This window comes from Ictalurus punctatus, chromosome 4 (assembly GCF_001660625.3).
Source record: "Ictalurus punctatus breed USDA103 chromosome 4, Coco_2.0, whole genome shotgun sequence".
Lineage (NCBI taxonomy): Eukaryota > Metazoa > Chordata > Actinopteri > Siluriformes > Ictaluridae > Ictalurus > Ictalurus punctatus.
Window position 1 is genome coordinate 10,121,784 of NC_071284.1, and position 72,089 is coordinate 10,193,872.

A 72,089-nucleotide genomic window follows, 5' to 3' on the forward strand; every position below is an offset into this window, starting at 1 on the left:
CGCCACCGACTTCTCTGGGCTCTGTGTCATCTGAGATGGACAGTAGCAGAGTGGAATTGTGTTTTGTGGTCCGACGAGTGAACATTTAAAATAGTTTTTGGACAAAACAGGCCAAAGAGGAACAGGACTGTCCAAGCTTGTTATTAGCATCAGGTCCAAAAGCCAGCATCTGTGATGGTAGTGCCCATGGCATGGGTAATTTGCACATCTGTGAGAGCACCATTAATGCAGAAAGATATGTACACAATTTGGAGCAATATATGCTGCCATCCAGAGCAGGTCAACGCCAAACCACATTCTGCCAGGATTACAAGCGTATGGTTGCGTAAGCAGAGAGTGCGGGTGCTAGCATGGCCTGCCTTGCAGTCCTGACCTGTCTCCGATTGAGAATGTGTAGCGCATTATGCACAGTTGCGCAGCTGAAGAAATGCATAATGGATGAACGGGGAAAATTCCACTTGCTAACTTGTTAACCAACTGGTGTCTTCAGCGCCCAAACGCTTAATAAGTGTTATTAAAAGAAAAGGTGATGTTACGCAGTGGTAAACAGTCGACTGTCCCAACTTTTTTGGAGTGTGTTGCAGTCATCAGATTTGAATGTATATTTTCAAAAATAAATAACATTCACAAAGTAAAACATAAAATAATGTGTTAATAATGTGTTTTCAATACAGATCAGGGTGAATTGATTTTTCAAATGACTTTTTGTTTGTTTTTTTGCATTTTCCATACTGTCCCAACTTTTTCAGATCTGGGGTTATATATTTAATATCTGCTATTTTATTTGTGCCATTTTCCTGAGTTGTCAAAATATTGTATTCGCAAAAGACCTTTTGCAACACCAAAAGCAGTTTTCCAAAACATGTGCTTGAATATTTTTTGAGGATGAGTTGGCATGTAACTCAGTCAGGGTGGATTCTGTGGGCAGTCAGTACAGCCACCTCCTCTCTGTCCCACGACTCATCCAGAGCTGTCACACACTGTCATGTCATTTCAGCCCACAATAAGACCTGACATCTAAGGAGAGTCTGAGCATGGTCGTGGAGGAGCTGAAGTGAAATGGTAATGGTAAATGATTAATTTATTGGATTTAGTCCATAAAAAGATTTAACTGAACCATACATTAAATGACAGGAATTTAAACCTGTGCATATCAGCATATGCAAGAAGTGCTTATTATCTACAATATCACACTGTGTTGTGGATAAAAAAGACAGAAATACCGGCACAAATTATACAGTTTCCCGAACATTTTTTTCTATATTATATTTTGATTAAGCTGTTTTTCATCCAACTTTTTAATAGGCATTTCTGTAAGAATTTTTGTTCAAACAGTTTGGAGCTCATCACGCTGTCAGAGCCAGCTTTCTTCTCATTAGCTGGAGCTGTCGTCAACATGCACTCTCAAATTAGATTGACATCCAAACCCCTCAAATATATGAAGCAATTTAGATGATATTCATCAAAGTGGTGACAGAAACACGTAGACAGAGGGCACTTCTCTCTCATTTTATCTCTCTATTTTTATCACAGAGATTAGGACAAAGCAAGAAAAAAGCAAAAGAGTACACAATTTAAGTGACACAATTGGTCAATCCGTATAATAATAATAATAATAATTATTATTATTATTATTATTATTATTATTATATCATTCTGATTTTCAACAGAGTAATACATTTGAAGCAATTATTACTGTGCTGCAATTCCAAGAATTTGTAACATTGTAGCAACAGCAATATCGCACACAAACATACACATTATATATGTATATATATATATATATATATATATATATATATATATATATATATATATATATATATATATATATATATATATATATATATATATATGTATATGTATACAATATGGATATTGCTGTTGCTACGATGTCATACATATAAAATGTCTAGCTCTAAATACTGCTTTGATATACAGGTATGAATCCACAGTCAAATCTGCCTTTTATACCAACACTAGGGTAATGATTGCATAGTGGATGTTTTTATGTAAACTGCGAGAGAGAAAGAGTATCTAGAGAAGAATGCACCATAGGGAAATACCTTTAAATTAAATAATATTGTTAAGGTGAAAAGTAAGTCTTTTGTAATATGTGAAATACATTTGATCAGAAATGGCCCCAGAAAAGGCAAAATAAAAATTTTACTTTGCTAAAATGTAGAGTCTTTACATTTTACATTATAAAAATAGATGCTGTTAAAAAACATAACAGTGAATAGTTTGCTTTAGGAATATTACTGAAATCACATCATCCATAAAGTAAATTATGACCAGTAAGCTTACAATAATCAGGAATGTTTGCAATACATACAGTTTGTCAGCAATATATCACACACTCGCCTTCCACTTTAATAAGGAACATCTATACACCTGCTCATTTATGCACTTAGCTAATCAGCCAATCATGTGGCAGCAGCATAATGAGTAAAACCATGCAGATCTGGGTCAAAAGCTTCAGTTAATGTTCTCATTAAACATCAGAAGCGATCTCTATGACTTTGATCATGGCATGGTTGTTGGTGTCAGATGGGCTGGTTTGAGTATTTCAGAAACTGCTGATCTTCTTGGATTTTTACATACAACAGTCTCTAGAGTTTACACAGAATAGTGCAATAAACAAAAAACATCCTGTGTGCAGAGGGTCTGCAGGCTGAAACACAGTGTTGATGAGAGAGATCAGAGGAAAATGACCAGACTGGTTTGAGCTGACACAAAGTCTATAGTAACTCAAATAATCACTCTTTACTACCATAATGAGGAGAAAAGCATCTCAGAATGCACAACATATCAAGCCTTGAGGTCGATGGGCTACAACAGCAGAAGACCACCAGGTACCATGAGGTTGTTTTGTGTTTTTCGCACCATTTAGTGTATTCTCTAGAGACTGTGTGTGTGTGTGAAAATCCCACGGGATCAGCAGTTTCTGAAATACTCAAACCAGCCCATCTGGCATGTTTGATGTGAACATTAACTGAAGTTCTTGACCTGTAACTGCATGATTTTATGCATTGTGCTGCTGCCACATGGCTGATTGGATAACCGCATAAATGAGCAGGTGTGAAGGTGTTCCTAATAAACTGAATGGTGAGTGTATATTGTGAATAAATATCCTATGTTAATATTTTAGGCCTCAAATATGTTACTATTTTGGTCATCAAATTGCAGTGCCTCTGTGTGTTGTATAAAATAGTAAACCACCGTACTAACAATGAAAATAATGCCGATTTATATGCAGAAACAAACACAAATAGATTTAGACAACAGGGAAAACAATTGCAAATAAATAAATAAATAATATGATGAATAATTATGAAAATGATTAAAGTAGCCCTGTACAAATGTACAAATTGTCACCTACTTGAATTGTATAATGTCATCAGAATCAAGAAAAGCAATTGCTGATTATACAGAAGCAAAACAAACAACAACAACAAAAAAAACCCTCTACATCCTGTATATATCTATTTTGTACATAATCTACTAGGAACTGTGTGCTAATTATCATAAACAAATCCTATGAGGTGTAATTCCTACCAGATATTTATTTTATTTATGAGTTAATATACATTTTATGATCATAAACCCTTTTGTATTTTTATCAACATACAATACACATCCTGTACAACAATTACACAGATTCTGTGTCTCAGTTTTTATAAACGCTGATTCGGCTGATCTTAAGACTAATAGCACAGCGTTTATAGTCAGTACAGCTGTTCTGGACCTGCAGCAGATCAGAGGAATGACAGGACAGTTTTATCCAACATGTTCTTTGAATGCTTTGCAATTGTCTTGTTGGGATTTTTACAAGAGAACTTAGCCAAGTCCTGTAATTTAAAGCCGAGATGTGACTCAATGTGACAGATGTATGTTGAACGCGTTTGGATTTGTGTGGCACACTCACTACAGAAGAAAACAGGGTGACCAGAGTCAACATTTTTCAGAAATTTGGTCCTGCCTGTCCGCCTCAGCTGGTATTTCACATTGGCTAGCCAGTGGCTGATAGTTGTCATGGAAAGACCTGTAACCTGTGAGATTACCATCCTTTCTTGAGGACTCAAGTCTGATATGACATACTTCCCATCAGCTGTTTTCCTGAGGGATGATGTGAACTGGGCTTGCAGAATTAACAAATGTTGAGGATTCCAATGCGACTGCCTACCCTTGCATTTGTGCACCATAGATGCATCATCTCCTGTGTTTGGCATGTGAGAATCTTCGATACCTGATCTCTCTGATTTATGGGAAGGAGTCTGCGACTTTAAGACATGAGTGTCTGACAAATTGCGTAACATGTCTGATATGTCTGAGAGGGCACTCTCATGTACTGGGCTGACTGGAGTGCACTTTATTGTATCAGTTAAATCAGTCTTGGTCATAGCAGGAAGAGAGTTTAACACTTTCCCTGGGAGAGAAGCAGTAACTAAACACTGATTCCTTTTGCCTTTGGATAAATCTATTGGTTGGTCTTTGTCAATCTGATAGACATCTGGATGTAATGGTTCTGGTTTTGAGGTTGATATCGGAGATGAAGCCACCGCAGCCCTCTCTGCCATGCTGTTGCTCATCTTTAGAAGCATACTCATAGGATCCTCAACTGGCTTCACAGGATTGGCCGCTTTACCTAAATGAAGATTCATGACTGACTGAAGGGCATTTAAAGGACTAACAAATGGTTGTTTTGGCTCTGGGTGAACAGTTATTACTGCGCTGTCGTCACAGAAAGCTAAAGAGGTTGTGAAGCTTTCATTACATTTTTTTGAATCCCTCTCACTTGCATTATTCTCTGAGCCAGTAATCTCGTTATCTTTGTTCTTTAGTGTTTCATGTCCCTCTACTGTGGGAGAATTGGATGCTGATTTCCTGTCTGCACTTGTATTGGAGGAGGTTATAAAGTATCTTGCTAAGGAAACCTGTTCATCTTTGTCCTTTCTTGTTTCCTCAGCAATGTTCTGTGTTACATTCTTCACCAGTTCCTCCATCGCATGTAGTTTTACTTTGGGTGAAGGAGCGCTGTGTTGAGGGATGGGAAAGATTTCACTTTTGTCAAGACATGGAACTTCCACACCATGCACCAGTTGCTGTATGCAGGAGTTGTAGAGAGAAGGCTTTGTGTTATTCTGCAACTGATAAGCAGCATGAATGCTCTGATATCCGCCCCAGCTGGGAGTGCCCTTCTGTGCTTTGTTGATGGCAGTAGTTACAGTGTTCTCCAGGGACTTGAGGATATCCAGGTTCATTTTTGGACTCTCCAGCAGGTCCTCCTCAGTAAGATAATCATATTTTGAAGAAATACTGTATCTCTCCTCTGCATTGTTGTCATTTCCTGGTTCTTTACCATGCTTTTCTTTTAGAAAGGTCTTTCTTTCCAGTTCTGACTTCTTTAGAGGAGTAGTGGTATGTGGTGATTCAGTGGTTCCATTTGGTGAAGAAGTGGAGGAACTTTGTTTCTCTATTGGCGTCTTCTCCTTTTTCATCTTAATTTTCCCAGGCAAGGATATTTGTTCAGAAATGCATGTGTCCATTTTTTGGAGAGACTGACTGGCTTTAACAAAGTGACCTGTCAGCATAATGTGGGCACTTAACTGCTGGAAAGACTCAAATGATTGTCCACACTCCATACACCTCAAAATCTGTGACTTAATCTGCATGGTGTTGCTCACACCCTTACGGTCCATGAGACTCTCCTTGTTAACATCAGAAACCTTGGGAAGACTAACATTTACTGGACTCCCTTTAGAAGACACTTTCTGATCAGTGGTATTCAGTTTAGTTATATCTAATTCCACCGGTACTTTCTTTCTGAAAGATGAGATAACTTTAGCAGCAGCAATCGATGTTCCAGGTTCCTTCAGAGGCACTTTTTGGTAGTGTTTGGTTTTGATCATGTGTACACTGAGGTCTTGCAAGGATTCAAAAGAGTGACCACAATACATACAGCGTAGTACCTTCTGGGCATCCTCCTTACCCTCCAGTTCCATTAAAGAGCGTTTGCGTGGCTTGGACCAGCTCTTGGCACTTTTGTCAGCCTTCTCATGGTTGTCATCTTGGTAGTGGCCTGTATCATTCATGTGGACTGTTAGATCAACCAGCGTGTCATAAGATGCACTACAGCTTTTGCAATGAAACTTGCTTGCACCACTAAAGATGGACCCATACACCCTAGCATTTTGTCGGTAGAGCTGAACAGTGCTAAAAAGATTGCTTTCCCTTTGTGGGTGAAGATGTTTTTCAGAAACCTGCTGCAAGGTCTTTGCAACTGCAGACTGGTGCCAGTCATAGCAATTACCCCCAGGGCTGCTGCTGCTACTGCAAGTCTCAGATCTTTTCTCTGTACATGACTGAGAAGGATTAAGACTCTCTGAAGACCAAAAGGAGTTAGGGAGAAAACCATTATAAATGGCTTTTATCTGTTCCAGACTATCTGAACCACACACTGATTTCTCAGATCCCTCATTAAGACAGTCTTTCATTGGTTTGTCTTTAATATTAATTGAGCTGCTTTCAACATCTGACATAGGTTCATTTGACTCATTAATGTGTAATTCACTGTGAGTCTCTGAAAACTCGGCAGCAGTGGAGCAGTGTTCATCCTCTGATTTTTGGAAGACATAGGCCTTCCTAAAGTCACTGTTACCCACTGGTTTCTCTCTGGTTCTGGAGTCTTCCTTTTCAAAGTTCTCATTTTGCCTGGCAGGTTCTTCAACATCCTCTGAATCATAAGCTAAAAGGGGGGAAAAACATCAGATATGTCAACATAAGCAAACATTTTCTTTCTAAATTAAATAGAGTCCTTTTGCAGTCTTTCTATAAGAACCTATGAAGAAATGAATGGCCCAAAGTCATCTTTTATTTGAAATATTTTCATCATTACTAGAGGACATATACAATAAAGAAGTAATGTGATATGTTTCACAAGGTGTCTGACAAGCTTATGAGCTTATGACCTTACTGTTGGCCTGAAGCAGCATATCACCCCTCTCACCTACTTATACAACTACTAGAACTTTTTTACATTTTATCATCATTGGTATTTACATGGTTCATCAGACGGCAAAACCCTCAAGAAACTGTCCAGGATGTAAAATGTCTAAGTAGTATCTGCTTGTTTAACACTGGGTATCTGTACCGACTCTGTGTTTTTTTCTGCCTCAACTATCTGTACCAATAAAATGAAAGAAAATATTTCAAACTGCAACCTGTTTTATAAGCTCACCTCATATTACACACATACACACCTAATACTACACACTTTGTAAGTCTTGAGAAATTCAACCAGTCTAAAAAAGCCTTCTTGGCCATTTTATTTCACATTTATCAACTACTTAGCCAGGTGTAAAAGTTGCCAGGATATAAAGTTTCATTTCATTTTTGCTTGATAGAAGCCAAATGATTTTTCCAGTCATTTGTTAGCTGAACTATTTAGTGACTTCTGATGAGTTATTGGGTGTTTTTAGGAGACTGTCTACCAGTCTAAGAAGAAGGTAAGCTATGTTGTGATAAGTATATCTTGGGAGTATATAAGAGTATATCTTGGGAGTCTACAATCCTAGAGGTCGCTTCAATAAAACGTTACTTTTCTACATATCATACTCATGTGTCATCATACGAGACTACAACAGAGGCTGTATCATTATCTACAAACTGTACCAAAGTGCAAGTCTAAACAAAGGCCTTGTTTACACATACTGTACACAAAAATGTTTTGTTTGTCATAGTGCATTCCTGTAAACCATTTGTTTTTAGGGAGATAAAAAGAGTGGTGATATACATGATATATTTTGTGAAAAGTAGGCAGCTGCTACTACTCAGTCTGCATCTCCCCATGTTGACATTATAACACACCTGTGCACAGATGAAGAAATGAGAAGAGAGAAAAGGAAAAGGAAAAGGTGGACAGTTGTATTGAGAGGTTACAAGGAAAGACAAAAGAGTGCAATGCATAAGCCACCTGTCACTTTAAATCCTTTCTGATGACTGTTTACCTTAAGACAGGTGATATGTGGGGAGAAAGGTGCCTGGCTGACCACCTTCATATGACAGATTCGATGGGACATGGTCGCCCCTCTTGCTTCCAGCTGCACCCATCCAACAACAGTACGAGTGACTATTTCCTTTCATGACAGCCTGTCCCCTACTAGTCTGTCATTGTCTTTCTGACGCTGTACGCGGAACAATCATTTCTATGAAAGACACACCAAATATGCCCTTCTCTGTTCCCCTTTATTCATTCTTGTTGGGGTGAAGTTCATGTCAAATTGTTTTTAATGGAAGGTGTTAGACCTGTGTCATATTTTGTTTCTAATTCAAACCCAATTCCGATGCACCACGGCACACAGATAATCTCTCTGAACTTTTTTTTTTTGGCTTTGATTGTATACACAAGATCTAACTGGACAGCCAGTGTGAAAGCACAAATAGCTCTCATTTCAACTGATAATACACAATCTTTGGAGACTGTGCTTCTCTCATTTAGCCTCTCACTAGATGTCAGCTAGGATGCTTGTAGGATTGGAGCTTTAAAGGATAATTGGCAGGTGCAGGCCAGTCTTATTCCCCTTTAGATTTGGATTGTCACTAGGTATCCATTACCTGCCAATCTCCTCTGATCATTCCTGGCAGCCTTGATCAAAAGATGTCATTTGAACTGCCTGGTTTGGCATGAATTCTGAAACAGCTCGTAAAGAGAATGAACCAGGTGTAAATACAATGACATGATCATTTTCGTGCCCGCTCATATCACAGAGACAATTATGGTGACACACAGTGGTCTCAAAAAAAGCAAAATTGGTCTCTCTCTTTTTTTTTTTTTTGGTCAATGCCACTGTTTTTGAAACTCTTTCTGTATATAAAAAAACTCTGCTAAAATACGCAGTAAAAACCCAAGAGAATGAGTTTCATTTTCTATGCATGAGTAAAGACAAATGAAATTCTGTTGATAAAAGTTCATAACTGCAAAACCATGCAAAGGCCTTTCTACAGTTTAAAAAAAAACCTGAGAATGATTGAATTGTAATCCATCTCGAGAGGCAACTATCATAACCAATTATTCCCTCAGACTTGACTGACATCCACAATAATTTATTTAGTTAATAAAATGTGATGTGTGCACCAGCCTCTGGAGAAAAAAAAGGCAGAGGGAGGCATTTCCAGGATTTATACTTCTTTTGATTTATGAAACTATTATGTCTAGCTCTATGCGCTTGGCTTCAGTTCATCGTTTGTGTTAGCAGCAAAATGAAACATAAAATATCCACATTTATGCCTAATTACTGTTGCTGATTTTCAAAAAATAAATAAATAACTAAATAAATAAACACAAATAAGAATTACTATGGTATATTAGCATGTAAAGCACTAATCAGCCTTTCTGTAACTCACAGCATTGAATAGCATATTTCTGCATCAGAGTCAGTGCTACTATACAGTATGTAGATAATGTAAGTGACTTCATACTGCTGAAAAATCTGGCTTCTCTTTAGAAAAAAGTTCAAACAAGATTTTTTAATGAGACACAACGATGAACTACTGGACAGTTGATTCATTCTAGTGATAGACAAACCCAAATGCAGGTTTATTTGCTAAAGATAACACAACATTTTGCAGTAGCGCTCATGTGACAAGTTCAAAGGCTCAGTATGTTTGATTGGGAATGATAAATTGTTTATCCTCCAGGCAATGCTAATAGAGGCATTTATCCAAGCAAAATATCACACCAGTAAGAACAATCTTTTGTTATCACTTGAGTGTTGAGTGAAAGGCAGACATTAAAGACTTCCAGTTAGTATACCCTGTGTCCCTTTATATATGGGGCGGTTGTGGCTCAGGTGGTAGAGCGAGTTGCTACACTAATTGTAGGGTTGGCAGTTCGATTCTCGGCCCACGTGACTCCATATGCCGAAATGTCCTTGGGCAAGTCACTGAACCCCAAGTTGCTCCCGATGGAAAGTTAGCGCCTTGCATGGCAGCTCTGCTACCATTGGTGTGTGAGTGTGTGTGTGAATGGGTGAATGAGACACAGTGTAAAGTGCTTTGGATAAAAGCGCTATGGAAGTGCGCCATTTACCATTTATATATATATATATATATATATATATATATATATATATATATATATATATAAATGAACATCTGTACATTTATGTATTTATGCAATTATCTACTCAGCCAATCTTCAACTGTCTAGTTTTGCTGACTGTGCCCACTGTAGCCTCAGAAGAACATGGTGTGGCCGCCTGCTGTTGTAGCCCATCCGCCTCAACCCATCCATCTCAAGGTTTGTAGTTACGTGTACTTAGATGCTTTTGTGCTCCCAATGGTTGTAAAGAGTGCTTGTTTGAGTTACCGTAATGTCAGCTCAAACCAGTCTGGCCATTGTCCTCTGACTTCTCTCATCCACACAGTGTTTCTGCCCACAGAACTGCTGCTGACTGGATGGATTTTTTGTTGTTGTTGTTGTTGTTTTTTTTGTACTGTTCTGTGTAAACTCTAGGGACTGTTGTGCATGAAAACCCCAGGAGATTAGCAGTTTCTGAAAAACCTGCCTGTCACCCCAGGACAAACAATCATGCCAAGTTCAAAGTCACTAAGATCACATTTTTCCTCATTCTGATGTTTGATGTGAACATTACATGTGTTCCTAATAAAGTGGACAGTTAGAGTATGCATTAATGTTGCCATACAATATTCTTTCCACATCTATTCAGCTCAGTAGAGGACTCTTTAGCTTGAAAATTAATAGTCAATTTTTTTTTTTAAGTCCCTACTGAAATTCTATCTGACCCAAAATGCACTTTCAGGGGACATATCTCTCTCCCGCTAAATATCACTCTACATGCCTTTGATTCTCTGTTCCCCTTGACAGTGGTGTGTCTGATGTGCCTCAGCTGCCAAGAGTGACTGGCAGCGATTCTGTATGAGTCAAAGCCAGCAGCTGCTAGATGATGGTGTAGCAACAAAGGCTTCTACCAGATGGATTGCAATCATTATTCCTCTCTAGAAGGAAAAAGGTGAGACATGTAGAGTAGTAATATTACCATTAAACAGAACAGCCTCTTTCTCTTTGTCTCAAATGAAGCACGGTCCCCCAAATAACACTCCCTGATGAGCTCATAGCAATTTTGAATAAAATACCATCTAAGAGTTTATTGTTATATACACAGCTCCTGCAATGACAGACCACTAACCAATTGGGGTCTAATAACAAACAGATAGAAAGCACCACCATTCATCATAGAGCACACATCTAAGGCTGTCTCTGTCTCTTGAACTCTCAGGTTACAGGCTTACACGGCCCGTCTAAATAATATTCACTGTGATGAATGACCCTGCAAGCCTCCTACCTCTCATTAATCTCTTTCCTTAGAGGAGCATCCATCACTGAGCTGTGGGAGAGCATGTAGGGTTCATACTGAGGCCAGCCAAGCTTGAGTGATGCATGTCACTCTGAGCTGAGGCTGAAATGTACAGGCACAAACAAATGCATATTGCACCATGTATGCACCTTCACACACACACACACACACACACACACACACACACACACACACACACACACGAGAAAATGCACACACTGTACATACATTAATAAATAACAATTAATTATGTTCCATAGCCTAGGCTTAAAAACCTCATCTGAACAACTGAAGTGTATGTATGAGTGTGCGTTACCTTAAATTTAGAACACACTTGCTCTCTCATTCTTTCAACATGTAATACATCTACAATTACTCAGGATCACTCTTCCTTCTGTAGGCCTCCCGAGTCTCTCAGCAGCATATCTCATTTTTCAGAACTGCTCTCACTTTCTTAACACTCAACTCTCACCCTAGACTCCACTTGGCACCATTTCATATCCTGTTTAACAATCTCCATGCCGCCCGCCCCCTTTCTCTTTGTCTTGATTCCAAAATGTCTTTTTGGTGTCCCATCGGCACAGTACTTTTCTTCCTATCCACCTTGTGTCTTTGGAAAGTGTGCGTGATAGATGACAAGTGTCAGAGTGTCAAAAAATAGAGTGGTGGCATGATTAACAACTCTGTTGAGAGGGTAATTGACGGTTTGGCGTGGTGCTGATCTCCACCAGGGTTTGGGTTTCTGGACCCCTAAGGGATACATTGAGTCACTTTCCTAAAATGGAGCCTAGATGAAAAAGCACCTCCCTGGAAAAAGGAGGCACATTCCTGTTCTCCAAAAAGAAGATTGATGTCTCCATTGTTGTCCCAGGGAGGAGACGTCAATCTAGCAGTGCTGCCACAGAGATGAAACTCACATGTTCAGACAATAACAAGTGTGTAGCTTTGCTGCAGATTTGATTTCAGAGTTAGATGTTGGAATGCACTGCTAGATGGATTACCATAGTAGGAAATCAATGGGAATGGATATCTTAAATAATCACAATTTATCATATATTTTGAAGCCGGGGAATTAAACAGGAAGCCAAGGTGGAGAACTCTCCTGTACTTTCCAATAGCTCTTGGCCTTCACGGCAGGCCTCAACCCTGTGTAATGAAACTCAAAAGGCGTATGTCAATCATTGTGGTAAGCCACACCATTATGAAGGTTCATTACAAGTGCAGTATGAAGAACAGATGTAGTATATCACTCGACACTGTGGACTGCAATTGTGGAAAATGTATGTTATGTCTAAGAGCACCTCTGTCTGCACATTTATTCAAAGACAAACAACAAACAAGTATAAAGGTACATATAAAGGTACTTGTACCCAGTTACAAGTAAAAGGGTAATAAACTGTACTTTTCCTTGTAACTGGGGTAACAAGGATCTTTTACCTTGAAAGGTGCATGTACCTTTAAAGTATTACTTTAAAAGCTAATTAAAGGTACAAGAGTGGTCGTTAAGTTTCACTTATGTGCCTCAGATGATTTTTAAGGTGAATACACATTAAAGGTGCATAAGATGTAGCTTTGAAGGTACCACTCCAGTGACAAGGAAAGGTGGTTAGAGAGTATGCAGTAGTATACTTGTAACAAATACTGTACAATTGTAGACACACTCATACAGTTCACATAAGTATTAGTGCCTGATCTTTTAAATCTTGCCTTGGATACATAAGCTGAGCTGTAGTGTAAATTAATCCAGCAGCATGAGGGCTCAGGGCCAAAATATTTGAAACTTTTTTTTTGTACTACAAAATTGTCGGTCTTTAGAGTGTCCCTCCTTTTCATCATCTCCATCATCACAAGCAGGCTCACTCATTAGCCTGAACAATCTCCTCCACATTTCTCAGGCAACTGGTCTTCCTCCACACAAAGCTCTGGGAATTGGATAACATTTTTTTTTGTTTTGACATGTTTTGGTGGGACTGCTCTGTAAATATCAGAACTTTTCACTAATGAACTAATCAACCTTTAATCAACCTTCAGATAGTTTCAGATAGAGTGTAAAACAGCACCAAGTCTGGAGCAAACACTTCATAATAGGTATGGTGCCAAAATTGAATACAAAATATGGAAGAAAAAAAATATTTGCATGAAAATGATATCAGGTTTCATTTTAAGAGTTTGGGGCAGCTGCATTCAAGACATGTAACAAAGCTCATTTTTCACCTGAAACTTGAAATTATGTTAAAGCAATAGTTAAGGCCAGCAGTAGCAGCTAATATCTACTTGATTACATCAAAGCACCAGAAACCTAATTTGACTTGGTGACAGGGCACACGGCTCGTCATCTCCGATCATTACAGCTGTCAGCAATCCATCAAGTTTACAGCTAATTGGGTGTGCACTAATGAAGCTGGCAAAATGACTTTTTGTGCCTGTGTGTGTGTGTGTGTGTGTGTGTGTGTGTGTGTGTGTGTGAGAGAGAGAGAGAGAGAGAGAGAGAGAGAGAGAGAGAGAGAGAGAGAGAGAGAGAGAGAGAGAGAGAAATGGAGAGAGAGAAATATGATAGGGGAGTGGGAGAGAAAAGTAAAAGAAGAAGAGCAAAGATACTAAATGACACATTGATGAGAAATGTTATGAAATTCAACGCCACATTTTGGAAATGTTTTTATGCTGGCCCTTCAAAACTAGTATTGAATGGACAATGGAAAATGGTATGAAAAAATAATTTAATAATCAAAAACAAAACTTACAAAACCATTTCCACCACTAGTTTAATACCATGAAATTGTGCAGATCCCAGTGAAACAGTGGGATGAAATAAAAGGCCAGGCAAGTGTATGGGAAAAGAATGAGTGCACTCACATGGCCTCGCTCTGATTGACCATTAAAGCCTTTGATGGATGAGGCTGTCACGGGGATAACAATTAAATCCAACATGAGACAAAGCTGTTCTGACAGGCCAGAGTAACGGAGCAAGCCGTAGCCCTCCATTAAGCACCCAAACCCCATCAACCCCCCAACCCCAACGCACACTTACACACACACACAAAATTGTCTCACTATGCTGGCAAGGTCCTTCCACTGACATAATTATTAATGTCAACTAAATTTAACCCAAACCTTCACCTCAGTAACCGAAAGGAGACTTAGGTTTTATAGAAAAGAGTGTTTATGGAAAATAAATAGCTAATTGTCCCCACAAGGTCAAAATGGTCAAATATTCCTATACTTGTGGGGACATTTGGGATAAACCATGCCCACATGCGCTCGCTCTAAAAAGAAAACTACTGTAAAACCCAGGTACATTTTCTAGACATAGTGGTACAATATCTTTGCTTGCTTTTGGAAACTATTATATCTGAATTACGACGGTCCATCTTTGAATGATGCTATTTCTTTCCTCTTTCAGAGTGGTAGAGAGTTCAGAAGTTGTAAGCACAAGTTCAGCACAACAGCTCAGTAAGTCTGAGAAGAGCAGGTGTGCGACATAAACCTGAGCTACTAAAACATGTATTCTTACAATGTCACTTAAAGCTTCATGGTGTTAAGCTGAGGTAAGATATTTGTTTATTTACATTCTCATTGTCACTGAATATTATTGTTTTTTGCCTCACTCTATATATATATTTTTTAACTATATAACAATTTTATAATGCTATAATTGAAGAAAGAATGTAGCCTTATCAGTGACTTGCTTTTGTTGTGGCATTACAGGTTTAATGCATGGACTTGCCTAAACACACTGAGCGTTAAAGGGAAAGGAACCACAAGCAAAGCCAGTTAAATAGACTAAAAAAACACACCGCACGAGTGTAACGAAGAGGAAACATACCTTTCTGTCAACCAGGAAACAAAAAGGAAACCTGAGGTAAACAGAACAGACGATATACAGTACCTGGCGCGCGCTTGGGTGCTCGCTGCTTCCTCCTGGCCATACTTGTAAAGGCAGAGTGCTCGGTCCTCACCAATTCCACCACTTATTTCAACCCCCTACAAGCTAGCGCTGTCTCTACAGCGCTAACGCACGTTCACCACGTTAAAAACGGAGCAGGTGGAATGGTTTTGAGCTGCTGTTCTTTCTTCTTGTCGTCCGGTGAAACGATAAGCGAGCAGGAAGGAGTCACGCGCTTCAGAGCGCGCTCCGGGCTCATCACGTCACTCAAAAGTCCGCGAGCTAGATTTCCCCCAGCAGCTGTCGGACACTCCCACGCCACGTTTCTGCTACAACATGCTTGATATGATCCCTTTAGTACACTGGTGATTTGACTAAAACTCGAGGGCGTTTTATCTTCAGCATTCATTGCATTCAATACCAATGTTTTCTTCCCTTTATTTACCTGAATCTGCTATCATGAGATTCCTGATATGAATGGGATTCCTGTTGTTTAGTGAGAGTCAGTTCTATTTTTTCACTATTCTTCTTCTGCACAAAAACCTTTCGTTATTAAGTGATAGTGAAGTGTTTCAGAAGTGAAGCCAGCTCTTTTGATGCAGGAGGACAGTGTTTTTGGTTTTCTCCTATATCATTTTTCACACTGCTGCCAGGAGCTGAGAGGTTCTTTGATTTCTACGACATAAGCGAAGCCAATAACAATACTTGTAATCACATCATGCAACTGAAACTATAAAAGTAATGTATATTGACTTTCCAAAGAGATGAGAAACGATGGTTTTCTGATTTCCACTCGCTCCATACAATTCATGAATATACACATAGACATGCTAACACCATTATGTATATTTTCCACAAATACATACCCATACATATCCACAAAATGCCTGGTCTTTGTGTCATATGCTTACTGCCAGCAGGTAAGAGAATAGCTGCTGCAGTTTTAGCCAGACCATATAAATAAGTATACAGTGAAAAAAAAAAAAAAAAGTTATTTATGTTTCCTTTACATCTGCTCATGGAAAGGCTTTGACATCATCTTGTGCATTCATTCATTCATTCATTCATCTTCAGTATCCACTTTATCCTGATCAGGGTCATGATGCCTCTAAAGTCTATCCACCTATCTGGGTGCAATGTGGGAATATACAGGCAGTGGTAGCTCAGTGGTTAAGACATTGGATTGCTGATCAGAGTAATCCAACTGATCAGAGTTCAAATCCCAGCCCTGCCAAGCTGCCACTGCTGGGCCCTTGGGCAAGGCCCTTAACGTAACCGCTCAGTTGTGTAAATTAGATAAATGTAAGTCAAGTGTCAGCCAAATACTGTAAAAATAAATGAATAGACCATGGAAGGTATCCATCATCATAGGGCATCATGCACAAACACACCCGTTTGCACATTCATTCACATCTAGGGGCAATTTTTAGCATACCCAATCCATCTACAGTCATGTTTACAGATAGTGGGGGGAGTCAGGAGAACTTGGAAGAAACCCACATGGACACCGGGAGAAAATGTGAAACACTACACAGACCCGAGCTCAAGATTGACTCAAGGACCCTGGAACTTTGAGGTGGCAACAATACCTGGTACACCACTGTGTCAATCTAAACAATTCCCCAAAAGGAATGAATCAAAGAACCCATTTTTTTTCTGAAACTGTATATTATAATGGATAAACTCTGTTAGTTAATAAACTGGACCTGCATTATGATTCTCACGTTTTGAATTTACACCTCTCTTTTTTGTAGTGTTGCTGCATAGTGTCATGTAAATTCTAAAGAGTCCTCTGCAACAGTACTATTACAGAGACCTCCCTGCCCCCTCATCACCACCACCACCACCTCTGAAGCTCATACCTGTCACCTGGTATCTGAAATAAGAAGGGACACCTGCCAGCAGGATGCCCACCCTTCTCAGGGTTCACAGGAGGGTGTGTTTGAGCTACATGTCCATCAGTGATGTGAACACTCCATTTGGTCTCCTTCTGCCCTTACCCAGGCCATGTTTTGAGAGGTCCAGTCATATAGTTTGATCTGTGACAAGCAGATGACCTTTTCCTTGAGTCTGATGTCTGGTTTCATAACATCATGCTGTTGCAGTACATCTAAGAAACATGGCTCACCTTCACTGACATGGGTTAGAAGTTTCACAAATCTGTTACGAGGGAATGTAAAGTGAGGTTGTTAGAGTGCTAGCAATGATAAAATAGGGCTAAAATGAAATGTGATGTGCAACCCCAATTCCCAAAAAGTTGGGATGCTGTGTAAAATGTAAATAAAAACAGAAGGCAATGATTTGCAAATCTCATAAACCCATATGTTATTCACAATAGAACAGAAAATATATCAAATGTTTAAACTGAGGAAATGTACAATTTTAAGAAAAATTAAGGTAATTTTGAATTTGATGGCTGCAACACATCTCAAAAAAGTTGGGATGGGGCAACAAAAGGCTGGAACAGTAAGTATTACTAAAAAGAAACAGCTGGAGGTGTTTCTGAGCCCATGCAGTGATTTCCATTACAGAGTTATGCCTGTTTTTAATGCAGTGCCGCCTGGGGGCCTGAAGATCACGGGCATGCAATATTGATTTTCACCCTTGTCCCTAGTGCACAGAGCTTTCTCCAGGTTCTCATAATCTTTTGAAGATATTATGTACTGTATATGATGAGATATCCATAGTCTTCGCAATTTTATATTGAGGAACATTATTCTCAGATTGTTTCACAAATTGTAGACGTAGATTTTCACATATTGGTGAACCTCTGCCCATCTTTACTTCTGAAAGACTGCCTGTCTAAGATATTCTTTTTATACCCAATCATGTTACTGACCTGTTGCCAATTAACCTCCAGCTGTTTCTTTTTAGTAACACTTACTTTTCCTGCCTTTTGTTGCCTCACGGCCATCAGATTCAAAATTACCTTATATTTTTTCCTTAAAATGGTACATTTACTCAGTTTAGACATTTGGTATGTTTTCTATGTTCTATTGTTAATAACATGTGGGTTTATGAGATTTGCAAAGTCATTGCATTCTGTTTTTATTTACATTTTACACAGCATCCCAACTGTTTTGGAATTGGGGTTATATAGTAGGGGAAAGGTTTTGGTTGTTTTTTTTTGTGCAGATTGATTATGCAGCTTAGAAAACAGAGTTTTGGCTGACCGTAAAAACCATCATGGTGATAAACTGGTAATGCTGAATAATGTTTCTTGATCTCAAAATTGAGCCTTTTCTTTACTCTCCATTCTTCAGACTTTTATGAGAAAGTCACACAAATTAAAGGAAATGAGAGCCATGTGGTTACATTTTGTTTATTATTATTATTATTATTATTATTATTATTATTATTATTATTATTTTACAAATGAAGTCATAAAAATGTTACACCTTAAGTTTGCCATCTTTTCATGTGATTATTATTATTATTATTATTATTATTATTATTATTATTATTATTATTATTATTATTATATAATTGCTATACAGTCTTACAGTTCTAGGGTTTCAGATTCAACCCTGAGCTCAGGTCTGTCTCTGTCTGTGTGGCATTTCACAGACATGTTCTGCCCATGTCTGCTTTTGCATCATGTTTCCCACCTCTTGCCTCTTGTTGTATTTGTGTGAATGTGCATGTGCATTGTGCCCAGCTTGGGACTAGTATCCCATCCAAGGTGTTTTCTCGCCTAAGGCCCCGTGTTCAATATTCATTGTGTGAATAGTGAATATCAGCTCCCCAGATAAAAATTCAGTCACACCCACAATCAGCAGGGTCGTATTGTACATTGTCAGTAGGTTACACAATTGGACATGACACATTAAAAGACGTATCGACAGAGGTAGTGTTGTGTAAAATGGTTGGAAGAAGTCGCATAGTGGCAAAAGGGTGTTATCACATTTGGTATAACAAAAGAATACCTGTCAAAGAAATTTGATTAATGTGTTTCATGATAAATGGTTCAATGCATCTATTAACAATGGGATAGCCTGGTGGCATTATTTCAAACAGAGCAAACTCCAGCTGAATTCTGCACACAGTTAGTGGAATAGTTGGCTAAGTCTAACAAGAAGACACACTCAAGGCACTGATGTAATCCTTACTGACAGTATTGATGCTGTTATTGAAACAAGGGAATGTGTAACCAATTATTAAGGAAGAAATGACATGCTTAGTTGTGCAGCCTGTATGAACTGGAATGTCTACATGAGGTCTCATTAATACGCATTGCAGAAAGTTTGGTTTTTCTAAGTGGATAGCCGGCAAAGCATGGTTCTTGATAGCTCTTCAGAGATAATTAAATCTTGGTCTTAAAATATAAATGTGCAGATGGAGCATACTGTAAAAATGCAAATCCTTCACCTTTCGCCAGCTTCGTTTTGACAGTGACGTGAGATCATGCTCAGTTAGGCCCTATGGTGAGTTGAGCTCTGTCAGGTGAGGGGGTGACAGGGCCGTATGGTGGAGCTCCTGTCTGTGACAGGCTGTCATTGGGAGATGTGTGCCATGTGGCTGTCTCTCAGCCTGTCTGTGGGCTGAAGGATGACCTCTCCTGCTCACTGGGGCTTCACCAGGCCTGCCATCATTGTCTCTCAACTCTCGCTTTGACAGCAGACATGACGCCCAAGACACATCAGCCTCGTCTACAGGTAGATCCACTCTGTGCACTCAGTGATGGCTTGTGGCCAAGAGATGGAAGAGGAGAGAGGGTGCACGTGTGTGTGTGTGTGAGTGTGTGAGTATGTGTGTAAATGAATAAGTCCCTCTTTCCCTAAAGTGTGTGAATGATTTCGCATTGAAAGGATTTTTTTATTTATTTGATGTGACAAGTAAAGTGCTTTCTAAATCATAATCTAAAACTGCAGACCAATCTGGTCTACTGCCTGTCTTAAGACTTTGGACTGTGTGACAAGGGCTCAATGTTATTTGTTTGTTATTGTAATAGTGAAAGGTGCATGTAACATGATTTAGAGGATATTTTCACAGCTTATCCATCACATATGACATAAATGCATTTCTGCAATTAACTGTCCCTCCTGATGGGGTAATTTAGTTTGATTTGTGACTTGATTCATGAGTCTATAGAAAGCCATCAACAAATATCCTTGATATTTTGTAATTTTGCTAAACAAAAAAATTAAGAGGGTAAAAGGGACAGACACGAAAGGTGAGGGCTCATCATTTGTCCACATTCCCCACCCCTTGGTTGCCATGATCAGTCGAACTAAAGGTAAGAGAAATGTAAATGCTTATATAAACTCATACTGTAATTGATCCAAAAACAAAATGGGAATGTTAGCATTATTCATATATATTCAAATCATGCTAACAGGCCCTGGAAGCTTTAATTTCTTGTTTATCATTTTACAATTATTGGGATTACTCTTTGTGAACGGTTTAATGTGACCCTGCAAACATGTATTCCTTAATAGTTCTTCAAAGACAATAAAACAATTGTATAATCCTGACAGACTTTCACTAGGGAAAAACAGCCTCATCAGACAGCTAGTTCCCTATATGAAATAAAAGTCCTATATTTTTCATCTTAAGTATTCACAGGTAAGTATAATACACACTGAAACCCAGAAACCTCTAGTGCTGACAAAGTATACTGTATATAGCCCTATTACATAATTTACATGTTCTTGTCATGTACATGCTTTAATATTTTGTTATTTAAAACTGTACATTGAATGAAAGTTTCATAAGTAATATTTAATCAAGTGTAATTTGAGAATATATTGTAAACTTAGTATTATAAAGTTCTATCTGGGTTAAGGTTTAATGCCAGTAATAGGACCTGTAAATTCTTGATATGCAGTATTCTGCACATAATTATCAATACAATGCAAATGGGAACAAAGTGAACCAGTGTGAGATGCTTTGTGATGTGGACACATCCTCCTCTCCCAGCTGTGATATCAGACTGTGGTTGGACATATTTGCATGCTCAGCACTGTTTGTCTGCAGTAATTCATCACCAGCCTCTGAAGTATTGAAAGCATCAACATCCGTCAGCATTCTGTCAATGGTGTCTGTGTTTTTAAAAGAACACAAGAATTATTTCACATCAGGAGTGTATGTAACAGGCCACTTACTCCTAAAAGGATAAAAAAAAAAAAGTGGCAGATTGTTCTACCTTGGCACAACCCATCAACACTGAAACGGGAGCAAAAATGATAGCTGATGAGAGTGCAAATTAGTGCTTGCAAGCCTTTAGAAGGATGGTTCAGGGAAGAATCACATTTACACAAAGCAAAATAAATTTGATGAACTTAGTGTTATGAGGCCACATACTATCTGGGTTAACTTAATGGCAGAAAGAACCATATAACACTAAGGTCATGACTTAGGGACAAAATCAAATAGTGATCAACTATAACATTAATACAGGCTCACAGGTTAAGTTATGAACATTGATTATCTCATTACAGTGGCACCTGTCAAGGGGTGGGACATATTAGGCAGCAAGCAGTCAGTTCTCAAAGTTAATGTTTTGGAAGGAGGAAAAATGGCCAAGCTTAAGGATCTGAGTAACTTTGACAAGAGCCAAATTGTAATGGCTAGACAACTGGGTCAGGGCATCTCTAAAATGGCAGGTCTTGTGGTGGGTTCCAAGGAAGGCCAACCGGTAAACCAGTGACATGGTCATGGATGCCAGATGCTCATTGATGCACATGGAGATTGAAGGCTAGCCCGTCTGGTCCAATCCCACAGAAGAGCTACTGTAGCACAAATTGCTGAAAACATTAATGCTGACTATGATAGATGATATGATAGATGTGGGCTGCAAAGCCACAGACCGGACAGAGTGCCCATGCTGACCCCTGTCCATTACCGAATGCGCCTACAATGGACACGCGAGCATCAGAGCTGGACCATGGAGCAATGGAAGAAGGTGGCCTTTGGTTCATTTGATGAACCAAATTTTCTTTCTTCCTTTGGATGTTATTTTACCCAGACAATTTTTATTTGCCTGAACAATATGGGTTCCAAGGGTCACTTTGAGCTATTCAGGGCCCTATACAGGACCCTCGGAAACATCCCCACCTTCCCCACCTAAATTGAAAGATTTTTGCATAATGTTAAATGGTGGTCATAACTTTGGTGCACAAGTATGATTTGTACCATTTTGCTGATAGCCTAGCCTATATTTAAAGTATGTGAAATATACAGTCACTGGCCACTTTATTAGGAGCACCATAGTAATATTGGGTAGGGCGTCCTTTTGCTCTCAGAACAGCTTCAATTCGTCGTGTCATGGATTCCACAAGGCGTTCATGTTGACAGGATTGCATCACAATTTCTGCAAAATTGTCAGCTGCATATTAATGCTATGAGTCTCCTGTTCCACCACATTGCAAATTCCTGTTCCTGGCTGACAGGAATAGTCAGTTGCACATTAATGCAATGCTCCTGTTCCACCACATTGTAAATTCCTGTTCCTGGCTGACATGAATGGTACCCAATGTGGTCTTCTGCTGTTGTAGCCCATCTACCTAAAGGTTCAGCGTGTTGTGCTTTCTGAGATGCTTTTCTGCTCACCATGTTTGTAAAGTAGTAAAGTTACCATACCATATCACACCATATCAATGTTGTCAGCTCAAACTAGTCTGGCCATTCTCCTCTGATCTCTCTCATCAACAATACACTTGTGGCTGCAGATCTGATGATGCTGAATTCCCCACCCCATTCTGTGTAAATTGTAGAGACTGCACTGTGGGGAAAATCCCAGGAAATCAGCAGTCCAACAACCATGCCACTGTTAATGTCACTGGGATCTCATTTTTCACATTCTGATGATTGATATAAACAATCATCTTATAATCTTGACCGGTATTTGCATGTCTTTATGCGTTGCCCTGCTGCCACACGATTGTCTGATTAGATAATTGCACGAATGTGTTCCTCATAAAGTGGTCAGTGAGTTTATGAGGCCATTTTTAACTATGGTTTTATATTGCCTTTAGCAGTTAGATTCATACCAGATAAAAACTTGAAGGAACCGTTTGTTATTCACTTGAGTGGCGGCACGGAACCCATCTCAGGTGCGTGAGGAAAAACAAGTAAACAACGCGATTGCTCATTCGTTCCTCTCCACTTTACTCGTGCACTCTGACCCCGAGCGCCCGGATCAGATCAGACGAGTTTATTATTTCCCCGCGCGGGCGCTGTCTTGTTGTCGTGTCCTCGCATTTGCGCCCGAGCAGCGCGCGGATAGACGGACGAGCGAGTGTGTCAGTTAAAATGACACGCGCGCCACTTCGCCGCGCGCCCGATGCTCTCATCACGTCGCCGCGCGCGCGGCTCGGGGCGCTGTGAGCGAGCTGAGCTGAGCTGAACTGAAGTGAACTGAGCTGTCCCGTGCACCGCGGTGACACACAAACACACAGCCCGAGTGACGAGTCAGTGATGAGAGTGAGTGACTGACGGAGGGCGCCGGATTTCTGTCGCGCCTCGTTCTCATGATCTCCAGCTGCCACATCAAAATCCGCCGTCAGTTACATTTAAGCGGCAGATGGGCGCGCGACAATCTGCCATACATTAAAGGAAAGATTCAGAGTAAAATCAAGTTTACACAGTTTCCAGCTGATCAGCTTTATTTAAGCTTTGCTCCAGCATACGACCACTAATTAGAATAAATTATTACTATTACTATGAATACACTATTAAATGTATTCATTATTTAAAGACATTAAATCTTTAAATAAGTTCAATCTTTTTATTTATTTATTTATTTATTTATTTAGGGAATACCAGTGATGTTAATTGGTATTTAATGTAAAAAGCAATGACAGAATACTAAAAACAATAAATGTATTGAGATAAGAATGTCAAAGCTAAATGACTCAAATATACAATGGGCTAAATTTGCAGTTTGTGTGAACGCACTTCATTGGCCAAACATAAAATGCTATAGCGCTCTCTGCTGGTTAACATTTATACCTGCACCAAGTTTAAAAAAAAACAAAACAAAAAAAACGCTGTAATAAAGTACATAGAGGTTTCCCTTTCAGAAAATGTTCCAGATAACACCCTCTTATAGCTAGAACTGTTAACCATACAATAACCTTAAGACGTCTGTTTTTAAAAAGAGTGCAACCCAAAATTCATTTGAGCTACACAATGAAACTGCATACAGTATGTAATATCTGGTGCAAATATGGACGCTTTGTACTATATTTAGTTCTAAAAACTGAAGTAATTTCGTTACTGCGCCCCCCCCAAAAATATATTTTTTTTAAAAAATCCATGTAAAGATTTCATTCTGAGTGCTGCACTGGAGCAGCATGGACATTTTGACAGCCAGTATTTGATTTCAAATTAAATTGATTAGGCTGATGTCAACAACTTTTTCAAAGCATGACATCCAGTGTGGGTGGAAATGACATTTAGCTAGCAAGGTTTTAGATACACTACACTGCCAAAGTTTGTTGACACCACACCCATATGTACTTGTGTGAACATCCCCCTTTGCTGTTATAATAACCTCCAATCTTCTGGGAAGGCTTTCCACCTGGGAAGGCTTTTGGGGTGTGAGTATTTGTGCTCATTCAGTGACAAGTGTTATTAGTGAGGTCAGGCAATGAGGTCAGGTGAGGAGGCCTGGGCACAGTCGTTGTTCATCCCAAAGGTGTCCAGGGTTGAAGTCTTGTTCTTCCGTACCAATCTTGGCAAACCATGTCTTCATGGATCCTACTTATCCTACTCCCTGTGCACAAGGGCATTGTCATGCTGGAACAGGTTTGGGTTAGACCTCTTAAGCAAAAATGTAATGCTACAGCATACAAAGACATCCTATACAATTGTGTGCTTCCAAACTAATGGCAACAGTGATGGCTGTGATGGTCAGGTGATCAACTTTTTGCCATATAGTGTATCTTTAGACAGACTGAAAGTTGAGGTGTCAAAACTTTTGTGTCTGTTTGAATTCAACCACAGCGACAGTCAACTGAAAAAATACATTTTCTATAACATGTGGTACACTTGAATTGTTTTATTTGGCAGTTTACAGTATATACACAGTACTTTGTTCTTGTGGTCCCTGTGAGTGTGAGTAGGCTACGTTGGTGCTGTTTAACATAACAGCTTTTTGAACAACAAGAAGACACTTTGGGTTTTTTTTTTTGTTGTTTTTTTTTTTACAAAGCCATTACCCAAGGAGAAAGGAAATTAGTAAAATTCACTTTACGTCAGTTACAGTTGAATAATATATGATTAACATAGTAATTACAAATCAAAACTCAGAAAAGGATACCGGACATGACTAGATTGTTAATATGTACTTTGAACATATTCTCATCTCTTAAGCTGTAAATTCACTATAGTCTGTCTTTCCAATAGATGGTAGTATTCCTACCAACTTCAATAGTCCATACAGAAATTGTGCTCATTTATACATCACATTACACAGGCTTGCCTTTGTTAGACACCAGTTGTTTGTAATTTAATATGCACAATTGTTTTTAACAGTTTAATATACACACACAAGCATTCTTCTTTGTGCAGAATCTTCACTGAGATCTCAGTGAAGCTATCGCATGATCCTGGGTGCTGACCTGTCATTACAGACCGTTTTCCTGAGACGCACTCCTCTACGGATGGATTTCAAAATATCGTCACCTTCTGAGAGGGGTGCTGGGTCTTGCTGGCATCCTAGACCAGCCTGGGCATCTGTCGGAAATGGGAACTGGCCATCTCCAAGAGCATGGGCACTAGCCACCAGCTCACCAATCTTCTCTACCAGGCTGTGGCGATTAGCAGCCAGAAGCTGGTCCTCCACTGTGCTGAGAGGCATAGCTCCAGGCTGTTGGACATGAACACGCATCCCAGTGCCTGTGCCCCAAGCCCCTGGGTTAGGCAGGCTCATCCGCTTTGGTGAAGCTTTGAACTCCAGGTTCTCCAGAGATTCCTCATTGTACAAGCTTTCCTCACTGCCATTGTGATCTGGGGGAGGGCTGGGGAAGCCAGGCGAGTCTGGCACAGTTGGTGTCTTGACTGGCACGATAGGAGGACGGATGTGAATTGGACCCACGTTAGACGGGGTGCGTCTCACGCCAGTTTTGGAGGATGGGGTCCGACGAATGGTGGCTGTACCAGAAGATATGGCAGATCCCCCTCCTCCTTTGCCATTGGATCCAGGTGCACCATGGGCACCTACACCTCCAGGAAGCCCTGCGGTGCTTGCAGGTCTCTTGGTCTGAATCATGCGACGGTAATTCTGGGCCAGATTGCTGTTCCGAGGGACAGTAGAAGATTTGTCGAAGTCTGACTGAACATCACAGTCAACATCTCCATTCATTGAGTAGCTGTCATAGTCGGAAACTGTAAAACGATATCAGGGGTCATTATGCATAATAAATGTAGCCAGTCCTTAATGATTAGGTTTTGTTTGTGACAAAATGGCAGATTTTGATATAAATTTCATTAAGAACGATCTTTTACCACATGAGACTTTGCCCAGTTTCTCTTATTTTAATGGAGGTATTTATATTACAGATTACGATCAGGTCCTTTTTAACTGAATGACAGTGTGGATTTCTACTTTAGAGGGTTCTTTACAGAGGAATGTAAAGTTTAATATAAATATACAGATTTTTAAAATAAGTGTTCAGGATATAAATTTTTATATATGGATGTTCGGATGGATGAACTGATGTCCACAATTTCTAAGAATATATACTGGGACAATTGACAAGTATTTTCAATTTTGGTTTCTTATATTGGAGACTCAGTTAAAATATCTATATATTGCTAATCTATATTTTTAAAATTATTACTATTTTCATTACTATAAACTTTCATTACTATATACTATACATACTGTCTAATATACACGTTACTTTTCTATTTCAAAACAATAAATCAGAGATCCCATTTTGTGAAGCTCAACAACCTTTTGCTGCACATCACAGCTATATTCCTTAGTCTTACCCATTGTTATGAATGAATGACTAAGGGAATTTGGCCTGTGTTACCTCATATTTATACCCTTGTGAAACAATAAATCACGGTTGAACAATTTCCAGTTCCTAGTCACCCAGGTGTATTAAAAATCATATCAATTGGAATATATTTCAAGTAGATTTTTCTCATATGAATTCATAGGGGTGCCAATAATTGTTACACACTTATATTTAACAAAGATATTTATTTGATAAACCCGTGTTTTGTTTGCAATTGTTTACTATCCATGAGAGCAGAGTATTTTCGTGAATTTTTTTAACAACAGATCAAAAGGTTAAACAATAAAGACAATTTTTCACAGCCTTCTTAACTCATATTTACCATAGGTGCCAATATTAGTGGAGGGCACTGTGTTATATATATACACACACATATATATATATACTAACCCTTATAATAAACAGAAAAAATGCGTTATTCAACCAACTTTAATTGTTAATATGGTAAAGCGTTCTGTCAGGAAACATTTATTTAACATTTGTAGGAGGAGTCATGAGTGTCAGTGCTTTGTAAACTGTCAGTAAATTTTCTGCCATTGCCATCAGTTCTCAAGATTGAGGGATTTGCACTTTCTGGTTTCTTGGTATCATTCTTGCTTTTTAAAAAAATTATTATTAACTTCAAGAGAGAAAACAGGAAAGAGGAAAGAGTGTTTACAGATCTTATAATGTAACTGATAACAGGAACTGAATTGTTTCATGAACATTTCACAACATTAAATGTAACTATGAATGGTTAAGAGTATGACATATTGTTCATTATTAAATTAAATTAGAATTGTAAAATTGCTATAGCGTAAGAGGAGTAAAACACTTTGAGGCATGCTGTTATAGGACAATAATAAGTTGCGGGATGGTGTGATGTGGGCCAGTGAGAAGCAGAGTTACTCTCGTCACTGACTATGTTTACATGGACAGCAGTAATCTAATTATTGACCTTACTCTGAGTAAGATAATAATGTGATTAAGGTGTTTACATGAGTCGCTTTTAGAATACTCCTGTCATGTTCCCGTTTTACATGTTTTAGAACATAATTAGATTAACAGCCTGCGTCATTACGTCACCGCGCCATGCCGTCCAACATCCCTCCAGAATTTCACGCATCAACATACAGTTCGTCTTCGTTATGGTACCGTATACAGTTTTGGGTATTTTTATTAAATTTTTTTACGAACGCTTTAAGTGCAGTTAATTATTTGTCATGCTATATGTGCTAATAGACAACTGCTTGAAGCCGTGCGCTGTGTCTCAAACCGTGTACTTAGCATCTATATAGTAGCCGAGATGCATGTATTTTTCCCCACTACAGGCCTACAGTAGGAAAGTATGCAGTTTGGGACTCAGCCGAACTCTTTTCTTCGCCGTAAAACGTAAAACTGAAACTGTCGTGTGTGAACGTGTCCTGTCGCAAAATGCGGTGAAAACTCTCACACAACATTCATAATGTGATTAAGGTGTTTACATGTCTGTAATACACGTCCATAATGCGACTAAAACAGGAGTACTCCACCTGTCTTAATTCGATTAGAGCTTAATTCGAGCGTAATTCGACCTTAATTAGATTAAGGTAAGTAAAAATTGCTGTTTACTTGGTAGTTTCTTAATCAAAGTATGGTCTTAATCGGGTTAAGAGTGGATTATTGCTGTCCATGTAAATGCAGGTACTGTAAAGTTGAATTTGAGGCAGCAAGAACCACAGCAATTTTCCAACAAATATAATTTTTAGCACTTTCATTACTTTTTGTTCTGTAATCACACTCCCTATTGTGCTTTATTCCTTAGATATCTTATATGCCCACACTTGTCTTTCTAACTGCCTCTTATCCTCTGAGGAGTTTTTTTTATGCTCTCCCCTCACTATACATTCTTCCTGACATGTCTCATATCGATTGCTCATTCTTCTTTACCTATCTGTTATAGCTCTGCTAAATGTTATACAGCCTTCTTCAAATCAGAAACAGATAGCAAGATGGTTATGGCAGTGTGTCTTTTCATTAATTTTTTCTCTATTGATTTTGCATTAGTCTTGTTGTTTGGCTGCTTAGAATGATAGTTTTTTGTTGATAAATTACAAACAAGTGTATATGTTCCTGCAATTTGCATTCAAAAGTCATAATTTGGCACTCAATGGTACCTATAGCACTGGGTGGTAAAAACCTGTAATACTTTGTAGGTATATATGTGGGTATATGTGAGGGCATGTTTTGAGTGGGGTTACCATGTGAGGGGATCGTATCCTCGGAGCAGGATGGAGTGGTGTTCTGTGTGCTGTATCCACTCGAATACTGAAGGGAGTCACAGCTGCTCTTCTGCTGCTCCATACTCAGACCACGTGTCAGAACCATGGCAAGCTCACTGGCTGCAGACATTGGTTTCCCGTGCTTGAATAGGAGGAAAGAAGTGAAGAGGGATACAGAGAGATACAGTCAAAGAGGGAAAGGAGATATATTTATTGAAATTAATAAGCCATGCAGGGTTAGAAGATCTCATTAGAGTCAAGTTAGTTATTTTCTATGAACCTTGGCACTGATGTTCGTAGGATTCACTCTAGTCCTGTATGGGTCCTCTGGGTGCAGAGATCCTCTTGCTCCACTAGGGGACTCCACGGTTTCACTCCTGCGCTGCGGTACCACCCCCTGCTGCTCATAGTGAGGTACTTTCGACCAGTCTTGCTGCTGAAACAAAACCAAAAAAAGAGCATGTGCAACCAATGCCACCCAAGTGTAAGCAGAGAAGAGCATTTGTAGTTATGTAGTTATGTAGTAATTGCAAATATTAAAAGGGAAAGAACAAGTGGGCGTTACAATGGTGGCAAAATGGAGAGTAATTAATTAAAAGGAAAAAAATGCACATGAAACTAAATTAATTAAATAATGAAAAGTCTGAAAAGCAAAACAGAACATAGAATGTATGAACTAATATTAAACGTGACCAACTGGCCAAAATAAAAACAAACCTTCCAGTGATGAACTTTGGTTGTGGGTGAGGGGGAGTGTGATCCAGGGGAATGATTATAGGATATTAAGGGGAGAGGCCTGATGGAGCCATTGTAAGTGTGAGCAAGGTGGAAAGTAGTAAAGGACGAGCCAAACTGCGGAGATGGAATGACATTTGGTCAGATTGTCAGAATGCTTATGGAGGACAGACTCCATTAAAGTCAATAACAGAAAGTTAAAGTGTAACAGAAGCAAAATCATATACATAAAGTACATGCAGGGTTCTTGCCCTTTCCAGACCCTTTCACTAATGTTTTCAATGGTTTCTTACAAATTGAAGTCATTAACTGATCATGAAAGTGGAAAAAGTGACATGTTAACTGTGTTAGTGCAGAAAATCAGGAAATGTCTAAAAGCAACTCATTTAGAATCTGGAGGTGGTCAGAATTTGACTTTCATAACAGGATATCCCTATTTTTTCCCCTCAATGCTTAACTTCTATACATTTCCAAGCTTGGAAACAGCTGACTTTCAACTCCTGACATTTAGCGAATTTAGACATTTAAACATTATAGACCTGAGCAAGAACCCTGTGTAGGCCAAAACACTAAATCAGACCCAAAAAATCTGAGGAAAAAGCAAAAAACCGAATAAGAAGCAAAAATTGCAAAAGTGTGAAAATGTTGAGTACAAGAACATTTTATTGTACATGGCAATAAATTGCATTGCAGTTTGATACGTTGGTAAGCTTGAGACCAGGGTACAGATTACGGTGTACAGTGTAATACTCACTGCTATGGGAGAGCCACACTCGCTTACAGATTGACAAGTCTCTGATGCTTCAGAGGATGCAGAGCTGGATGATTTCTGTTAGGAAAAACAAAGATGATGCAAATGTTGTTACTTTCATTATGATAAATAGAGACACACTCCTGGAAGTATGCTGTTAAATTTAGATAGTACAACTAGGGTATAGGGTGTTGAACTCAAGGCCTACAGGCCAAAAATGGTCTCACTGCCTTGTAAAATAAAAAAATAATTTTAAAAAATACTGAAAATGGCACTTAGTACCTACTGCTCAACATTTTCAAACTAGAGCAGTAGTATCTAGAATTCACAGCATACTGGTAGCATGTGCCACTGTACAGTGTGAGTGAGCGCGCATCTCACAGGAATGAAACGTTGGGTAAAACTGAAGTCTATCTGTTGCACTGGATTCAAATCAGACCTGTGTCTAAAAACAGTTCAGGTTAGCCTTTAATGTGAATGAATGACTAACTTCAAATCCCAAAGTGCAATACTCAGTGATTTTATAGAGACCTACAAATATGCTGAAAAACAAAAAGTTTATGGAAAGCAAAGACAAAGGTCACTTTAAGGACTAAGGACGTTCTCCTTTTTCTTCTTGAGATGTCTTTCTTAAAGTTACTATATATTTGTAATATTTGGATAATATTACATAAACAGATATAGATATAACTATTATATAGAGATAGATTACAAAAAGCATTAATAATTTTAATACATATTATCACAAAATAGAGCCTAATTATGTAACCTAATCGCCTAATATTTAAATAATTTCTGTTCGGTTCTACTTTCAGATCCAAGGTGTACATTGTTAGAAAAGATAATACGTTTAAAAAAAAATAAAATAAAAAAAATAAAATAAAAAAAATTGGATTTTTGATTCACCTGGCTGGTAATGTCTGATGGCATGGGAGAAGGAGGTTTGGAGTGCATGTTGGCATCATGAGAGATGAATCCAGAATCATGCGAGGAGACGCTGCTCAGGCGATGAGCGCCACCTGGTGGTAAATGCACCAAACTAAAAGACAAACAGAGATTTAAAAAATCCGAGTTTTCTGTAAATTAGGAATAAAAGTGACCCATCGTTGCATTCAGACTTAAATAATTAGCAGTTTGTAATCTTTTAAATGACATGTAATAACCATAATATTTCAAAGAGATCTTAGAAAAATCGTCCTATTCCTATGCAATAGACCGATTAATCCTGTTAGCATTTTTCTGGCTCTGCCTCTAAACCAGAGAAGCTCTGCCTCTTTTCCTTCAAAGGAAACTCAGAAGGGATATTTAGTTTCAGCTAAAGTGGTGGGATTAGGTGAAGACTTGTCAATGTTCAGCAGACTACTCTATAAATAACAAACTGCTCCTTTAATAGATGAAGTAACAACTAAATCCAGAACAAAAAATCCACTGTTTTGCACTAAAATATGAAACCAATAAATGGATTCCACAGCAAGAGAATATATGTACCAGCAGAGCAGTGTAAAAAATTCATTGATCTGATGTGTTAAGCACCTGCACAGGCTGCTCTTCCTGGAGCCAGTACTGCTTGGGGAGGAGGGGGGAGTCTGGTAGGACCAGCTGTAGTCAGAACCCTTCAAGTCCAGAATAACCTAATAAAGAAAATAAATATACACATACAGGGTTTGTACAGCATTTCTACAGTAATATTTCCCCACCACTTTCAAGGTGCATAATCAGTATAACACAGATAAGCATTTAATCTCAAATTACAGTACATCACATGGCTTTGGCCTAAATTAAAGAGCTAATAGCGAAGACAGGAGCTACATTTCTAACTAGATGGAACTGAAAAACATTAGGCCCTGTTTCTGAATGCCTTGTAACAATACTAAATAATTAGCTAACACTATGCTAACTGTCACTATACTAACTGCTACTGGGCATGACTAAGTTTGTGACCCTGACCAGAATAAAGCAGGACAATACGTTTCTGGAAAGCATCCACGGCCCTTGCTTTAAACACAGCCTTTAATGTTAATTTTCCTGCCATCTGACAGCCAGAAGTAGTGGAACAAAGTTAGCAAGCAGATAAGTATTAGATAGCTGCCACTTGGTGACATGCTTTATACACACAAACAATTGACACGCTGGTCTATTTTGACTACCTGCTGATAGTGGAAATTTGTCTCTACCTCTTTAGTCCTTAGTCTGTCCAGCTCCATCACTTCCTCATCTGTACTTTCTGCTATAACAGATCAGGTTCCAAAGCTTCAGCGTTCAGGCTAATACCTCCATCAACATCATAGTGCTTATTATCTTGTTGATCACTAACTAGCCAGGCCGAGTCACTGCTGTAACTCAGCAGAACTTTGTCGTAATACTGCATTGCAGTCTGGGACCTTGAGACACTGAACATAACTTAAAAGTGAAGATTGAGAAGATAAGCCATTGCTCTTTTGTTTTTAGGAGCTAACATTAAAATGTGAAAGTTATCCGTCATATTCGAGATCACAGAAATTTTTTTCTCCTATTCTCACCATTGTAACTTTGCTAGTAATGTCACCATGTGATGTCAGAGCAACAGACAACCACTAACTTCTCAAAATAATAATTAAAACACATCATCAACCAGCAAATAAGCACTAGCATGTCTAAGAACATCGCCAATACTTTAATATAAACATATTTCTTGTGTTTCAGGGTGAGTTTTTCTTTAAGTAGCTACAATATTACGAAATTGTAAAAATGGTATTCAGTCAGCTTAAAATGGAAAACAGATTTTCGAGTCGTTTATTCAGAGCAAAGTTAAATTTTAGTATTTATAAGATTTTTAAGCATCTGTATGAAGCCTTACAATAAGTTCTGAGAGTCTATACTAAAGAATCTAAAAGAGGGTCTGGCCATAATGGTAAATGTGTAAATATAAGTACACCCCATAGAAATTGTTGGCTTTTTTGTCATCTGGACAAGAAAACATTTGGTCCTCTTTGAAACAGTGCCTATTAATGAAGGTGATATACTTGAACAAAACCACAAGGAAAATTACCTTTTTCAATCATTTATTCAACAGAAATATCAGGCTTGCTGGAATTTTTTTACCACTCTTTCATGCAATATTCTTTCAGTTGCGAGATGTTTGAGGGTTTTCTTGCAAGTACTGCCCGTTTCAAATTCCCCCACAACATTTCAATGGGATTCAAATCTGGGCGTTGACTAAACCATTCCATAAACCTCCATTTCTTCTTTTTGAGCCTTTCCTTGGTGGATTTGCTCGTGTGCTTAGGATCATTATCCTGTTGAGAAGTCCACTTTCGGTTCAACTTCAACTTTGACAGATGTCCTCACATTATCTTCAAGCACTCTTTGATATGATGCAGAATTCATAGTTGAATCAATGATTGCAAGCTGTCCAATCCCTGAAACAGTGAAGGAACCCCAAACCACATGTCCTGAAGCACAATCGTGCTTCACAGTTTGTATAAGGTGCTTCTCCCGAAAAGCTGTCTTTCATCTGTGCCAAACATGTCAAAACTCTCTCTTTGATTCGTCTGTCCAGAGTACATTATTCCAAAAGGTCTGGTCTTTGCCTATATGCTCAGTGGCAAACTGTAGTCTTGCAAAGGCTTTTTCCTGGTTTGCCTCCCATGCAGGTCAGGTTTATGCAATCTCATTCTGATGGCAGAAGCATGCAAAACTTTCTATCAGATCCTGTGATGAAATTGTGGGGTTCTTGGAGACGTCTTTTTGCATCAGATGGTCTGCTCTTGGGTTGAATTTCGTTTGAGATCTGCACCACTTGAAGATGATTTTCCTTACAGTGGAATGATGTATTTCAAATAATTTGGAGATCTTTTTAAATCCCTTTCCAGACTGATTAGGCATCCACAACTGTTTTCTGAAGGCCTTACAGAACCCTTTAGATCTTGGCATGATGACACTACACACCTCAATAACAAAGGGAACACCAGACACTAGATATGAGAGGGGTATAAATAAGACTGGTTCCACCTGCAGTCCCTACGCAGGTTCTAATCACTGGCATCTTAAAATCTTGATTCTAATTTTATGGATTTGAAGGTGTGATACATGTAGGGGTATACTTACTTTTTCTATATGATTGATCTGGTTTTTTTTTGTTAATTTAACTATCAAATGACACATAAAGTTGACCTTTTGAAGAGTGCATCACCTAGGCGCTGTTTCAAAGAGGATTTTAAAAAAAAAATTAAAAAAAAATTAAAAAACAATTTCCATGGGGTGCACTTATTTTTTCACACGACTATGCACTTTTCTCTCAGTGTATTGCATATGAGCACCTGTTCACTGGCCTCTGGCAGTTTATGTGGATCGGTGGTCAGCACAGAAAGATCATCCATAATGGCCTGGAGATGAGTAACCTCTCCCAGCATAGAGATCTCTCCATTCTGAAAGTCAAAAAAACACCCGATCAGTTCAGACGCTTCATACTACACCCCATATTTCAAGGCATGATTATGCTGCCCAGTGTTCTCTAGACTCACCACTACAGGTTGAAAGAAGCTAATGAAGTTGCAGTAGCGGCCCCTCTCTTCAAGGAGGGCTCGGCGCACGGCTTGCTTCTCCGTCTCCTCCATCAGCAAGTACATGTCACTCACATCCTGCATAGCACTGTCCAACTGAGGCTGCAAACCTCCTCGACCTGTAAAAGATAAACAGGAAAAGAAGAAACAAAGAGCAGGTGAGGCCTAATGGATAAAAAGCAGAAGCAGATTATAATAAATGGAATCATGGAATACTAATAGGGAGACACTGTGCATGGGTAGATCCACAAAACTGCAATATTTACTGGCAGGCAGCATTTATGATCAGTGAGAACATGTGAGATATCTGAAGAGTATGTTAGGTAATATGCAGATATACAGATGTGGAATGTCAATATTAAGTCAAAGTATAATCAGCTTCCATGCAGGAAACTTCTCTTTAACTCTGGACAGTTAAAGAGATAATGAACGGCAAATTGGTGGATCTTTATCCACCAAGAGATTAGAAGATATTAAATACAAACACCAATAAAATGAAAAAGACACAGGATGTGACAAAGACATACACTACAAGCATCCTTCAATGGCAGTACAGTAAAGATGGGTGATATATTATCGTTTGCGATATACCGGTAGAAATTCTCTGCACAATAAGAATGAGCCTTCCCGTGATAATAACGATAATGCCTAGGTGATGACGTATTTCTGTGTGCGACCCTTTCTCAGCTCACGTGCAGAGAGAAAACAAGTATGGAGGAAGGCGTATGTGAAGCTGAGGAGGAGTTTATCGCTAAACGAGGAGCTACCTCTACGATCTGGAACTGATTTGGTTACAGAAAATCAGTTTCACTTTTAGATCAAGGTTAGTGTTTCTGAGGCTCTCAAGACTGCATGCAGCTGTCACTTGTAGCCAAAAACAGTAGTGAATGGTATTATTTTATTTACTTTTTTTTTTCTTTGGATTACTGCACATTTGAGCTTGGAGAAATGCAATTTCATTCTGCCGTGCACTCCTTGTTGCATGGTCTGAGTGACAATAAAGTATACTTTGACTTTGGTTTATATCGTCACTGATATTGTTATAGCAATAAATACCAGAAAATATTCGTGATATAGTTTTAAGTCCATATCGCCCATCCCTACAGTACAGCATACAGAAAATTAAGAATGGAGTAGAGACAAATGTATTCGAGCTAAATGAAATGGTCTACAGGCTAAATACGATAGGTAATAGCTTGTGTTTCAATACATACCTGGGAGTTCTAAAGTTTTTATGGCGCACAGGTCAAGCAAGCAAAAGCATGAGATTGATAGAGAGAAACAGGAAAGATAAAGATAAAGAGCATCAGAGACAAAGGATTGCAAATGTGAGGAAGGATGCAAGAGAATCCAATTGTGAGAAAGTCAAGGAAGCACAAGCATAAGTTCAAAACACAGCACAGATATTGAAAACCTTAATAAAGCTAAAAAAAAACAAACAAAAAAAAAAACAATCTGCTCTAGCTCTCTGAAGTATAATGCATCGTGTTTCCACCAGGGGGTGCCACAGAGCTGAAATTTTTTATCGCACCATTGTAGTATTTGAAGTCATCTCACTTGATTTATACACAGCACTGTTGAATTCGTGAATCTGAAGATGTGGATTAATTTTCTAGCACAGCAGCGCTGAGAGTAGTGTAAGCAATAATCCAAATCACAGGTTTATATTAATACGCTTGTTCTAATGCATTACTGTTCTTTCTAATAGTAACTCATATACAGGGACTTGAATTGTAGATGATCCATATACTCAAAAACTAATAGTAGACAGATAAAACATTTGTTATTTAACAAAGATAAATGTTCTGTAACATTTATGTAATGATGGAGTCTTAGCACTTTGTAACGGTTGGAGGTAAAGCTGTAATTTTAAGTTTTGCACAACGAGAGGGTCTTTAAGATGGAAGACTTTGCACTTTCTTGTTTCTCAGTAACATTACAAGCAGCATTTTTCTGTCTTAACGTAAACATTGGCAAATCGCTATGGTATATGAAGATTTAAACACTTCTGGATGTGCTGCTATTCGATAACAATCCACTTCAATGTGTGAACACCACATACACACCACACCACCCCAGCGTGGATTATTTTCCTGTAACAGTGCTTTTATTCCTTATTTATCCAACCAGCAGAAATGAGCAGAGTTTGGAGTCCCATCAGTCTCTAGTGCTAAACACGATGTCCATGTCAGTATTAGCAGAATATAAAATAAGGACATGTAGTTTGGTTTGTTTAATGTGAAGCAAGCGGTTGTGATGGTTAAAAGGAACGGAATGTAACACACCTTTCCGGGCTTTTTTCTGTAGCTTCAGAGTGTCAGAGGACTTCTTCTTGATCTCCTGTCGAGACCGTTTGTATTCTGTAAACCAGAAATAAAAATAGAATTAGTGAGAGAACTGGCATCATTAAGAAATACAGATAAGAAAGATTAAATTCAGGCATCAACCATACCTTTGGCATGATCTTTATCTAGAAGAGCAGCTGTCTTCTTCCACTCCTCTATCTTGTCTTGGAGTGGTGTGACCAGTTTCTCCATAAGAGCACTGAGTGTGGAGGAATACCAAGGCATCAATAAAAAGTGATGCATAAGCAATGTGGATATAAAAGCATTTCCAGTGTTTATTAGGCCTTTAATGGTAATGTGAGTGTAAATTCACTCACTGCAACAACAAAAAAAAAGAAAAAACCCATCAGCCCCTTTAAGCGGTGGATTGATCGTTGAGAATGTAAGGTCATCTGGACAGTGGAAAATCAATGCCTGGCATGGTCAGCTACTTTTTTCTCGCTCTTAATTGAAGGGGCGGTAGGGCTAAAAGTAATAAGGGACATGATTGCATCGATCACTCACTTGGTGAAGTGTCGCAGTTTGGCCTCAATGCTGCGGTGGCGCATGCACATTCGGGTCAGGGCAGAACCGATGTCCCTGGTAGCACCTAGAAAAACAGGCATAACCGAGCATTAGGCAAACAAGAATCAAACACTGAAGTCATGACCACATACTGTAACCATGAGGCACTAGCTAGAAGGAAAGGCAGGGTTCAAAGTGAAAAGGCCACTAAGCAAACAAAAGGTCATGCAAGGTCAAAGCACTGTACAACAGTCAGATTACAACGTTCTTGTTTAATTTGAAATGTTATAGTAAATGCATCTGAGACACAAATATGGTATCTCTTAAATGAAACAAAATGTGGTCTTCAGTTCAGTTAGAACTCTATGCTATATGACTATTGTGAACTACAACATAGCTTCTCATATCAAGATCAGTACAACACACAAGATAAAAGGTGCAAATAATGTAAGCTGAATTGCTTCTGTAACCATCTATTAGTGTAGATCCTACAAAATGCTCATCTATGTGAGCACCAATAAGTGCTTCGTGACACTGAAGCAACAGAAATATGATCCGAAAATAAAGTCCATATATCTGGGGGAAATCATGCTTGCATGTGTACACACATGTTTCAGTAGCCCACTTCTGCAGTCTGTAACTAATATATATATTTCATAATGTTTAATAGCATTGACACGGCGATGTACAAAAGGTGGGTCCTCCCATTCTCCCTTTCCCCTCGCTCCAGCCAGGTCCAAAGGGAAAAGGAGGGAGCCTAGTAAAGGGATATCCCTCTATTCTTCCTCATGGTGTCTGCCTTTCCTGTCCGCTCTGTTTCCTAAAGATCATTATTTCAGGAGAGAATGGGAGAGGCCTGTGCTAATCTGGTCTACTGCAGCAGCACGCACTGGTAAGCACGCTCAACCTTATTACACTATGTGTACCTAAAATATAGCTTTTTTGTACTACATTTAACTCTGATTATGGGATACTCCCAAAGCACAAAGCATACACGCAGATCTACAGTACAATACCAGTCCAAAATTTGAGTATGCTTGCTGAAAACAACTTCCTGAATTAAATCTGACAATGCAATATCTACATTAATGTATACATACTAGAAAATAAAAGGATGTTATACATAATACATAAAACATAATAACGGGGCGTGCTGTTATAGATAAATAATCTTTGACAATCACAGACACCGGAGACCCTAAATGTTCAATAAACTTCTCATAACATAAAGCTTTCCAAGATTAATGATTATATATTTTTCTTTATTAAATATCAATACATTAAAAAAAAAATCCTGTCTCTGTGAATCTATAAAATGTTACTATTTGCTATAAAATGGTACTATAAAAAATTAATATATTACAACTAGCACATTAATATCCACCCATCCATCTATTTTCTGTACCGCTTATCCTACACAGGGTTGCCGGGGAACCTGGAGCCTATCCCAGGGAACTTGAGACACACGGTGTACCAAACCATCACACACACATACACACACTATGGACAATTTGGAAATGACAATCAGCTTAGAGTGCATGTCTCTGGACTGGGGGAGGAAACCGGAGTACCCAGAGGAAACCCCGATGCACTAGGAGAACATGTAAACTCCACGCACATACAGGGCAGAGGTGGGAATCGAACCCCCAACCCCAGAGGTACGAGGAAAGTGTATTAACCACTAAATCCCAAAGTATACTTCGTTTTCTTTACGTGTACGCTAGCATATGTGCACGCATGACCTTTCAAAGTATACTCCATTTCACATGTATGCATACATAGGCGGTCGACGCATGTGCGTTAGGACAACTTGCACTACCCCTCCTGGCCTACAAGAGTCATATACAAATGCAGGTACTTTCTAACCTTCTCGCACAATCTCTCATCCACGTAGCCATCCATTGCTGTTCTAACTTGCACTCGTTTCTCTTCCGTTTTTTCTTCGAGTACCTTGAGAATCAACAGCCCTCGGTCACTGTTGCCACCTTGTGGAACAACTAAACAGTGCAAAAGAATTAAATGTGCACGTGCAACCGTTATTTCGTATGCACGTACTCTGTTGATGAAGAAATTTGCTTCACGCGCATTGTATGCTGTTCTTAGAGTATGCGTAAAAACTGAAGTGTACTTTGGGCTTTGGCCACCATGACTCCCACATTAATATAAACCTGCGAAATTTGAATTACAGCTGGCACTATTGTAAGAGCTGCTGTTAGAGTAGGTAAATCAACACGTTCTGACCAATCAGGATTCCACAGCACTGTGGTATAATCTGTTTTGTGCTGTGACTCACTGGGTGGGACATTGACTGCAGTCCTACAGCCCAGGTGACATTAAGAGGAAGGAAATGTGAAAGGGCAGACAGCTGAACAAGGTCAGGATATGGAAAAATGACTCACACCTCTCAATTGTCCTGAACATACATGGAGATACAAAGATTTGCACAGGTAATGTACCAACTCTAAAATGAGATATATCCAGCACTGCATGTTTTTTTGACTTGAAATTGTCTGAGATGGTCAAACGTTTTATTACAAAAACAGACCCCCCCACACCCACCCCCAAACAGACACACCTGCCAGCTTCCCTTTCCCTTCCTCTCCCTCAAGGGATCAGCTGACAGCTCCATCCTGAAAGAGCTCAGAGTCTTCCTGCATCCAGCAGTCCCCTGGCCTTCTGCCCTGACCGGACGCATGCTACTCCCACAGATTTTCCCCGAGTCTGAGATGCGCCATTCAGCATGCTGCCTGCTCCATCCAGCACCTGCCCACGCCTGTGGAAGCCATTTAGCTTCCAATGGGGAGTTGCAAAGGGGTGCAAACAGGTATTCTGGAGGGACTACTCACGTAATTGCTCATGTTCGCCTGTGTCAGCTTATGAACGCATATGGAAAAACTATAATAAAGAGGACTGGAGCTACTTTAACTTTATAAAACTCAAGTGGTTGCATTTTGGGAGAGGAGGATTTGGGACATCTGTTTTATACGTCTGTCCGTAAGTAGAGTTGTAAAAGGGAGCTCTAACCACCAGGACATTTCCCAAACCGCACTTACAATACACGATTTCAAAGCTGATCTGATTCTAATCCAAACTTAACCCAATTTGAGTAATTAGAAGCTCGTGTGATTTCAGCTTATCCGGGAAAGAGACATTTTGCTGACAGAAAGCACATACACGTTACCCATTTTAGCATTGGATCAAACACCAATTTAAACAAATTGCCTCACAGGTGTCTGAAATGATGATCAAATGTGTCAAACCCTTGCATCCATGGAATTCAGAGAAGCTGGAGTCATTTTCTTCTTTACCACAGACTTTCGGTCTCTTTTTCTGTCTGTTCCCTTGGCTCCTTCTCTCCATCACAGACGTGTGTTCGTGTGCAGGTGCAGAAGAGACTGCCAGCCACTCCGGGGCTGTGTGTGGAAGGCTGCAGTCTCCATGGTTTCTCTACATGGCTTGCTGAGGAGTGAATCAATGCCTGGCACTGCAACAGCATGTCAGTGTGAGCGAGTCCAACAAATTTATTCATGGAACGTCGCAGGTCAGCCCCGCTAACTTTCAGCTAGTTATCCAAAATACACACATTAATACAGCCACATAGTCGGGTAAGTGCAGCACAAGGATATAATTATGATCCATCAATTATGAAACTTCAGCCAATATGTACACACTCTGAATGACATTCTGTACACCATATATGTGAACATAGTGTTTTTTCTCATTGAAATTACTCTAGAAGGAGGAATTCATGTCATAAAGACATAAACTAATAGTACACTAGACAGGATTCTTATGGTAAAAAAAAAAATCTGTGATCCAAATTTGGTTGGTTTTTTTTCTATGCCAAATGATCTGAACCCTGATTTTTACCTTTCTGGTAAAGCTATAAAGAGAACCACTCATATGGGTGGAGCCAGAAATAGATCACACTATTGACTGGCCAACAAAGTACAGTGAGAAACTCTTGCTGCATCTGTGTCTTCAAATGTCGAGTGAAGGGTTGAGTGGGGAATTGAAGAAATGATATAAGACTGGTCTGAGGAATCCAATCATCCATCCATCTTCCATACCTCTTATCCTACATGTGGTCACAGGGGAGCCTAGTGATTATCCCAGGGATCTCGGGGCACAAGGAGGGGGACACCCCTGGATGGGGTGCCAACCCATTGCAGGGCACAATCACACACCACAGACAACTTGGAAATGCCAATCAGTCTACAACACATGTCTTTGGACTGGGGAGGAAACCAGAGTACCCAGAGGAAACTCCCCAAGCACAGGGAGAACATGCAAGTGATGTGCACACAGGGCAGAGGTGGAATGCTAAACCCAAACACAGGAGATGCTAGGTAAATGTGCTAACCACCAAGCCGCCATTTGACACATTACAGTGTCTTACCTAATTTGCACAGAATTAATGAAATCTCTATTAAAATGTTCCGCTGTTGTTTTGTCATGTGGTCGCTTGCTCCGGGGTACACACAGACATAGAAAACGAGTGGTTGTCCGTCACTTGCTATTGTAAGCCTAAGGTAAATCAGACCTATGAACATTCTCCACTGTTGTTAGTGTTTGCAATTAACACCTTAATTAATGTCATGAAATCCACCTGACATCACCACACCACAATCTCCATAAACACCTCTTACAGTCTAAAATGAATAGTTCAGGATTTGTATTAGTAACCATAGCACAGTACCTACTGGAAGCGTGCTGTGTCACAGACTGGCTGGTATATGAGTTACATAAGAGACTAGGACTGCTTGTTTGGATAAAAATAGCACGTTGTACTTTCACTGCTAGCAATATAAGCCCAAAATGCCTGGCAGATGCTTCAACATTGGCCTGCTTTCATTTGACCAAAATTATTATTATTATTGATTATACCAATGCCACAGAAAATGTAGCTCTGAGAATCCTCTAATCATGAGACCACAAAACAATATTGTCTGTTAAAAGGCTCACTTACAGGATTCTTGATTGGTATTGAAAAGTTATTTCAGTACTGTAATAACGATTAACAAATTACAGTTTGGGTAACCCTAGAAGGAGAACTCAAATCCAGTGAAAGCATTACTGATCATACTCTTATGAACATACAGCCGTTCAGGGCATGTAGCACGCTGGGACTCAAGCTTAGCTATATCCCTGTGGGAGAGCACTAGTTTGTGCTCCAGAAGCAGGGTCTCAGCTGGCAGGGACAGTTTTGCTGATGGAGCATGGTGGGGAGCAATTCCTCTGTGATTGAAACCCAAGCATGACAAAAATACAGGCTGCTTCAATACTCTTAGAACAAACAAACAAACAAACAAACAAATAAATAAATAAATAAATCCTCTAAATGTAGTATTATAGTGGGGAAATACATACACTTGAAATGATTTCCTCATGTTTGTGATGTTGATGTATACATAAGGATGTGATCGATATGAATGAATGAACTGATTACTTAAAGCTATTAAAAATGACATCATAACAAATCAAAAACTAAATTCCAAACCGTTTAATGCACTCTTTCTTCCCTCAGGGCCTAAATATCTGACCGATCCAACAGAAGTACCCTTACAGATTCTACACACCCACTGGGACGTTCTAATATTCAGAATTCTGAGTGGCGTGAATGACGTTGTGTATAAAGGTTTTCTGGGTACACACACACATTTCTAAACAGTGAGATTTAAAATGTCAGATACTATGTACTATGTTTCACACCGAGACCAAACGTGAGCAGAAGAAGTGGACAGGGGCAGGGAGAGAAAACCGACTGAGTGGAATCATATGGGCCGTCTGCTCTAAATTACTCAGGACTGTGTCTAAGCAAAGAAGAAATTTAAGGGGTGTCTGTGAGTGTAAGTGTGGAAAATGTTTACTCCGAGACTTCCTGCCAAGGGGATCAAGCACTGCTGCTAAAAATACCCCTTACTTCTCTCGTCACTTTCCAGATGTGTTTTGTGTTACCTCTAAAGACAAACACACACACAGTTTTACAAGGGCTTTTCAGACAGACGTATCACAAATGGATCTTGGGAATTTTGTTGCTTCTTTTATTCCTTTCAGCATACTGAACGATCACTAACAGATGATGTTCAAATAAAGTAACAGTTCTACGACTGCACTGTGAAAGGAAGTAACCTGTAATATGTTTATTTCCTATAGCTCTAAGCTATAGCTCCCTAGCTCTGACTGATTCTCCTTTCCTCACTCTCTCCGTACCTTCTTTTTACAGGCTCTGGATAAACAAGCAATACTGTTATTTTCCCTCTGTTCCACCGTTCACCTTATATTTTATATATATATATATATATATATATATATATATATATATATATATATATATATATATATATATATATATATATATATATATATATATATATCTGCGTGTGTGTGTGTGTGTGTGTGTGACATTAGCACCTGTATCTACTCTCGGTTCAACACAGACAATTGACCAAAACATTACCTTGGATTCCCAGCCAGCCTCCATGTCAGCTCAAGAACTCCACACTGAGTCATAATACTCACAACCCACTGACAGTCACCAGACTACTGATTAAACACACACCTGTTCCCAAAGTACACAAGCTTTTAAATAACCCAGGCTCTAACACAGACATTGTGAAGTCTTGTTTGTAATCTTACTCTGGTTTGATCCTTGCTTTGTTTAGACTTTTGCCCATTTAGTACAGTCCAGTCTTCCTCTTTGCCGAGAAATTACGTTTTGTGTTTGTCTTTAACAATGTACTATGTTTGTAGAAAATTGTAGAATTAATGTGATCATTAAACATTCTGTCTCTCAACCTAATATAACAATAAATACATTTGATTTGTTGAATTCATCCTTTTGGTGAGGAGATCAGACTCTTAGTACTATCTTTGTTACTTCATTTCAGGTAATTTAAGAAAAACATTTAATTGTCTATAACAGCATGACTCTGACATTAGTTCTGGTTATAAAGCGCATCACAGGTTAATATTAATGTGCTTGTTCGAATGTGTTATTAGTTCTACAGTAGCAGTTAATTCACAAGGACTTGCATAGAGAACTCTCCACATAATCTAGGACTAATACCAAAAAACTGAACGAAAATGCATAATCGTTGATGAGGTAAAGCTCCTTTCTTTAAGGAAATATTTAACAATTTACGGAAGGAGTCTCTGGTGTCAGTAACTTTTCCAACACAGGAAAATCTTCAGAACAAAGGACTTTCTGGTTTCTCAGCAAGTGCGTTTAAAATGCTGGTGAGTTTACAGACTGCTTACAGCTAATATGTTTGAAATAATAACAGGAACTAACAGAAACTTGTTCTGTAGACATTCCACAACATTAAACACAATAATAACTTGTAAAAAGAATGATAAGTCATTCTTTAATTTATAAGAGACTGGCACAGTGTAGTGGTAATAGAGGAATAAAACACTTCAAGGGCACATTTCTGGATGATTATTGACAGTTAGACCTGGACTAATTCTTCACGTATGTGCTGGTTGTGCGGTCCACTGCTTTTGATTTTCTAAATTGATCTGAATACTTCATGCAGGTTCTAGTCCCATCTAATGTAGCTAAGATGACTGAATGGATCCCAGCCTTCACCTCGAAACAGATGTGTCCAAGGGGACTCGGGGTCACAAGGTGGGGGACACCTTGGACGGGGTGCCAACCCATCGCAGGGCACAATCACACCCACATTCACATACCAATTCACACACTACTGAAAATATGGAGATGCCAATCAGCCTACAACGCATGTCTTTGGACTGGGGGAGGAACCCAGAGTACCCAGAGGAAATCTCCAAAGCACCCCCAAACCCCCACATCTCTATGCAATTTAAATAGGTTACTCAGTACACTTAGCATGTTTTCTGACGTGCTAGAAATGAGTGAAGTGTACCAAGCATGAAGCGTAATCTCCTGTGCCAATTCTCACCCATGCCCTACACTCCAGATGGCTTCTACAGATACGTGCCATCTGCCAGTCCAGAGCACCGGGAAGATAAGCAGTGCACACGCACATACACACACGCACACACACACACACACACACACACACACACACACAAATATGCAGAAAGTCGGACCATGTGTCAGTGCAAGGTAAAGAGGATTACACATCTCTGCATCACTACTGCAAAATTACACTAAAGCGCCTTACACACACACACACATGTTTTTCTGACGGTCCTAGTGAGGACCTTCCACTGATAAAATGATTGATGCGGCTAAGTAATGCTTTGTCTACACTTTCTCAGTAAGAAAGAGGTAAACTTTTGACTCACAAGGTCCCACAAGGTCAAAACTGTCAGATATTCCTTTCCTTGTATAGATATTTGATCCCCACCAAGATATAACAACATGTCCTCACACTCACCTCAAGCAATGTCTAAGCACAAACTTAGAAGACACTAACCCCCAGAGCCATCATTAAAACAATACCCCATTACTATGTCTCCTCTCAAGCAGAGAGATCTGAGACTTTCTCCCAAATCCCCTACCACATAGAACACAAAGCCCCAGATACACATTCAGTGTAACAATACATATATGTATAACAGATCACAGAGCAGCAAAACAATGTTTCCCACAAACGTGAAAACCTGATCCTGGCCCATGATATAAAAGCACACTATATTTTGAAAGTGTACTCACAGGGCAGGAGGAACAAAGGCATTCAGTACAAAGCAGTTTTGAGTAAATAGCCCCCCTGAAACATTTGAACATTTGTCCTGTCTCACAAATATAAACAAACGCAGCTATTCTTAGAGGTCAGGCTCCCAACCATGAGGTGGTCAGAGAGACATCAATCGTTGTGTAGCTCAAGCTCTAATGCACTGCTTTCAAACTACATAAACAACGACCATCACATCATGTCCATAAATATCAGCCTCACGAGGTAGCTGAGCACTTCTGCTAGAGCATAGATAGATAGACAGACAGATAGACAGACAGATAGATAGATAGATAGATAGATAGACAGACAGATGGGTGGATGGACACACACACACACACACACACACACACACACACACACACACAGAGACAAATAACAGATATGCTTTTTATTGATCGACTTTACTTTTATAGCTTGATTTGGAAAACAAAATGAAGAAACCCTAACATCAGCAATACAGATAGCAGTTCACCCTTGCTAGGACCTCTATAAAGCACACAGGGCAGTACACTTACGTCAGCCTTACTGGTTCCACGTCAAGGAGTTTCAACTGAAGGACAAAGCTCATGGGAATTTCACAACACTGACCCATACCCATACCCGTTCTAACAAAGTACAAATTATTTCATCCAGCCGATGCACTGTATGGAGTACAGTGTATTGGCTACACTAGATGGGACTAGAACCTGCATGAAGAAATGCAAAAGCACTGCATACAGCACAACCAGCACATACAAAGAAGAATTAGGCCAATTCTAGCTGTCAAGAAATGTGCCCTCAATTTTTGGATGTACTTAAAGACCAGTCCTCAAAGACTACTGAATTTTAAAGGATAGGACACACTTGCTTTTAACTATGCATATGTATACCCAAGATGGCTGCCACATGTATCCTGCGGTCACTAGGGGCATCCTCAGAAATGAATGCGACATGTCCCTGTGGTGCAATATCAGTGTAAATAGCGGGGGCCGCCTTGCATCATGCGACACTGTGCCCACAACTGACTAAACAAACTATATCATTGTGTCTCAAATTGCATATGTATGTACTGTTCTAGACTCCACTGAGTACTAACTATTATGTTTACCCTTTAAACTTTAAAAACCTCTCACCTAGACTTCAAACCTACCAAAAGGTCTGTTTTGGTTTTCTGGATTTTCTAGACTAGTAAATACTTTTGAATGTAAGGATAAGAGCTGGACCTTCAAAAGAGTTCCCTCAGTCAGAGGTTAACTCACTGTAACACACACTAACACAACTCCGAGCCCAGGTCAGCACTGCTTTAATACCCAAGATCAGTACCAGTCAGCTCATCAAACAAAGTCAAACTCAATATCTGGAACACTTGCAATGTGAAACTGCAAGTCAGAGTAAATTCAAGTATTATCAGGCCCTAAACAAGGAGTACAAACCGTACGAATATTCAAATCAATGATTCAAAAATCTCTTCAGAGTTTCTATCAGGGGAAAAAAATCAGAGACAGATCCTGACCAGGTATAGGCCCAGTGCCCAGAAACAGAGAAACATGTGCCTGCTCAGAAAGGAGAGAGTGTCTGCTAACTGCATAACAAGTAAGGTCAAGACAGAGGTGCACTTATTTTAACCCCCAAATTCCAAACTTTCATCCCAAACTTCACAGACATGACCCCAGTGGTAAGATTACAGATCTTCCTTGGGAGAGGGCACACAACAACTCTCACCTCAAAGCACATGACCACATGTTCCCCCTGAGAGACACCAAGTGACACGTCCGCAGTCCTACAAACATCCCTCCCTCCCCATATCATACCCCACTATCCCTTCTGTTATTACCATTGTCCTTATTGCTGTTACTCTTGGTTTGTTTACTGCTATAGTTAGTTTTCTTTCTTTTATTGCCATTATGACCACTGATATTGGTATTGTTTCTCTTGCTAATGTTACTGATTGTGACAGAGTGAGACAGACAGACAGATAGATAGATAGATAAGCTTGAGTGCTGTGACAAAGTATCCTGATGTTTTCTGTTTTTGTGTATATCTCATACTAAATTACTTCAGAAATTAAAACAAAATACAAGATAAAACAAAGGCAAAAATTCGGCACAGTAGTGAACCTTCCCAGAAGTGGCCGACCTTCCGAAATTCCTTCAGGAGCACAGTACCTACTCATCCAGAAAGTCACAATAACATCAAAGGAACTACAGGGCTCTCTTGCATCAATAAATCTCACTGGTCATGACTCCACTATCAGAAAGACACTGGGCAAAAATAGCATCCATGGAAGCGTGGTGAGGTGAAAATCATTGCTAACCCAAAATAACATTAAGACTTCTTGCCAAAACACACCTTGATGATCCTCAAATCTTTTGGGAGAATGTTCTATGGACTGGTGAGTCGAAAGTGGAACTGTTTGGAAGACAGGGGTGCCATTACATGTGGCGTAAACCAAACACAGAATTTCACAAAAAGAACATTACACCTACTGCGATGGATTGGCACCCTGTCTAGGGTGTACCCCGCCTTGTGCCTGATGCTCCCTGGTATAGGCTCCAAGTTTCCCCGTGACCCTGAAGAGGATAAGCAGTATAGAAGATGGATGGATGGATGGACATTACACTTACGGTCAAGCATGGAGGAGGTGTGATGGTGTGGGGATGCTTTGCTGCTTCAGGGTCTGGGCAACTTGCAATAATTGAGGGAAACATGAATTCTGATCTTTACCAGAAAATGCTACAGGAGAATCCTAAAGTCTTCAGTCTGTAAGGTGAAACTCAAGTGCAACTGGATTATGCAGCAAATCCAAAGCATAGGAGTAAGTCCTAGTGACAGAAGTAAGTGACCGACTGATCTCCAGTTATCGGACAAGTGTGGTTGCAGTTATTGCTGCTAAAAGTGGCATAACCAGATTTTAAGTTTAAGGGAGGACAATTAGTTTTTCACATTGGTGAAAGGTGTTGGATAACTTTTTTGCTTCAATAAAAAAAATTTAAATAAAATAAAAACTGTATTGTGTGTTTACTCAGGTTACCTTTGTTTTATGTTGTCTTTCATTTGAAGATCTAAAACTATTTAGTATGAGAAATACACAAAAAGAGAAGAAATCAGAAACTTTTTCACAGCACAGACACTAGGTAGGTACGTAGGTTTTATCTTCTACCAGGACACACAAATACACCGTGTCTAGTGTGTACTAGTGCGTAACACCATCATTTACATACAAGACGACTCTATAAAATTTGCAAAGAAGCGAGAGAGAATTACTTTATGTCATCAGTAACAGTGACTAATTGTGATGTTGAATGTGTGTCAGTGGGGAGCTGTGAAATGCAAGCTGTGGCCTGATGGTAGTGTTTTAGTGAAACCACCAGCTCTGCCTGCACTTCCAGCCTGGCCCTGATTCAGAAAAGGACTGATTGCTAACACTTAATGCCAGGGATTAGCAGCCTGATTTCTGTTTAAGGGCAGAAAAGAGGGGACATTTTCTGTGATTTTAGGTTACAGATCAAAAAATCAGGCCACCACACACATACATGCAATTCTTGTCTTACGCATGTATAGAATTAAACACAGGATAGAGATTATGTGGTCTTCTAATATGAGCATGGAATGAATGATCTAACCAAGTAGATTATATAAGGTAAGTAAAAACACAACTGCAGTGACATCCATCCACCCTACAAGAGCACATATGCCACTAAAAAAAGAATTTAAGGTTTGCTAGAGGTTGTTTAGAGGCTGGTGTGGACTACCGCATTCCCAAAGGAGAAAGAAAATTAAACTAGTTCATTGACGTTGTAATGATTATGTAGAGAGCAAGAGAGGGCTGGAAGGCAAGTTTTGCATATGCGCATATTTTCATTTTTCATTTAAATGATGACAGATTGATTAGAGAGTGTGAGAACATGCAGATCTGAAAACAACATCATCTCCAGTGGATTTGGAACTAAAAGTAGGACATACTTCCAAATTTTGCATCCCAGCAGGACAAGCTTTTACACTATAGTGCTCAAAATCGTTATAGTGACACAGTATCTTGAATACCGGTAAGTATTCTGCAACAGCACCCCCCTACCTCAACACTCCCCTTGAGGCTTACATTCCCTCACGCAATCGGTGATCGGTTAACAACCAGTGCTTAGTAGTGCCTACTCAGCGTGGCTCAAGGTGCCTTTCCAGAACCTTCAAACTAACTGTCCCTCAGTGGTGGAATGAACTTCCAACCTCAATCTAGACTGCAGAATCTGTCACTATTTTCAGAAAACAGCTAAACACCCACCTCTTCCATGAGCACTTAACTAACCCCTAAAATGCCAAGCCCACATTATTTAAAAAATTTTTTTAAATGAATACTCTTACACCTCTACTCTGCACACTTTGCTTCTCTAGAACTCAATTATAAATATTGCAGGGTAGCACTACTTGTATTGTTCTCCGCTTGATATATCGCTTTGCTTGCATTTCCTCATTTCTAAGTCACTTTGGATAAAAGCATCTGCTGAATGAATAAATGTAAATGTAAGTATTCACCCCTTGTATAAGTGTTACAGCCTAAAACTGGACTTAATTTATGTCATTGATCTACACAAAAACGTCCATAATATTAAATCACAAAGTGTAAAAGTGTGATGCATTAGTATTCTCCCCCATTGCTGTGAAATCCCTAAATTAGTCCCAGTCTAACTAGTGCCATCAGAAGTGACAAAATCAACCTGTGTGCAATTAAAGTGACATGTGGTCTCAATGTAAATAAACCTGTTCCTGGAAGGGTGCAGTTTGGTAGAGAACATACCTAAACAAAAAGCATCATAAGTACAAGAAGCTATCAAATCTGGTCTAACTTATAGAAAAATATCAATCATGGTTAAAAAAAAAATCCCAAACTTTGAACATTCTGCAGTGCATGACTAAATCCACTGTTATAGAACAACAACTGCCTAGAGGAGGTTGCTCAACTAAAGTTAAAGTAGTGCCCAGTAAGGCATTAGAGAGAGCATCAACCCAAAAGCTGATTAATCCCAATTAAGTCTATTTCAGTTCCAGGTTGAAACCAGGGGTGTTAGCTGGACTGTTAATCATGCACATTGAACCCAGATTCTTCTCAATCAATAAACCTGTGAAAATGTATTTCTAAATAAACTGTTTCCATACATTTTTTGAGGGATAATTACTTAAAAATGTGAAAATTGGACAAAAAGTTATCATAAAACCTGACTCGGGTGTTATAACTGCTTGCAGGACTACCAAAATGATAAAATATAAAACATGTTGGCTATCTAACACAAGACTAGGCTAATTTGGTGTCACTAGCCAGGGGAAAGCACAACAAAGCTATCGTTGTATTGGTTTCACTGCTACAGTGCCATGCAAAGTACGTTACCTGTCCTTATGCTCTGCTCATATCATGTTCATGGAACTCATATATAGACATTTACACACCTTGCTTTCTTGCTCAGTATGAGAGGATGTTTGTGTTTCAGTTTCAACCCTTTTACTGGTAAAAAAAAAAAAGATATCATATATCCATTTTCCCCTCACACTGACTGATTGTGTGAGGTAGCGTTAGTCAGAATGGAGACCTGTCAGCCAATAAGTCACACAAGTATTTCCACGTGTTTTCCTGTAAACCCTGTCGAATTGATCTCGCCTCAAATACAACACTCCTTTCACTGTAGATAGAAAATCACAACAGTGCCGATTTCTTTTACTGACATTCAGTTATGTAGTGATAAACTACTCCAAGTGGAGAATTATTTGGGGCTAAAGATATTATTTGGGGGGCGGGGGGGGGGGGGGGGGGGGGGGGCTACAGCCCTGAATGCCCAGACCAGGTTATGCCCCTGGATGTAACGTTACACAATGTGGAACATTTCAAGGAGGGTGAATATTTATGTAAGGCAATGTACATCAGTGATTGAACCTCTTAAACTGCAGACTACAAGTATGCAAACTCACATTCTTAATCTGCTCTCAGAAAATGTCTGTGCTTTGACTGGTCTCTATTGGACACCTGAGCTTGGTCTAGCAACTGTATTCAGGTAATAGTCTTGAAAATGCTTGTAGCCCATAGCAACCGCCTCTGAAGGCATGATAAATACAGCTGCCTCATGCTGTCAGTACACAATTTCTGGAGTTCTAAGAATATGATTCCCTGTGCAGAGTGTTAAATGAGCTAATAGGATATGGCAAGTAGATTTAAAAAAAAAATGTAGATGCTAAAAAAATTGTTTCCATGCCCACAGCTGTGTCTGACCCACATTTTGAAACTGTGCCAATGAAGACCAAATTTATTTGACCTTGTTGAATCTAAAACACTCCATCAGGCTAGTGGAAAGTTTTATTCTAGGTGATTCAATGCAATCAAACAGGATGACTGGCCTGTTAATCACTCTGCAAATGGCCAAAAGCCATTTTCCTTTCTTTTCTCACTCTCTTTTTGAATGTTCGAATTTAGAAGGTCCTACAAAGCACACTAAAACAAGCAAAGGCATTTAACATTCTTTTATTTGCAGAGTATGTTCCAAGTGCATTTTAGATGTTAAACTCTATATAATGCACTTTTTTTTTTAATGATGTCTAATATCATGTGAAGACCATAAAGCTGTTCATGGCCTTTAGAGTAAGAGTCACTCAAAAATAACTTCATCACCATGACTACAGTACTTTCTTTTTTTTTTTCTTTCTTTCTTCCATTTTTCAGCTTCAACAGAAATTTTACCTCTTGTATTTGTTGCCATGTCTGCCACCTTCTGAAAAGCATCCAGGAAAGCAGCCATTGCCAGTACCGTGGTCCTAAAGAGTGCATCGAGAAGTGAAGTGTTGATTAAATCTTTTATAACAGCAGCTCTGATAGTAGTGCCAGCTATAAGGCAAATCACAGTTTTATATTAATATGCACATTCTAATATATTATAGTTCTACAGTAACAGGTAATTCACAGGGACATTTATGCTCCATGTAAACTAAGTATAATAACAAACATAATACAAATAATTTACAAGGGAAAATATCTAACCATTGATATGATGTTTTCTGTAGGGAGACATTTATTTAACATATATGGAAGGAGTCTCCAATTTCAGTGCTTTATAACAGTCAGTAAGAATGTCCCTTTAAGTTTTCCACTACTGAAAAGTCTAACAAGCTGCATCTTTGTCTTAATAACTTCAAGAGAAGGCAGGGGAACAACTGTGCATAGCTTGTGCAATATAAGTGACAACAAGAATTAACTGCTCTCACAGATATTCCACAACATAAAATGTAACTATAAATGGGTAAAATGTATGACATATCATTCTTTAGTTTTAAAAAATTGTAATTGTTAGTTAACTATTGTGGAATAAAACACTTCGGGACAGGCTGTGTAGCATTAACGCCGCTTTACTGTACATCAGGCCACATGAAACCACTGCGTCGTTGATTGTTTTTCTATTTCGGCACACCCCGCTTTGTTTTATTCCTTCCGTTAAGTTTTTAAACAGTGTGGAAATTATATAGACTACAAAATGTAAACAATTCAGACATTATATAAACTAAAGATGAGATCAACAGATGTTTAGTGGTGTAGTTTTTCTTTTTTTTTTTAGGAAAACTATTACATGATATATAATACTAGATAATAAAAAATATCTGCATAATAACTTCTCCTCAAATTATCCACATTGAGATTTTATCACTGCTTTTTAAATACAAGTCATTGTATTAAGATAAGCATTCTGTCCACTAAGACATCATTCTGGAATCATGTATAGTGCTGTACATCATTCAGGACACATCTAACAATTTGGAAAAGATGTGAAACATAAAAAGATGCATATATACACTTTCCCCTTTTTTATTTGAGCTTTTATAGCAGCTATTATACGCCAAATCTCTAGAAAAGTTCAGGAAAAGTCTCTGATCACTGTGAAAACGTATCACCTGAGTTGCGAGTGTAGCTTTGTGGCCTTGGCACTGAAGTCCTCCCACACTGGGTATGAGTTCTAGTGAAAGAGCAGCAGTGTCATGTTAGAAAATCACCAATGACATCAAATGTATGAGCCCTATTTTTATTATCCAAACAGGTATGCAAACTTCACAGACACACCCCAGTCTTCACATCTAAATAAGAAACATCAAAAAACACTTCAGATGAGGAACAGATGTTTAGTCAAACATAAACAGACTTCCATTCACACACATTACACACTAATATCAGTTTAAAACAGTGAAGCCAGGAAAAATGTCCCTGAAGCCATCATCTACCAGAATCACAGTAAAATAATATTTGGGTATAAAGAGTCTTTCAGAGAGAACGCTTTGTCTGTGTACGGTTTCTTTTTCTTCAATTCACAGCCTGCAGGCAACATACAACAAATTCATGACTCCAATGAAAAACAGATTTGCCTTGTTCAGCAGATGCTCTTCAGACTAAAAGCAGGAAAACATTAAAACAGGCAGTTACCTATTAAAACCTTGTGAACACAACGTCCAGGCCTAAGAGCTTCATTTTTAAAACGGATACTAAAAGCATTCCCAAGAACAAATGTCTTCATTAAACATGAGTGTACTGAATGTGACTGTATTACCACAGGACTGAAAATTGTGTAACTGGTGTAGAGAAGTAAGAGTCTCTAATAGCCATGAACAATAAGGCACATCTTTCATATGATCTCTGACCTGGAGGCGACTGAAAGGAAACTATCTGAACACACCCAGTTCCTTGTTGAATTATATACAAACGTGACTTTCTTGTATTGTTCTGGTATTATCTCAGGATCCAGAACTAACTGGTTGTAGATAAATATTCAGACACATAGTTTGTTTAACAAGGTTACCAGGGAAATAAGATGAATAAATAGTAGATAATTACTTTTTTTTTTTTTTTTAAATAAATGACACACTTAGTCATCATTTCAGCTTTGTGCAAATGGCTCAGCATGGCTGAGCAAGTGACACACTTTATTCATATTTTCATTGGATTAGCATGTATTAGCAATTACCTTTGGGGGGGGGATTAGCAAAAAAAAAACCAACAACAACAAAAAACCCCACCAGCATCTCCTCTCAAGGTTTGCTAAAGCAATCCAGTGTGTTTGGTCCTGAGAAAGTCTTGAGGCATTAGTCTAGTACTGCATGTCATATTACTGCCATGCTGAACACATTTCCTGCTGCAGCTATCGCCATGTCCATTGTCACAGCCACAGGTGGCTAATTAGCTTTCCTGACGTGTGGAGCTAAAAGCCATGCAAAGACTGAAGCAGATCAAGAGGAGAGGATGTTGCAGTTTAAGAATTGTCCATAGTCCACAAGTCCAGGAAAACTGTTCAGTTTTTTAGGTGGAAATATATACACCAACATTCCTATTTTGTAGTTTATTTTGCTGAAGCATATGCCTAATAATGCTAACAAATCTGCCTAGTAACACATCTGAAGCATCTTTCATAAGATCACAAAAACAAGAAATACTAATCCCACACTACAGCATTCTGTTTTTAGGAAGCTGTTTAATGGTTATTTGGTATATGGATTTAATTATACCAAATAAAAATTTTGCATGTCATAATATCTCTGAATATTTTATTATATATCTTAATTTACATATTCTTATTTATCCTCCATGCTGAATCTCCAAATCATTTTATTAATGCACTTGTTCTAATATTATTTATTGTTTATATAGTAACACTAAAACAGGCTTGTAGGGTAGATGGTTTTATAGGGAACTAAACAAAAAAAACATTATTTAATAAAGAAAAACATATAATCATTGATGTGTTGAAAAGTTCTGTAAGGAGATTGTTTAATTAACATTTTTGATAGGAGACTCCAGTGTTAGTGCTATATATATATATATATATATATATATATATATATATATATATATATATATATATATATATATATATATATATATATATATATATATATACACTGACAAATGTAATAAAAGTATAAACTCTCAATTCAGTCCCATTATGAATCTGCAGGTGAAAATATAATGTCCCTGCAATAAACACAAACAGGATCGTATCATACCTATGACAGACCGTGAAGAAAACGGTGGCAACTCCGTCTCTCATTGGGCTTTCCTTACACCAAGGAGGAAAAGACATTCAATACTTTTGGTATCTCTAACACCACTCACTCCCCTCAATCTCTCTCAGGATGTTAATGTGCCACATGTCAGAAAAGCAGCACATTGCCAACTCTGAGCATCTGCCAGGACCAGGCCCTCGTATATTGTATGGTCATCAGTGCTGGCTTCAGGCCCGGGAAGTTCACTATATGATGGCATTCAAAGTGGCAATAACAGTGACTCCTCACAGCGCAAAAGCAGTGTGAGAGCATAGTCACCATGTATCAAATGCTACTCACAGCTACTGTATCCTGTTCCAACAAAGCAATGACTTGGCAGATTTCCCAAAATCTGCAACTACTGTTAAAGTATGAGATCCAAGCTCTGAAAGACCCAAGTGTTTCAAGACTTTTAAAGTGAACTCTCTGGAGGACAGCAATTCAAGACTTGAAGACTTAAAAACTGTTCAGGAAAATCAAGCATGTGGGAGGGATGACTAAATATAACACATCAAGTATGTAATATGAGAGTAGGAGGATATGCAGCTGTCTGCATTTTTGAGTGCAGTTATTATAAGCCCTCAATAACCTCAAGCTACACACCCTGGTAATATTTCTCTCATCACATTATTGTGCAGACTTTAAAAATAATATTGTTCACTTCTGGTTTATAGGAAAGAACAAAAAATATCTATCAATCTTATAAAGGAAATCACTACCCAGAGAAGTATTTTCCTCCTTCCTGGAAATGAATCAAATTTAATTGGGCCCTGTTCATCTTTAACCCCAAATCAAATAACTCCCTAAAGAGCAGGTTAAACTAGCTCTACTATAGTCTAACTAACCTCAGTCTCAGACACTCCACCCACAGAATACAGAGCTTTGATATTTTTTGTACACATTTCTGGCCACAAACTTCAGAATCTTGAATCCTGCTGTTTGATTGGCTCTCTTCAAATCCATGTATACTCACTTGTTTACCAGTTTCCAGTGGGAGAACAAACTTTTGACTATTGAGACATTAGTGAAAGATATAATAATGGAAAAAAAAGGTTAATAATCTATTTTTTTTAAAAGTTATTAAAGAATTGTGTGCAGCCATTAGGTGGTAAGGGAATGAGATAGCCTTTTGTGTGTGTGTGTGTGTGTGTGTGTGTGTGTGTGTGTGTGTGTGTGTGTGTTTGCTAACAGGCCACAGAAGAAGGTCTGCCACGTAAGTTAAATTGCCTCTTTCTGTCAAGGTATGCAATTTTTGGCTGTGTTTATTGACACAACGTGCCAGACTCTCTAGAGAAGCTAGAGGCCTAGTTTGTGAGGCTAATATATATATATATATATATATATATATATATATATATATATATATATATATATATTTAAAAAAAATTGCAGGCTTATGTGATGTACACATGATGTGTGACTATAAACAATTGCAAGCCCATATGTATTAGTGGACTCAAATGAATACAAGAAATATTTAATCAAATACTAGAAGATTTGCAAAACTAACTAAATGTAATATTACTGCTCTGATCATATTTTTTCTAAAAATCCATAAATGTAATCATTTATTTTTGCTCAGTAGCACCAGATCTACTGTATGAGGAGAATTTGTTTGGCTCTGCAATAACTAAAGCAAATGGTAGGTAGCATACTCAATTCTTAGCTCAAATGCATTTACATATATAAATATATTATTTTTACTTTGGTCAAATCATCAGTAAATAGAAATCACACAGAATGATGCATAAATGCTTCAAACCATCAGTAATTATATAGCACCCACATGGTATCACAACAGATTATAAGCATCTATGTACACTCAGGCGGTGGGTGGTGGTCAACAGGACACACTTTCGATCAATCATATGTTTTGGTTAAGGGGAAAAAAAACAAAACACATTTTTAAAGGGAATTATTAGTTAGATCAGTGTGCAGGGTTTGATTCTGGGTTCATAACAAAGCGCCTGGCTGCACACTGCGCCCGTGTTGTCATTAATCTCAGCATCAATGGTCCAGGCAGCTGGAGCCCAAACACAACAAAGGCAATAAAAAACACAACCAGCGTTTTCACACTGCGTTGTAATCTAACCTGAGCTGTTTTACCTTCATATCGTTGACGATCGCCTGGAATAATCCACCCAGGGCGCCGCACTCCTTCTCCACACTCTCCATGTTGTCAAAGCCGCGCACCACGCGCTGAATGACTGAGCAATAAAAACACACGAGACTCGACTCCAATAAACTGATCTCACGATTCAGGAATGGATTCGTCACATCCCGGGCATAATTTGGGTTCAAATGCGTTGAGAGATTTCGATGAAGAAGACCGAGAGTCGGTGCTGTGGTTCTGCGCTCCGGTTTGTCAGAGGATGATGGCCGGGGTCAAAAGATTTGCTTTCGCCTCCCAACCCCCCAGTCAAGTCCTTCCTCTTAGGCTTGACTCGCACTGACTCAGTGCTCTGTCATATTATTACACTTGCTGTTCAATCCAGTGCACAGTCAATAGGAGAGCCTTGACTGAACCGCACTCTCTCACTGGAAACCCAGTAATGACAAACAGCACTGGGAGATCAAGCACCTGAAATCCGAGACTGGGAATCTCAGAGTCGGTGGACTGGTGCTGGTTTTTGGAGGGACGGTGTTGCCATATTGGGATTAGTGGTTGTAGAGCAATAACAGTTTAAACTCCGCCCACTTCACTGCAAATATGATCAGATTACAACCAAGTAACGTCTAAATTATCAGTTAAAGTTGTGTCATGAAAACCATGGTCATTTTCCTGGTCATTCCTAAATTAACGGATTAAACCAGAAAGGGTTTAAAGGGAATCTGGCAACCATAGAGGGCGGGATTTCATGGTGGGCATATGGCACCTTGGTTTTGTATGGGGCCACGACAATTGAATTGAATTTCTCTGTTCATGAAGTATTCTCACTAGAAACTGCTTTTGTTCACGCCAGGGATGAGTTTAATGGCACAGCTGGCGGTGAATGTGCCGGTGGCAGTTGTGCGAGTTTTAGTTATTGTTCTTTTTTTCCCTTACCAAAGAAAACCATTTGAAAATGATCCTTTGTTTGAAAATAATGCCTGTTAAAATAACTTAACCAGCACACGTTATAGAGCATTCAACAGTTTCATCTGTGATTAAGATTTCAATAAGTTTAACTGATGTCTGGAAATAAACATACAGACAGGAGAGGAATTCCTTTCTTACTTTGTATCTGTAATAGCCGATGAAGACTCATCTGATATCCTGTTTCCTCATTTCAGGTTTGGTTTGTGAAGTAGTAACAGTCACAAATTTGCTATAAACCATTATACCACAGTGGTATACAGATCAGAAGTTTGGGGGGGTTCATGCCCCAGCACTGCCAAAGCTGCCACTGTTGGGCTAGAGTTGTCACAATACCATAAACATATCGTACGATGCTATACCAGCTGAAGTATCACAATACCATGCAATATTGAACCAAATTTACAGAAATGCATAGATATAAATGAGAACAGACAAGCCGGATTTCTTCTGAATATTTTATTAATGAGAATGTATAACTGGCTATTGGGAAAAACTCATGAACAATCATACAATTGGAAAGCAACTAATTCAGTGTGCCATATATTTAATCTATTGTTCCCTAGAGCAATGAAATCATGCAAATGGACATTGTCCTTAGAGTACTAAGAATGAAAACAACACTAAAATCTGTAACCTGTGTTTATATGTTTCTGGCCATGTTTATGTTCATTGTAAAAAGTGCTATACAGATAAAAATTTAATTGAATCGAACATTAAGAATAAATAACTGAATTTGGGAAGGAACACCCCCCAAAAAAAAAAAAAAAATCATAAAGTTTGGAACGGTAACTCGCTTACTAGCAAACACGGCTAATTTTGGTATTTTCACACAGTGGTAAGCAAATCGGTAGCTTGCTTCGGCAAATTTTTGTATTTACACACAGAGATTACCATAATGTTAGCTTGCTTAGGCTAATTTTAGTATTTACACTCAACGGTGTAACGTTAACTCGCTTACTAGCGAACAAGAAATCTTTAATGATTAAGGTAAAGAATTAAATGAAGTGTCACTAAATTTTGTGTATTCTGCAAGATGTGATTTTTTGGCGAAAATAGTATTAACTGCCACACATACAACATTACTTACTGTACTACTGTACTGATTATACTACTGGTTAAAAAATACAGTGGCATTGGTGGTATTCTGAAACTTTAGTATCGCGACACTACAGTAGTACTGGTATACCATGCAACCCTATGTTGGGCCCTTGAGCAAGGCCCTTAACCCTCTCTGCTCCAGGGTTGCTGTACCATGACTGACCCCAGCTTCCTAACAAGCTTGGATATGCGAAGAAAAGAATTTCATTGTGCGGTAATGTATATGTGACAAAACAAAGGCTGCTTCTTAAATTTCTATACCAGCACAGCTCGGACAATAGTGCCAGCTGCAATTCATATCACACATTTATATTAACGTGCTCATTGTAGTAATAGCTCATTCAGAAGGACATTTTGTAAACAGACAGGGAAGAAAGAGAGGATGGTGAGGGAATGACTGTTTATAACTGCTATAAGTGATAACAGGAACTATCTTGTGTCTGACATTCCACAACATTAAATGTACAGTTGAGGCCATAAGTTTACGGACATCTTGCAGAATGTGCAAAATGTTAATAACTTAAAGGGGAAAAAAACGAGGGATCGTAAAAATAATATATACAAATTTTCACATAACTGATGTTTACATATAGTCCACAAGACACAATAACAACTGAATTTACACAAATGAATCAGTTCAAAAGTTTACATACGATTGATTCTTAATACTGTATACTGTTACGTGGATAATCAACAACTGTTGATTATGTTTTGTGATAGTTGTTCATGAGTTCCTTGTTTGTCCTGAGCAGTTAAACTATCCAATGTTCTTCAGAAAAATTCTCCAGGTCCTGCACATTCTTTGTTTTTCCAGCATCTTCTGCATATTTGACCCCTTTCCAACCGTGGCTATATGATGTTGAGGTCCATTTTTTCACACTGAGGACAACTGAGGGACTCGTACACGACTGTTACAAAAGGTGCAAACATTCACTGATGCTCAAGAAGGTAACACGATACATTAAGAGCCAGGCGGGTGTAAAATGTTGAACAGGATGATCGGTGCAAATTGTTATTAAGCAGTAAGTGGTTTATCGTGTATGTAAGCCAAATTTTTGCAGCCTGCTCTTATGCAAAAACACAAACTAATGATTGTGCTATGTATGGTTGGATTTCTTTTCATTTCAGTGGATTACCTATGAATGAATTAGGTAAAGGAATAAACACTAACGCAACCTCTAGCCTTTTCATATAATATCAGTCATGCTAATTATTACAAATGTGCATGTATAGACCATGCTGATCTTTTCTAGTTGACTTGGCAGTCTACAAATCATCTAGACATTTAACTATCAGACACATTGTTTCTCTAAAAACAACCGTGATTTTCTTTAAAGTTAGAATGTTTAAACCAAACATATTTTATTATGTTATTTCATGTTTTAAAATACTTTATTTAACTCTGACCTGCCCATGAACACCACTCTGCAGGTCTAAAGGAGGCAAGTGGGCACAGTGATTCATGTTGTCTCCTCACCTGCCCTACATTCCAACCATATGGCTGCTTTGGACTGCTATCTGCACACAGATTACACAGGACTGTAAAACACATGCTAAACAACCCTACTCATTCTCCATGGCCCCTAAAAGTCTTGACCTACTTTATGTATTCAAATATGGAGAAGAACATTATGTGAGTGAACTATGTTCAAGTTCTTTGGTGGGAAAGAAAAGAAAAGGCGTCTCTTATCAAATAAACAAGCAGATTCTAAAATGCTGCTTTCCATCACATTTTTTTAATAGCAGATAAACTCGTGTTTATTTTGGCAGTATTTGAATGTACTTTCCGCATCATCACATGCTGCTTTGGGGTAATGATAAAATAGTTAGTTGTGCAATTTGTAGCTCTTTCTGTGTTAGTGACCGCAAGGTTGTCAGTTCAAAACCTTGAGCCGCAATAAAAAGTCAATGCAGGGCCTTGGAGTCAGACCTTTAAAATAAAATTCTACACTGAAACACACGCAATATGTCTATATCGATAATATCTGTGACGTGCTTAAGGTTTCTGGTGCTAATTTGCTGGTTGGTGCGGTATTTTCATTGTTCTTGTGAAAACTTAGCAGTTGTGTGCCTCTTTGTTGTCACTTCTAGCACAGTTGCAATGGTGCTATTAGAAAGAAACCATTTCAATATTTTATCGTCTCAGACGTAAGAAGAATTTTCAGGTTTCACTGTTAGTTTTTAAAAACAAAAGAACAAAAACTTCTTTTCTCACTCAAGATTTTCCAGTAACATCCAATGTCATATTAATGAGAAATCCAATTCAGAATGCAGTGCAGCTATATGACGCAGTATAGGAGTTCATGTACATGACTCCCATTTGCCTCACATGTAAGTTGCTATGCAGTCAGTAAAAGTATTTAACACACACAACCTGACAACATCACTCTTTCTGAGAAGACAGACTGACATTTGTGTCATGGCAGTACCGGTCTGCCAAGTCTGCACGTTGGGCTTGCTACCACAGGTTGGGGGTTGGAAGTTTTGCATACTTTAGATTAATTATGTCAATGTTTTGCAAGGCAAATAGGTAAGCTGGTGGGTTTGTGTAAATGCACAGACTATCATGAATGTATGTGGGGGTTGTGACAGGTACAAGGGTGTTGAAGTAAAAAAAAATTTTAAAAATAAAAAAGATATTATAATTACAGTAAAGTGTATTGTATTTGTGTGAGCTTCCTGCAGGTTCCTCCTAGCTGGTTCCTCTCAATAAATGGGGTGTGTGTGTGATACCCTGTTATGAACTAGCATCCCATCCCTGATTTGTGCTCAGTGTTCCTGGGATGGATTCTGATTCACACATTTAAAATCTGTATCCCGTATTTATATGTTTCTGTAAAGCTGCTTTGAGACAATGACCATTGTAAAAAGCGCTATACAAATAAAATTGAATTCTGGATCCAGTGCAAACCTGACTAGGTTAAAATAGAAATAAAGATAAATTAATTATTTTATGAATTAATTATAGTAAATGCTCACCGAATGAAAAACTGTAGCCTATGTATATCCTATGAATGTGCTTTTTGTGCATCAGTGAATGGTTTGCTCATTCTCATTAGTATTCTTTATTTAGGACATTTAAGACTGCATGGGTTAGACACTGTCATTAAAATGGAGCATGTGATGTTTCTTGTAAATATTAGAATATATTTGGCAGTGGTAGTCATGCTTTTGGTATTTAATGCAGTGATCATTAGGTTCAGATTGTGTTTGGCAATGGACTGTTTTTATTGACCATTGGGTCGGTTGTGCCACGGACACCTGACAACCACAGTAGTGCACTACTGGTTAAGATGTTCAGTTGTCACTAATCATGTGTCCAATTTATTATTGATTATTGTGCAAGATAAACTGTTGTAGTGTGGTATTGATGTTAATATTGTAGGTCTAATCAAATCCATCTAGTCCATTTTATTATTGTAGAAGCAAAATAAACCAATGCCAGCCATTTATTAGCTGCTCTCCAAATCCTCTTCGCAAAGAGTGGGCTGCTGTTTTGTTCACATGAAACCACTTGTATCTAGAACATTCTGTTTATAAGACCGCAGTTATCTTTTGTTAAAATTATAAAGCCAGGAAACTGCTTCAGAACTGCCAGTGTTCTACAAACTGCAATGGAAAACCCCTTAACGTTATCACAATTACGCTCTCAAGCAAGAATGGGATCTTAAAACCCCCTGCAGTCAGGTGAGGCCTGCTGGGCCTGTGCTACTGGACGCTAACTTACCAGCAGGGTTAATACAGAGCAGATTACTTTTCAAAGTCTTAATCCGTTGCAGAGGTACTGTGATCTTTGCAGATGGAGAAAGTTATGAACATGCATATCATATCAGAAAAATTCTATATACAGTATGTGATGAGAGATTAACTATTGTTTCTATGATTAAGAAAATTCCATTAAAAAAAAAAAGACACTGTTTATAACTGGTTTCTGATAGTAAAAAATTCATAGTTCTGAGATGACACACTACAGAGGAGGGGAAATAGCCAAATAATCTTGTGTTACCATGGTGCAAAGTTGTTTTAAACGTGTGTAAGTTTTTGGAACAAGTTTGTTTTTCCAACCACTGTACTTAAAATGCCTCTCTTACCATATTTGGTCTCTAGCCTGAATCTGAGTGGAACCTACCGTGGTCCTGGAACTACCGTCTATCCCCTTTTTTCTCATTCCATCAAGGGGTTGGACAGATCCAGGTTCTCTGACTTATGCTGGGACGTTTAGCAGGAACACATAAGTCTGTGGAATTTCCTCTACGGCTGTCTGCAAAGTCTGTGTGCTCTTTCAGATCAGCAAAGCAGTCTGACGGCACGTGTGCCTTTTTAAGAAAAGAAAGACAGAACGTAAACATAGAGGAAGATAGGCAAGAGGAGTATGTAGCGAAACATAAGATATGTCATATGAGATAGATTTGTGTACATACTGTTCGTTTATAGAAAATGATCATATCTTTGAAAGGGTCATAGAAGTTGCTTGCATAATTTCAGGAATGCTGAAAAAATGTTCAATGCTCAAATTCTCGCTTCAGATTAGAGAAGGTGTTTAATTAATGATTTAATTGACAATTGTATGGCAAATAAAGAAAACAGTTTTGACAACAAGCATCAAGGCAACTCACAGGTTTATATTAACGCACTTGTTCAGATGTATTATCATTTCTTTAAAATGTAATATTATTTAACTCACAAAATGTTCTAGTTTTTCAGGTAACATGACAGGTTTTTTGTCTTATTATTATAAAGAGAGGCTGGTGGATGGTCTGGTTATAGATGCTGTGACATAAGTGATAACAGGAACTCTCTTGTCTTGCAACTGTTAATAAATGTAATGACAAATTCTTAAGAAGTGTGACATACATAAATTAATAAATGAAAGAAAAAAACAGTAATCAATGCTGTGGTATAAGAGGAATGAAGCACTTCTAGATGTGCCGTTATAGTTAAATAACCAACTTCGTGAATGGTTGTATCACACTACCCTGTCACTGATTACTTTTCCTTAACATGTTTTGGAACATGGTCATGTTTTATTCTTTATTTATCTGCCAACTTTCTGTTATAACTTCTTTCATGATTACATGAATTGTATCAACAGCTCATTTCAGTAAAAAAAAAAGAAATGCCCAAACTCTTGTAAGTTCTAAGTAGTTCAATGAATTCCAACATTTCAAAGGATCTTATTTTACTAAACGTGCCTGAATCCCAGCTCAGGGGTATAACAACAGTGGTGTGGCATTATCTGATATTTTTCTAATTGGGAGGGGGGAAAAAAGCCTATTTTTTCAATACAGGAGCATGAATTGCTTAGACTACGCAAAATATGTAAACACAAGCAAACCCTGAGTGATTTATTGCCACTTTTCATGACTGTTATGCAACAGAGAGAATACAGTATACAGATGTTGGAAAAATGGACAGTTTAACAGTCTGACCACAGAACAAAGTGTTCTCTAAGAAGACTGAGCCATGATAAAGCCACAAATGTGGAGCCAGATGTTATTTAGCCAGTCAAATTGTGAACATTCAGCATTTACTCTGCAATAAATACACACTCTAACAGGTTTTCCTGATAATGACTCAATTAATGCATACTTGACATAATTTGGTTATAAATGTTGAGTAATATATATATTTTTATATAAAGCTGAAAGAAACTGTTCAACACAAGAACTTGGACTAAAATCATTTTAAAAGCTTTCATGCTTCCAGGCATTTGACTGCAGTCTAACATAGTTAGACTTGCTTTAACTCCTTAGTGTTACAGTATTACAGTGTAAACAGGCTGGTTTCACATGCATAAAAGAAACGTCTAAGAGCATGGAAAAACATTTCCCTGCTAGGATTCAACAGGTAAACACATAGGCAGCTGGTTGAGGAAGGAGGATAGAGAGGACCACTTTTTTCTCCGTCCTTTCTTTCTCTCTATCATAACATCAGACATTTCTGAGCAGAGTTGGATGACAAATGTGTTTTGCCTCCCCATGTATTCCTCAGGACAGAACAGCCTGACATGCATACGAACTATGCGGATGTCCCATACAGCACACACACACACACACACACACACACACACACACACGGGGGAGGGTGCCTCTTTGATCCTGAAGTCATGCAAATGTCTACCCTGCTAGGCGCTGCACAAATTTGCAACAAGAGCCTAGAGTAGTCCTTTTTTTGAAATAATAAATAAATAAAAACCAAAAACAGTTCTCAATCCCAGTCATGGAGACGCATTTCTCTAGAAGTCAAAAGCTAATGGAGAATGAAAGAATATCTGTTGAGTTAGATCAGCAAAACAAATAATGTGTATAGCATACAAAATTCAGGTCCAGAATACAGGAATTTCATAATTAACAACTAAATACTCTGGCTTAATTGTTAATTACAACATATTAACATTACACTAGTGGCAAAGCAACCTAAAAGAGAAGAATATTGTAACAATGTAAAATACATCAGTCCTATATGTTTGCTTAGTACTAAGTTCACGTTCTGTGCAATATATCTGTACAAGTGCTGCCCTCTGCTGCTGATCTAAACGACTACATCCACACATTGTGTCTACTGTAGGGGTGTAACTCAAAGGGTCTGAATTTGTTTACTGCTCCAAATATCTGTACCTGTGTTACTATTTTAAACCTGAAATTTAAACCAAAAGTGTTTTTTGTTTGGTTATTTTTGTAAACCTATTACTACGACCCTGGAAACAATCAACAGAAATGCAAGCACAGTAAGACACACTTACTGAGGAAAGTGTTATCCACTCCCTTCTGCATGCATGAGCTTACAGATGCTCATGATTGAGTAGTGTTGCTGTGATTGACAGGGGAGAGAGATGACACCTCTCCCACCGAGAGAGTGTGGCCAATTTTACGCTCTTGGACTTCCAGTCATGGATGGTAGATGGTCTGTACTTATACAGCTTTTTTTTTAATCTTAGCGGTTCCAAAACGCTCCCTCATTCACCCATTCTCACTCTCTCACACACACACACACACACACACACACACACACACACACACACACACACACACACACACACACGGTAGTGGATGGCTGTGGCATCATCCTGAATCAAACTTGCGATTTATTATCCCCAATCAGTCCCTCCAGGATTCAACGATTGCGAAACGCAAAAATCACACAAACTCTGCAATATTCTGAGGATTTTTCAAAATTGTCTCAGATTTTTCACAGATTTGGGTCAAGACACGTCAAGTGACATCACCACAACGCACTCTTCGATTCACGTGTGCCGAACACGAGTATAGCTAAACAAACGAACATCATTGCGAAAGACCCTGCAAAATAATTTTGTGCAAAAGTAGTTTTCCACAAATAAAACTCCGCAAGTTGTGTCGCAAATTTTGAAAAAAGTCACAGCAAAATCGAGTATTTTTGGCCACAACAATCACGAAAAAATTATTATTACGAGGAAAAATAAACCATAAAAGTACAGAAATTATGTTCCTCAAGTAAATAAAAGTTCATATTTACATTGTTGCTAAACTAATGACAAGGACAGAAAATGAAAACATAAACCAATTTGTCTTTATTGCAAAAAAGCTGAAGTTTGGTTACAGACAATTCGCTATAGAAGATATATTTTCAGAAATACTTTTTTTTTGGGGGGGGTTAACATGCATAGTCCTATGTGTCATTGGGCTCAAATGTGTCCATGGACCATGCCAGATTATAGAATTTTAGACAAACAGCTGCTCAAAGAAATGACTGCATTTATGCCTTTGTGTTCATGAATAAGTCGTGCAGTGTCCTAATAAAGGCATCTGGATAGCACCGTTTATGTTTGACAACCAGCACAGTAGCACTTACTGGAACACAAAATATGTTGTACAGTTCATAAAGTTTATCATTTTCTATACACATACTGTATACACACACACACACACACACGCGCAGACACACACACACACACACACACACACACACACACACACACACACACACAATACTATGGGTCACGTGAGAACAGCTATGGCACACTTGGCTTGAGATGTTTAAGAGTTCAATGTGGAAAGGTTCCGCTCAGAGTGATGTCTCTTTCTGCACTGGACCCAGTGGCGGAGGTTGGAAGGTAAGAATCTCACTAAAAGTGAGTCCTGGACAGAAGGAGGGAGTGGGTGAGAGAGGCAGAAAGACAGAAAAAGAGAAAGAATGACTCATCGGGTATCAATATATAATAACTAAACACAGGCTGTCAGACTGAAAGCTACTAGATGAACATTGCTCATTAGGCTTAAAATCCATGAACTAAGGCATGATTCCTACACATGTTAAAGAGTAGAGACGTTATGAGGTCACTTTTTCTTTTCCAATAAAGATACTGAAACCTTGAGTATCAGCCGATACCCATGCAATATTGTTTGCTTTGAAAACTTCTTTTAACAATTTACAATTAAGCTTTCACACAAAATCACTTGCATTACAGGAGAAATATAATAAAATCAATTTCAACAAAAGGGAAACTAGTCAAGTCACTTTATATGTAAACATTTCCAATTTCAAAAATAAGTTTCTTTTCCAAATCCAATTGTTTCCAATTATTTGGTAACAGGATCCGATATCTGACATGTATTCCCTGATATCCCATCCAACTTTTTTTTGTTGTTGCTGGAATCGGCCCATCTCTGCTAACCAGTTAATCAACTGTCCCACTGGCTTTTAGACACTACGATTTGAGCCTGTTTTATCACCAGATTTGACGGTCGCCAATGTAGGTGAACTTCATATGAAGAAGCTATAACTGAATAGTAACCATCTTCAAACCATAGACTTAAGAGCTATTCAGATGTTTTGTGAGAGTTAAGCAGGCAGTGGTCCAGATGCTCCTGAAAACCCCAGTCTTGGACACTTTTCCTCAAGAGAAATCTGGTAGCCTTGGAGGCATGAACTACAAGCAAGTGATTTGCATAATCTAACTGGGCGGCCCAAAAATGGACCTGGATATCCCACCTCTGAATATGTTCAAATATCCAGAAGTAAATATTCATGTAGCCTTTGGACATAAATTACCAATTCAGATTAAATAATCTCAGATTGTGCTGATGGATAATCAGAAGATGTATATTTTTTTTAAAACAATCTAAAGTTGGTCAGTCTTGCAATGTGAGCAGCCTCATCAACTGCTTTTCCAAAATACACTGATAAGATACATCTCATGGATCTGCACATGGCAGCAAAAAAAAATATTAATAAAAAAGTCAACACGAGGGTGAAAAGAGAGCGCAGTACATAATGCACGGAGGCTGGGTCAATTGAGCTGTAGCAGCAAACACATGCCTGCAACGTATTACATGCCATTATGATATTCATAATGCTACCGTGACAGGTAGAAACTGGAAAAACTTTGCAAGGGGAAAAGCACTGTTCATATAACCTGAGCTGAGTGTGTACAAGTATTTCAAGTGTGACCAGCATGCAGTATGTGTCACTCTACCTGATCCACCAAGGCTAACAGGAAAACAAAAAGCTTTTCTGTAATAATGGGGATTTTCAACAGACTTAACTTCTGTAGGGGTCATGTTTCATGTGCAGTGTAAGCACCTACGTTTTAACGATTATTTTTGCACAGTATGAGTATATACACCAATCAGCCATAACATTAAAACCACCTGCCTAATACTGTGTAGGTCAGCTCTGACTCTCCAAGGCATGGACTCCACAAGACCTCTGAAGGTGTGCTGTGGTATCTGGCACCAAGTCATTAGTAGCAGATCCTTTAAATCCTGTAACTTGCAAGGAGGGGCCTCTCATGGATCGGATTTGTTTGTCCTGAACATCTCACAGATCGGATTGAGATCTGGGGTATTTGGAGGCAGAGTCAACACCTTGAACTCTTGGTCATGTTCCTCAAAACATTCCTGAACAATTTTTGCAGTGTGGCAGGGCGCATTATCCTGCTGAAAGAAGTCACTGCCATTAGGGAATACCGTTGCCATGAAGGGGTGTACTTGGTCTGCGAAAAATGTTTAAGTAGGTGGTACGTGTCAAATTAACATCCACATGATTGCCAGGACCCAAGGTTTCCCAGCAGAACATTGCCCAGAGCATCACACTGCCTCCATCAGCTTGCTGTCTTCCCATAATCCATCCAGGTGCCATCTCTTCCCCAGGTAAGCGACGTACATGCACACGGCCTTCCAAATGATGTAAAGGAAAATGTGATTCATCAGACCAGGACACCTTCTTCCATAACTCCATGGTCCAGTTCTGATACTCATGTGCCGATTGTAGGTGCTTTCAGGAGTCAGTACAGACACTTAGACTGGTCTGTGGCTATGCAGTCCCATACGCAGCAAGCTGTGATGCATTGTGTGTGCCGACACCTTTCTATCATAGCCAGCATGAACCTTTCAGCAATATGTACTACACTAGCTCTTCTGTCGATCGGACGAGACAGGCTTGTCTTCGCGCTCCATATGCAGCAATGAGCCTTGCGTGTCTATGACCCTGTTGCCGGTTCACTGGTTGTCCTTACTTGGACCACTTTTGGTAGGTACTAACCACTGCATACCGGGAAAACCCCAGAAGACCTGCTGTTTTGGAGATGCTCTGACCCAGGCGTCTAGCCATCACAATTTGGCCCTTGTTAAAGTCACTCAGATCCTTAACTTGACCATTTTTCCTGCTTCCAGCATATCAACTTCAGGAACTGACTGTTCACTTGCTGCCTAATATATCCCACCCCTCAAGAGGTGTAATTCACTTCACTTGTCATTAGTTTAATGTTATGGCTGATCTGTGTAAATCACAAGCTTAACTGTGCAAGTTGTACAAGATTATAAAAATCATAACATGTGTACCTGGCTTCATTGTTCACAAAAGGTTCACAGTGCATGAAATTC

At 38.8% G+C, this 72,089-nt stretch overlaps 3 protein-coding genes across 7 annotated transcripts in view; all 3 read right to left on the reverse strand.

Annotated features, from left to right (window-relative positions):
* Window positions 1–3,233: 3,233 nt before the first annotated feature.
* tshz3a (teashirt zinc finger homeobox 3a) lies at window positions 3,234–15,597 on the reverse strand. The gene is made up of 2 exons (XM_017465154.3): window positions 15,265–15,597; window positions 3,234–6,748 (listed from the first exon to the last, which is right to left on the reverse strand). Exons 1-2 carry the CDS (start codon window positions 15,302–15,304, stop codon window positions 3,759–3,761), a joined length of 3,030 nt encoding a protein of 1,009 aa, XP_017320643.1. The 5' UTR covers window positions 15,305–15,597; the 3' UTR covers window positions 3,234–3,758.
* Window positions 15,598–25,249: 9,652 nt separating this feature from the next.
* mtss1la (MTSS I-BAR domain containing 2a) lies at window positions 25,250–59,691 on the reverse strand. 5 transcript variants are annotated; one of them, XM_017466186.3, is made up of 15 exons: window positions 59,157–59,691; window positions 54,915–54,976; window positions 53,713–53,786; window positions 38,350–38,434; window positions 37,953–38,044; window positions 37,786–37,860; window positions 35,462–35,619; window positions 35,258–35,365; window positions 32,493–32,590; window positions 31,866–31,998; window positions 30,963–31,037; window positions 30,191–30,325; window positions 29,754–29,906; window positions 29,453–29,615; window positions 25,250–26,592 (listed from the first exon to the last, which is right to left on the reverse strand). In XM_017466186.3, the coding sequence occupies exons 1-15, from the start codon at window positions 59,223–59,225 to the stop codon at window positions 25,802–25,804; spliced, it is 2,271 nt and encodes a 756-aa protein (XP_017321675.1). In that variant the 5' UTR covers window positions 59,226–59,691; the 3' UTR covers window positions 25,250–25,801. The 5 variants fall into 5 exon arrangements, with proteins under 5 accessions (XP_017321675.1, XP_017321674.1, XP_017321677.1 ...); XM_017466185.3 differs by having other exon boundaries at window positions 29,754–29,909; window positions 59,157–59,690; XM_017466188.3 differs by lacking the exon at window positions 30,191–30,325.
* A 9,062-nt stretch (window positions 59,692–68,753) lies between these two features.
* mapk12a (mitogen-activated protein kinase 12a) overlaps window positions 68,754–72,089 on the reverse strand; it is a 10,110-nt gene continuing 6,774 nt past the window's right edge. Inside the window, exon 12 of the mRNA XM_047154878.2 lies at window positions 68,754–69,344. Coding sequence (XP_047010834.1) covers window positions 69,271–69,344 — 74 coding nt within the window. The 3' untranslated portion in view covers window positions 68,754–69,270. The remainder of the gene's footprint in view (window positions 69,345–72,089) is intronic.

Bases quoted from the DNA above. Each gene is read 5' to 3' on its own strand.
- mtss1la (XM_017466185.3), bottom strand. From the start codon at position 59,225: ATGGAGAGTGTGGAGAAGGAGTGCGGCGCCCTGGGTGGATTATTCCAG. The intron at 54,977-59,156 runs GTAAAACAGCTC...CTCTTTCACTAG, and splicing joins CGATCGTCAACGATATGAAG to AACTCATACCCAGTGTGGGA. The intron at 35,366-35,461 runs GTGAGTCTAGAG...TTTGACTTTCAG, and splicing joins GCTTCTTTCAACCTGTAGTG to AATGGAGAGATCTCTATGCT.
- tshz3a (XM_017465154.3), bottom strand. From the start codon at position 15,304: ATGGCCAGGAGGAAGCAGCGAGCACCCAAGCGCGCGCCAG. The intron at 6,749-15,264 runs GTACTGTATATC...CCCCCCTTTTAG, and splicing joins AGCACCCAAGCGCGCGCCAG to CTTATGATTCAGAGGATGTT.